The following is a 72,089-nucleotide window of genomic DNA, read 5'->3' on the forward strand; positions in this document are numbered from 1 at the left end:
CCCTGGGGCGGGGCCAATTTTGACCCCAGGGCTTTTATTTGAACAAACTTGGTAGACACCTATTAGAACATGTTTGATGCTCAATATCTTAGCCATAGCTCTTTGAGATCTTTAAAAGAAGATTTTTTAAGTTTTTACTATATGCATATAGGGAAAATCAAAGACCCCTCGGGGCGGGGCCAATTTTGACCCCAGGGCTTTTATTTGAACAAACTTTGTAGACACCCATTAGAACATGTTTGATGCTAAATATCTTAGCTCTAGCTCTTTGGGTTCTTTAAAAGAAGATTTTTTAAGTTTTTACTATATGCATATAGGGAAAATCAATGACACCCCGGGGCGGGGCCAATTTTGACCCCAGGGCTTTTATTTGAACAAACTTGGTAGACACTTATTAGAACATGTTTCATGCTAAATATCTTAGCTCTAGCTCTTTGGGTTCTTTAAAAGAAGATTTTTTAAGTTTTTACTATATGCATATAGGGAAAATCAATGATCCCCCCGGGGCGGGGCCAATTTTGACCCCAGGGCTTTTATTTGAACAAACTTGGTAGACACCCATTAGAACATGTTTCATGCTAAATATCTTAGTTCTAGCTCTTTGGGTTCTTTAAAAGAAGATTTTTTAAGTTTTTACTATATGCATATAGGGAAAATCAATGACCCCCTGGGGCGGGGCCAATTTTGACCCCAGGGCTTTTATTTGAACAAACTTGGTAGACACTCACTAGAAGATGTTTCATGCCAAATATCTAAGCTCTAGCTCTTATGGTTTTTTATAAGAAGATATTTAAAGTTTTTTCTTTCGGTTGCCATGGCAACCAGAGTTCTGCATGGAATTAAATTCTTTGAACAATTTTTAAAGGTGACCATTAAAGGAACATTCCTGTGAAGTTTGGATGAAATTGGCTTAGTGGTTTATGAGGAGATGTCATTTAAAGTAAAAGTTTACGGACGGACGGACGGAAAGCGATCACAAAAGCTCACCGTGTCACTTTGTGACAGGTGAGCTAAAAAATTGGTACAGAAATAAAATATTTACGGCTATTTTCTTTTCCGAATCGAGCAACATTTGTCTTGGAAATGATGCCGAATATGACGTCAATGTCACGTGGTATTGCCACACTGATACTGCGGTGCAGGGTCTAAAGAAATATATGACTAAGTACCGGATCCAGTGTCTTACAAGAAAAGCACAAAACATCTTTAAGAAACTAAACTACTTGTAGTATGAACGGGAATAAAAAATCACCTATAATCCTCCATCTTGAAAATTCTATACTGTAACCCGAAAAAGCGATACTGTAACACGTTCCCTACGGTGCTCGAAGGTCCAATGTAAACACATGATGAAAATTCCCCAGGATTTTTTTTAAGCGCTACATTTTTTTAATTAGACGGGGGTGGGTGCGGGAGGGGGTCTTGACCCCATACCGCGTGTCGAAATTTTTTGCCATTTTAGGTGTCAAGATACTGCTGTGGGCTGTTTTAAAACAAATAATGAAAGCTTTTCACTTGGTAAACATTTTCTTAATTTTTATTATTTATTTTTCCATATCCAACAATTCAAATAAATAAACAATTATATATAAACACAAGTTCACAACATGTGATCAACATTTATGTATGTGTGTGTCCCATTTAAATGAGTATATTTCAGTTGTTTTTTCTTCATTAACATCATTAAAAGTGGACCTGTCTTCTAGGTTTGTTGTCCTTTCATGCCTTGACTGCCTTCTCAAAGTTGAAAGATTCTAATGGGGGTCCTTGAAGGGAGACGGCAAGAAGATAGTTTAGAACTTTAACAGAGAGACAATTCCTGTTTTCAGTCTTAACTCTCTTCAAGCAGCTGAATCCTCGCTCACAATCTGAAATTAATAATCATTTATGTTAACCTCATGTCTTTTATTTATTTTGTTTGTTTGCTATGAATTTTTGAAATTTAAAACTTCTAGCCTATTTAAACTTAACGAAGTCAAAAAATTTATATTTGAAATGTTGAAAAACTTCTAGCAAAGTGTTACACATCTGCAACTGTCATTGGAATTTCATTAATGGTCAAGAATGAATCAATTTAATAATAATTACCTGCAGTAGAGGTTGGGAGGAGGAGACCTACAGCAGCAATTCTTTAAATAGCTGGATGACTGGTAGAAAGGTTGCCAGTAATCCAGATCATGGTCTGGTCGGCTGACTGATCAATCCCCTCTAGACTGGCATGTACCTGGTGCCAGTGGCTGCGGCACTGCTCCATATCTAAACCAAAGTGCCTGGCCAGCTCCTGTATGTCCTGACAAACCAATGCTAAGGGGCATGGACAGTAGATTGCACTTCACAAAGCTGTCCATGAATAGGTTCGCTTAAAGAGGGCCTGCAAAATTAATTTTATTTTTTATTTCATTTTGGGGATTCAGTTAACAGAAACAGTTTACAAGATATTTTTACTCTTTTTTTCAATTAAAAAAGAAAATGACCAATGGGCTGTCACTAAGTGGGATTGTTGATGTAAAGTTTTTGTTGTTGTTTTCACTCAGTTGCAAGTTGATAATGAACAGTCGTAAATGTTTTCAATGTTAAAGTAGCCATCAACCAAATTTATTCTGAATATCTATGCAGTTTAATCCAAATGAAATACGACAATCATGTATATATTAAAAAGCAAAATGATCCTGAGACAGTTTCAACGACATTGCTCACAAAAAAAAACACTCTTAATTGATAGTGAACTAGGCGCTGGCCTCTTTCTTCCCTTATTAATGTTAGACATATTATTTTTGGAAATCTTAATACTACAGTACTGCTTAGACGTTACGATTGTAAGAAAGTGAAAGATGACATTGAACATTACACTTATATCAAGACAATTAACCCATTCATCCCTAAATATCAAACTGTTATATCGCATGTCAATTAATGCCAATTATACTATCAAAACAATAAAATGTATTTAACCTACTTGAAACATGTAAATATCACACATGCCGCGGTTAAAATGCACCCATCTCAATACACGATAATTGACCTGAAAGTGCACCAACAGTCGTCTGCAGACATCGATGACAGGTGTCTGTGACGTCACACAGTCTCAATGCAATCAGTGTATCGGGTTGTGTATACGCCTCGGGTAATTATCTACACAGGACATGTATATTGACTTGTTTATTTGGCTAATTGGGGTTAACTTATAGACACAATAGAAAGGAATATCGGTCATTTTTTAATGCGCTATGATAATTTTAAGCGCATCGGGATTTCTTGTTCTGAAATTTTAGCGCATCGGTGCCGATGCGCTAAAAGCGTCTGGGGAAGTCATCTATTTTTTATGTACGCTTTATAACTTATTGAAAATTCAAAAGTTTTAACATTACTTAATTGGCACAAATGATCCCCACCATGAGACAATCTGCAGGGCACAACATCCAGATTGCAAGGTCAAGGTTATATGTTCTCCATAACTTTGACTTTATTGAAGATTTTAAATAACTTGGTACAAATTCACTGCGAAGGGGGATTTATCAGTCCTTCAGTTTGCCTTGTTACACTTTGAAATTTGTTCGAGACATAACTCTGAATATTAACATAACTTTGTAGATCTTAATAAAAAGAAGTGCTGTGCAAAGAACAGTAACTCTGCCTTGCCTAATTTTGGAATTACGTATGTATAGCACTTTGAACTTTGTCCGTGACATAACTCAGAAACTACAAGAGGTGTACTTTTCTTTGTCCAAGACCTATTCGGGAAGCATCACACGGTTCAAACTGGCTCTTATTTTGAGAATGTACGCAGTATCATGTCTTTTTTTCCGGAAATTTTTCGTACAAATGAAAAAAGAACAAAGGTTAAAATATAGTTTTGAAACAGATTCTACAAAGAATTAACTTCCAGTCGTCTGAAACTTTCAGTTTAATCGACAATTTTTCAATTTCTGTAAAATTAATGCCGGGTGTACACACTACTAGTATCCAGATTCCAAATGGCGTTCAACCCGGAACACTGTCAAGAAAGGGAAAAGTTGTGTCAAGTCATTTGGAATATTAAAACAAGGACATCTTCTTTGCAAAAGAAATTAAATTCAAAACTTCTGAATTTTTACATGGCTCGTTTTTCTTTAAAATACCGGTTGATAAAATTTTGAGGATGCGTAGTTGCGTACCAAGGGGGTCATTCCATGCGCGCGCATCCTCAAAATTCTGATACTGCACAAAAACGAGTCATGTAAAGCAATCAGAATAGATTTGAATTTAATTTCTTTTGCAAAGAAGATGTCCTTACTTCTAGTTTTGATATTCCAAATATATTTACCTAAGTCTTCCCTTTCTCGTCAGTATTTCGCGTTGAATGCGATTTTGATTCTGGATACTGCGTACACCCGGGGATGAAATGTTATAGAAATTGAGAATTTTTCGATTAAACTGTAAGTTTCACACAGCTGGAAGTTATTTTATTGTAGAACATGTTTCATTAATATATTTTCAATCTTTGTTAATATTCCTTTATACGAAAAATGTCTTAAAACGAAGTTTTTACAGAAAATAGGCATTATGATACTGCGTACGCTCTCAGAAATAAGGCAGCATACTTTATCACAGGATTTGAATCTTATTTTTATTTTAATCATCTTTTTATTATCTCTCCAGTGTTATCCATTTGATTCCATTATGAACTTAGACTGCTTCGAAGAAAGTGTAGGCAGAATCAATAGCACATAATGTGTACGCAGTATCTTAATATTTTTTTATAGATTATACGTAGTATCACAATGTCTATTTCCTGTAAATAGTTAATTTTAAGACATTTTTCGTGCAAAAGAAAAAAAACAAAGACTGAAAATGTATTTGTGAAAGAGATTCTAAAATAAAATAACTTCCAGCTGTGTGAAACGTTCAGTTTAATCGAAAATTTCTCAATTTCTGTAACATACCAACGCCGGGTGTACGCAGTACTCAGAATCAAAGTCGCATTCAACGCGAAATACTGACGAGAAAGGGAAGACTTGTCTCAAGGCATTTGGAATATTAAAACTAGAAGTAAGGAAAGAAATTAAATTCAAATCTATTCTGATTGCTTTATATGACTCGTTTTTGTTCAAAACACCGGTTGAAAAAGTGTTCGCGGTATCAGAATTTAAAGAATGCGCGCATGGTATGGCCCCCTTGATAGTTATGCTTATTTATAACTGTGCGAAAGAAAACATTCTGTAACAATGTGAATACGATAAACATTTAACGCCAAAATTTTGTTTAAAATCGCGAAATTGAAATTGCTTGACAGTATTGTCATCTGCATAATCGATTTGTTGCTGGTCAGTTAGTTATATTTGCCTACTAACATATTTTCCCCTTAACAAGGGACAGGACTTAAAGTGGTTGCACCCTTGGTTCAAGCGAGGAAATTGGTTGCAAACTTGACAAAATGGCTTTCCGAATCATGATTATTTACAACACTCGCACGTATATATATTTTCTTCTTGTAAGTGGGTTTGTATGTTATTTTGAAAAAAAAAAATAGGCATATTCCTTAAGGCAATATAATTATATGACACACTCGGTATTAGGTTTCAGCAAACCAGCTTCTGGTTAGACGAGTTGTTGAAGATGTGACCTGGACATTTATACATATTTTACGAGTTGACAGGTGACAATTCTGGTCGGATTTTCTACTCATTTATTCGTTTCGTGAAGTTTTGAAGTTCACCAAACAAGACAAAATATAATTCTGCCAATCTTGTGACAATGTTTTAATTTGTATATGTTCCAAATAAAGTTTTAATAGACAAACATATGAGCCGCGTCACGACAAAACCAACATAGTGCGTTTGCGACCAACATGGACCAATCTGGAGAAACTGACAGCGAACAGCATGGATCCTGATCAGACTGCGTATTGAAAGCTATGTTTGACAAGGTTTAAGAAAAGTAGTTTTGAAAAAGAAAAGGTACTTCTTGGAAAATATAGGTAGAAAAAGCTATCATGATTAGTGCATTTGAATTCAACAATATTAACAATATCCGTCAAAAATAATTACTCAATACAATTGATAAAAATAAAACAAAAAAAAACCCGGCAAAATTCGTCCGTTTTTAATTTGTATTTTCAGTCTTCCCAAAGACCCAAACAAGAAATATGTAAGGCTTTTTTGTATTATATCAGCGTGAGACCATGCAAGAGTTGGTAAATTTGAGTGAGTATCAAATGCACTATTTTCAAGTGTGGCATAGCCCAGAATTAAATTAAATACGGAACTGATGACAAGACAAAGAAACAAATTTACATTAATTTGTGGTCCAGATTATTAACATGATTTTAATACTTCATAACAGCAGGTGTGACAGCTGTAAAAAGTTGCCCGGTACTTCACTTCAGTTTTGTTATATTTAACTGATCCTTCGGATCATTGATTCTTGGAGTATCGCTCGGACAGCCGGTGTTAGGAGGCATGAGAGATGATGCACTTTGTCATTTATCCCTCATGTACAGACACCATCAAAACTACTCTGCAATTTTCATGTAATTTTGTTCATGTTATTTCTCAGTCAAATCTTATAATCTATTACAATTTCTAAAGTCAAATTTTAGGGGAAACGTTGATCTATAAAATATAAAACAATTGCAGTTTGTTTTTCAAAGATGCTTCATTCAAAACTTAACATTGAATAGAATGAAAAGAAGCGCATAATAAGTATATGTAAACTGAAATATTTTTATTAGGTATTACTTATACAGACAAAGTTTTACTTACTTAGATCAGAACATTATGTAAAAAATTAAAACCACGCCTGGTTATCTAAATTTATACAATTTTAAACATGAAAATATATGAATGTTTCAATAATTGGCAATAACACTAGAACTTCTAGTTTAATAACAGAGCATTTGAATTCACAAGTTTAAGACAAAATGATCAATTGGTAATTAAATTATACAAGCTAGATATTAAAACGATTTGGTGAAAGAAATTGTGCTATGCGTTTGAGTTATCAATTTGTATAATAATAATTTCTTGTTGCTACTATTGGGTAACGTGATGCAAAATGGTACAAAGAAACGTTTGGCAATGAGGTACAAAGACAGGTTTAGCCATATTAATAACCCTTACCAGGCTAAATATCCTCAGTGAACTTGACCATTGCTCAATCTGGACAAAGGCTTTTTCGTTTTAAGGGAAATTTTCAATATACAACGTGTGTAAACATGTATGGTCTGACTGAATAGCAAACAGTGTGGACCATGGTCTTGATCGGCACTGGACACATAAGCAGAAGCAGGCAAATTGTTAAATTACATATTTTCGAGACAGCTTTATACACAGTTTTTGTTTTTTGCACATTCTAGATTTAACAACACTGCAGTTTCGATCATGAACAGCCTTACCAAATGATACATAAATAAAAAAATTACACAAACAATGTCAAACAATCTTGAACTCCATGGAAATGATAGTGTAACGGTGTCATGAAATGGCAAGAAAAGCTTCAAAATTTCTTAAATGTATATCATTTGTAAAACAAACTAACATATTTTTTGTGGCAAGGTTTTAATACATCAGTTGTGCCATAAAAATCGTACCATTTGTAAAACGAAAATGTATTAATTTTTATCATGAAAAAAGAAATTCTCTCATTTTATGCAACATTTGCGCTAGAAATACACATGTACATACTTTTTCGCCGAAAAAAATGTATGCGTCATGAACAATATATGAGCCGCGTCATGACAAAACCAACATAATGGGTTTGCAACCAGCATGGATCCAGACCAGCCTGCGCATCCGCGCAGTCTGATCAGGATCCATGCTGTTCGCAAGTAGAGAAACTGATAGCGAACAGCATGGATCCTGATCAGACTGCGCGGATGCGCAGCCTGGTTTGGATCAATGCTGGTCGCAAATCCATTATGTTGGTTTTGTCGTGACGCGGCTCATATCATTTGTATCGCGCAAAAAATATTATGCATATATCTGACTGTTGCATAACGAGATAAAGCATTTGCGTTCACGAAATAAACCTGTTAACAATAATAAACACCTTTTTTATTTTGCTCAAAGAGAAAACTGTTTTTGCTCCACAAAAAAAGTATACACTTGCGCCACAAAAAAGTATATCGCTTGTACAAATTAAACAAATGCATAAGGATTACATTAATGACACTAAAAAGTATCACTTGCGCCACGCCACGTTTCTCTGAACAAGTAGAACAGGTTTTTTTTTTGTGTTTGTGTTTGTGAAAAAATGTATTGTCCAACAATATTGGCCTGGTAATTCATTCATTTCCGTAAAGGTCAGGCGATAAACAGTGGTATCTAGAAGTTCCCTGGTTTGATACCTTATCAACACCACGTTATGAGGACATGCATTTTTTAAATTTCATTTTGAAATTTACTTGCAAGAATTAATTTGAAATCGTTTTACTACATCTTGTTTTTAGGATACCTTTTCAGTAGTGGTTTTTATTTTTTTTTTTTATTCATTACATTATCTTCAATAAGACAATTAATAAAAAGGACGGCACGTTCATAATACAAATTAAAATACTACACAGATAGAATACACAACCAAAAATCAAAACGTTTTGCACGAGTTAAGAGAGAAATGGCAATTTTAAAATAAGAAAAGACAAAATATAAAAGTGGCTGAACCAGGATTCGAACCTACGAATGTACGTCTATATTCTTAAAGTGAAAGCCCTTAACGACTGCGCTAAGAGGGTTTTGTAATTTAGAACATTTAACAACTGGCTATATACATTCATATCGATTTACAAATAGATAGTAACGTTTACGGAATTTACCGAATATGGGGTCAAATTCAAGAGTGCCCGGTCAATGTTGTTGGACAATAAGATAAGATAAAATGGAACATGTAACATAACTTTTCGGTTCATGAAATACAATGGCAATGTAACAACACTTTTAACTTCATTACGTAAGTTAAAATGGTAGATGCACACCTTGTCGGTTCAAGATATACAGTGGAAACTGTAACAGCTCTGGTAGCTTCACGCGATAAGATAAAATGGAAAATCTAATGATCGCTAGCCGCATGGGTTCAAATCCCGTGAGGGGCCAGCCGTTTGTTTCCTTGAGCAATAAACTTTACACTCATTGCTCAGTACTGGTAGGTTCCAGGAACAGATTCGAAAGTTTGTCTATAAGCTTATAGCTTCCTACACAGTCGAGCTGAAATAAATTCTGTATAAACCAAAATGGAGAACTTTTCGGTCATTAAAATAAAATGAAAAATGTAACATCTCTTGTCGGTCATTGAGATAAAATGGAAATTCAACATCTCTTTTAACTGTATTAGATAATATAAAAAAGGAAAATGTAAAAAACAACACCACTTTTCGGTTCATGAGATACAATGGAAAATGTAACATCTGATATAGATTCATTATGTAAGATGGAATTGAAAATCTAGCATAACTATTCTGTTTATGATATACATTGTAAAAATGTAACATAACTTGTAGCTTATGAGATAAAATGTACTATCCCTTGCCGGTTTAAGATATATAATTAAAATATTACATCTCTTGTAGCTTCATAAAAGAAGATAAAATGAAAAATGTAACATCACTCATCGGTTCATGAAATAAAATGGAGAAAGTGTCATTCCTTGTCGACTCATGAGATAAAATGGAAAATATAACATTTCTTGTTGTTCGTGAGATAAAATGGAAAATGTTACATCCCTTGTCGATCTGTGAGATAAAATGGAATATGTGACATGTGAGATAAAATAAAATACATTAATTTTTTTCGGTTCGTGAGATAAATGTAAAAATGTACGCTCTCTTTCAGTATTAGATCAATGGCACTAAAGTGGCACCGTACATTCGTTAAATAAAGCCTGTCAGAATAACACCACCTGAATTGCTGAACACAGAAAGCAAAAAATCTGACTTTGACCACAAAATAATCCGAGAACTTTTCTCGTGTAGTGGATATATTTATTTTGGAATATTGAATATAAGTGTCCGCTATTTATTCAAGGAAACTGGGACATTGTTTGAAAACAACCTTTTAGTTTTAGAAAAAATTTAAACCAAAATCATATTTGCTAAACGTTTGACCTTTAATTGTTTGAAATGTTTACTACATATAAGTGTTATTTGTATTAAATAATTTAGCCTATATTTTACACTATGTCTAGAGAGGAAAGAGTACTCACACTGTCAATACACACTGTCAATACACCATCGAAGACTTCCGTTGTACACCGGATGTCGGTTGAAGACCACAACTATGCATATCTGAAAATGCAACCGTTTCCTTTCATTGCACATGTTCTCTGTAATCAAATGGGGATTTATTGATGTCCCCAAGGCTCATGGCGGGCAGACGAACAATATTTATAGAGCTGTGTACATCTGACAGATTTTGACTTCCGCCGGAAATGCATGTAACAACAACACATTAACCCGTAGCTCAGTTAGTTAAAGCCGCATGCCTCCAGACTAATGCTAATTTTAATGAAAATTTCGAAAATGTACATAAAAGTAAAATTTTGTGAAAGGAAGTAATTCACACATTACAAACGGCACTTATACTCCGTGTAAATTACCAAAAAAGGCGTCAAAATAGAAAAAAAGCCTTTACTGGGTTTGTCAAGCAGTAAAAATATGGTGATAGATACTACAGAATCAGTTGTTAATCGCATACAACATGTAAACTTTTATGATTACTTGAATTTTTATTTTTGTTTACTTTTCTTAAAGTGTTAGTACAATTTTCCCAAGTTTGATTTTCATGAAATATTTTGTCTTCTGGAGACATGCAGCTTTACGGGTTATTTTCAGTTAAAACATAAATTATGATTATTGTAGCTTGAGTGTTAGAAACAGAGGTTTATTTGAATTACTTCAAAGTGCGTTTACACGAACTTACCAGTGCTTGTTTCAGGAGACTTGGTATTAACCACAGTAAGGCTAAACAACAAAACAACAACAACAAAATAAAACGTTTTATTAGATCAGGTATAAGTAAATAAGTTTTTAAAGCGGTCGCACGTGTCCAATGAAATGAGGTTAATTAGATAAATGTCTGTTACTGAATGTTGCGTGTCCACGCTTGAAACATCAGATATTTTCTATTGGGGAGCATAAAAATCGTATATGGTAGATCGAATTTGTCCTATTTCCGAAGCAATTGTATTCAACGCATGTTTATGCGTTATACGATACTTCATACGTTTCAGCATTGTCATTATTTGGCCGTTAGTCCATCTAACTTTACGTTTGGTGACAGGAACAAAGCCGGGGACCTGAGGTTAAATATGGATATTTGCATATTTAAATCGTTTCATCACCTCAATGAAATCGTATACGTTGGCACCTAGTATCAAGTTAAAGACATAATTGTTTTTATATCCCTAAAAGATGCCAACCTTAAAGTACAATTAGTTCGATACGATATAAATTATGAACGTGCTCTTTGTGTCCTTAATTTTAATTAATGGAATGGGTCATGTCCTTGCGGGAACCTTTTGAGTGGATTTTGATCGGCGGTTGTATTATTTATATACCGTTTATCATTTTAAGTATTAAAGTACACTTTATTTAATATACACTGTAACACCTTTTAAGTTCGTTTGAAACAGGCGGAGAAGCGAAAATGTACTTATAATTATCATTTTGAATGAACCCAGATAAGACCTAGTTTTTACTATTATCATAATTGTTGTTGTTGTTGTTGTTGTTGTTGTTGTTGTTGTTGTTGTTATTATTATTATTATTATTATTATTATTATTATTATTATTATTATTATTATTATTATTATTATTATTATTATTATTATTATTATTATTATTATTATTATCATTACTATCATCATCATTATTATCATTATTTTTATTATTATTATTCTTATTATTATTTTTATTATTATTATTATTATTATTGATGCGCATTTTTAATCCGTTGACGTACATGTATATATTTGAACGGCTAGATTTAAGAACGCGTTTGCTTACTTGTTATTCAAATAAATACGTATATGAATGAACATCATTATTTTGAGAAAATTCATTTAGTTTCATTCATTGTATTATCTAATTAATAAAGCATGACTAACGCTTTATTCTGGTCTATATATAACACGCAATATATGCGTGTTTCTTCCTACTATAAATTCCTTATATATACAAATACAAAAGTCTCGTCGTATTTGTTCTACATTTTCAAACATTTTGACATTAAGAAAAGCAATAGGATAAGTCACGCATATTTTAAAAGTGAAAAATAATTATATATGAATATATCTTTTGTTTGCGTTTAAATATCTTATTCATATAAGATATTCCTATTTAAACTCAGTTATTTCAGACATTTGAAATCTATTACAAGGCACCAGAAAAAACAACAACAGAAATATACTTAACGGAGAAACTATACTTGATTAGAAATGTTTAATTTCTGAGTCGGACGGTTATTTTGAAAACAGGAACTATGATCGCTTTATCATAAACACTGTTATTGTCGTAAAAATTTGGCCTTTTTCGTTTTTGTGGCTTATAAATTGCGGTAAGAGCATCACTACTATTAGGTACACCCGCAATAGAGAAAACAACAATATCTCCTTGCCGGAGTTTAGGTATATATTAACTAAAGATCAGCTTATTTTGATAATTATGTAATGCTTTGCAATTTATTTTCGTAAATATATCTATTTTTAAGAAGAAAAAAATATCTACGTTCGTCAATAAACTTCACCTTTTTTTAGATTATGTTGTTCTATTATTCAATCAGTCCAATGGCTTTTAAATAACATCTACCCACGTCACCGTTTCATAATCCAGTCACAAACTGTGACGTACCCAAACTTTTAAATTGTTTTGATCAATGGCCACCAATCGAGCGATTTAATTGGTTCATTGTTAAAATAAGTAAAATGTTTTTATTTTTGGTAACATGTTTAAACCCATCTGTTTCAACTGGCTGGCGCGTGGAATAAAAACATCTATATTTACCGATGAACGCTCAATCAACAGGACACCTTTAAAGAAGATGGGTGCAAGGAAAAGAGGAAAAAATTTAACTTGTGCGTGGATATTTGCCGTTATCATTTCAACATGTGAAAGTAAGAAAATTGTTCTTGCGGTTATAATCTTTTATATTAAATTGCTATTATAATTTATATTGCTATTATTGCTTTATATTATTTTATTCTTAATCAAATAATCGGTGTAAAGATTTTGCGTACTTATTGAAGAGAAAATATATATCAATTGCATATAATGAAGTAAGACAATACGTTCTTTATAAGTGATATTAAAGTAACATTATGCCCATCTAAAGGTATATAGTGAGTGAATAGGGGAGAGTCAAAATAAATTTTCATTTAGCTATACTTCTTTTTTATTAAATGATTTACTTAGCATAAAAAATAAATAACCCCCGAATCTAAACGAAATTTCTGTAAATATCATCTAGAATTTACCTGTAACGTTCAATTTATAAAAAAGTTGGCTCAGTCCTTTAATATTTTAGCCAGATTTTGAATTTATCATAAACATTTTCCAATATATACTGTTGACCAAACGCCATTTATACAGTCAATCTTTTGAAATATAAAGTCAATTCAGCTCAACTTGTAATTACATATAGCAAAAACATATTTTTTCCTATATTTATTTATTGTTTTTATGTTTCTTTCTCTCTTTTTTGTTGTTGTTTAAAAACCTTAGTATTATAGAAAATGTGTATTTTTATATATATTTCATTTCATCTAAACTTAAGGTAAACACAAACTGTATACAATAAGGATATTTAATTACATTGCGTTCTTTAGTATGAAGATTATTACTCCTTATTTAATAGCCCCTTTGTTATATACGCAAAATGTATATTTAAAACCCGTATTAAATTTTTTAAATAAAAAAAATACAATAGTTAAAAGATTATGCGAAAGAATCCTGTTAAACTGCAGACAATCCGATGATGCTCTAATATGTGCCGCGTCACGACAAAACCAAAATAATGGGTTTGCGACCAGCATGGATCTGGACCAGCCTGCGCATCCGCGCAGTCTGATCAAGATCCATGCTGTTCGCTTACAAACCCTATAGCAATTAGAGAAACTGTTAACGAACAGCATGGGTCCTGATCAGACTGCGTGGATGCGCAGGCTGGTCTGGAGCCATGCTGGTCGCAAACCCATTATGTTGGTTTTGTCGTGACGCGGCTCAATTATATTTAAGATGAATATAATTATCTTATAAATTTACTTGATAACTTTCTCGATGTTGACCAAACGCCATTTATACAGTCAATCTTTTGAAATATAAAGTCAATTCAGCTCAACTTGACTATGGAAATATGAGCATAATGTCACTGAAATAATTACATATAGCAAAACATATTTTTTCTTATATTTATTGATTGTTTTTATGTTTCTTTCTCTCTTTTTTGTTGTTGTTTAAAAACCTTAATATTATAGAAAATGTGTATTTTTTATATATATTTCATTTCATCTAAACTTAAGGTAACACAAACTGTATACAATAAGGATATTTAATTACATTGCGTTCTTTAGTATGAAGATTATTACTCCTTATTTAATAGCCCCTTTGTTATATACGCAAAATGTATATTTAAAACCCGTATTAAATTTTTTAAATAAAAAAAATACAATAGTTAAAAGATTATGCGAAAGAATCCTGTTAAACTGCAGACAATCCGATGATGCTCTAATATGTGCCGCGTCACGACAAAACCAAAATAATGGGTTTGCGATCAGCATGGATCTGGACCAGCCTGCGCATCCGCGCAGTCTGATCAGGATCCATGCTGTTCGCTTACAAACCCTATAGCAATTAGAGAAACTGTTAACGAACAGTCGCAAACCCATTATGTTGGTTTTGTCGTGACGCGGCTCAGTTATATTTAAGATGAATATAATTATCTTATAAATTTACTTGATAACTTTCTCGATTAGAAAATGGACGCAACAACTTTCTTTCTTTCTTTCTTTCTTTCTTTCTTTCTTTCTTTCTTTCTTTCTTTCTCTTTTTTTCCTTCTTTCTTTCTATTTCTTTCTTTCTTTCTTTTTTTCTTTCTTTTTTTCTTTCTTTCTTTCTTTCTTTCTTTCTTTCTTTCTTTCTTTCTTTCTTTCTTTCTTTCTTTCTTTCTTTCTTTCTTTTTTAGTTAATGACGTTATCCGATATTTGCGGAAAGTCTGTACTCTTGCATAAAGCCTCTACCATATGGTCTTGAAATATTTATTGTAAAGTCATGGCTAAAAATGGTTGAAAATCATTTTTTGTAATTTTCTTTAGCGTATAATTTATACATACAAAAGATGTAGATAAATATGCAAGTACCATGTTTTAGAACACCAAGACTTAAATTTTTTAAAACACATTTATAGAAATGAATAATTCATGATCCGTAATTGCCCGAAAAACATCTCACTGAACAAAGACCGTAACTTGCATCTATAATTTGTATTCTGAATATATTTTAGAACAATATGTGGAAATAATTTAGTATGATGAAATAGACGTTTGTTTTGCGCAAAAAAAAAATCCACGTTGAGTATTATATTGACTGCATATATAAAGCGCGACTTATTGGTATTTTTATTCTAACCTATAAATTAAGACGGTATAAACATAATTGTATAAGAAATTATGCCAAAGCAATGTAAGGTAAAGAAAAACATACGCAGCTAAAATGCAGCTTAACTGGCCTTTTTCACACGATTTGTATTGTTGGGGCAATCAACCACCGTATTTTGATAACATATGAAACGTTTTTTGTTTCTTAAATTTATAATACAATAAGAAATGCAATACCACAGGGAGTAAACAATCGTTTTGTTATTTTGTTTGTTTATCAGCTTAAATATTTACCAAAATCCGTTCCTAATTTTTAAATGATATGTTTTGACAAGTTTATTGAGTTCACGCGCAGGCATTATTCGGAATTCCTCGTCGATAACCGAAAATTAGTGAAAATAGTCGAAATGTTGCAACTGAAAAGCGATTTTGATTAAACAAAGTTGTATTTTTGAATACTACATATACATCATATAAAGTTAACGTTTTAACTTTTAATGATCCGTCGTTTCAGGATGAAATTGTGAATTTATGCAATTGGAAACCCTTTTTATGTTTGCACACTAGATCAAGTCCATTACTCTTGAAATGGCCCCTTAATGTTTAGATGGAAACTGTTTTTATTTTCATCACGTTTCATCACTTATTATGATATTAAAATATTATAAAATATGTTAAGTCAGAAAGTTAATTATGTATATATCAAATACATAATACATTGTAAAAATACATAACAAAAACACCCAGCCCATTGGCCCTATATAGATATATGTAAGTCACCTTATCATAGATATCACATACACACATAGAAACTGTGAACAAAATATACTAGTAGCAGTGCAAACGAAACATACATGTTTATAATACTGAACGTTTGTAATGTCGTTTTTCATTGGGTAATCGTGACGTTTATATAGTTTTATATACACGTCTGCTGTCGATTTATAAAGAAATATCGCTTTATTCATGATGCTAATTGCTGTATTATAAATTAGTTATAAATATTTCTGACATGTTATATGACCGTATTTAAACGGTTGTTTGCAAAATAATCTTAATGGCTCGGTTTATATTACAAACATCCGTTTATATAGTGCCATATAACCTGTCGAAAAAAATCTTTATAACTAATGATATACAATGTACGTAAAACTGTGAGTTTGCCGTTTTCCTTCGCTTTGCGTATGAATAATATTACAGACAGACAGACAGACAGACAGACAGACAGACAGACAGACAGACAGACAGACAGACAGACAGACAGACAGACAGACAGACAGACAACCAAACCTGTTACACCTTTTAACGTTTATATTCATAAGTTACTATCCTAAAGCTTTTTATAAACATTTTATCTAATTTTTGTATTTTGTTGCGTTAAACTCCGAGCCAGTAAACTTATTACTGTAGTTAACGGTAGAAATAATGTAAATTGATGTATCCAGATGTAAGACGGGCGCCAAAATGTACTTGTATGGGCACAGAAGCAAGTGAATAATTCGTAACACCTTTCCGATTTCCTCTGCAACAGTATACGGGAAGGGCCGATATTTTACGACTGCTCGCGACTACCACCGAAGTTTGACGGAGAGGGACGAACGTTTTTGAAACATTTTTTTTTACTATCGTTAAAAGTACACCTGTTCACCGACTACACCCGTGTCCAATTTTAATGCCAAGCTTTCTGTTTACGTCAAAAGTAATTACCAATGAAAATTGAAATCTATAAAATCAGCCGCCTATTGACTGTAACGCTTTTACTTATAAAAGAAAATAATCAAAATACAATAAAATCAAAATGCCTGTTGAATAAATAAAACAGGTTAACAAAAAATCCAATTTTATCCGCGTCGCGTCAATAAAATGTTGTTTTTTCGGATGATTAGAAATAAAGATATAAACTAACAAATGTCCAGGATCTTATCTTACGTCCTGTTTTCAACATTACATAAATTTAGAAAATTTAAACCTTTTATGATTTGATACCCGATTATATAAAGAGATATCGAGTTCGCTCGCTTTTGAAAATAATTTACCTTTCCGATTCAATATTGAAAACAAATATTGTCATATTGTCATTCTATTCCTCTATTTATATAAATTCATTGTATAATGATTTACGTAAACTTTTTTCTCGAATGTATGTATCTAATTCAAAAATTGATAATAAGTTGATAAGATCATATTTATCTTTCAATTACAGTTTATCCGGCCAAGTGATTTGCGAGAAAAGTTTATAAGGTCAAAACCAAATTTCAAATTGCTGAGAAAACAAAACTTTTGTTCGAGGCTTTCGTAGAAAAGCGTTGACTAATCGATGACGCGATTTGAAAATAGGAGTACATGTACTTTTAACCGTAAACCGGCTAAAGACTTATAGGTCTTCTCAATCAGGGCAACACCATTAATCAATTTTAGGTCATATTACTGTATTGATTTTCGCATAGGCTACATTATAAGAAATGGCCCATAAAGATATCTTAAAATTGAATATTCATATACTCATAGAAAAGTTATATGCATGACACATAAAAATGTTATATGGGGTTAACTAACCATATTTTTCGCATATCGTCATCATAGAGAATTACCTCCCTTTTCATAGAATTTTTTTGCTGATCACAGGACTGACACATACTTTTTTAAAATGCAAATATCCAAGTAAAAAGTTATCATAGAGACTTACGAACTAGTTTGTTTTCTTAAGATACCAATGTCGTGTTAGTTTCTTAAATAATTTTCATATTTGAAAACATCACATTTTCATCCAATCACTTGATGTCCCATTGAATCTTATGGTTTTCCTTGCACTTTTTTCAGCAAGTGCTGGCCGTGTTACAATGCGGTAATCTGACCTTTAGGGAAGTTTTAAACAAATGAATAATCTACTTACTAAATAGGAAACATTGCAGACCATGAGCAGACGCTCATCCCGGTCTGCACTGGTCGCATGGGTATATTATGCCATTACCAGATGTTAAAAATAAACTTAAATATGTGGTGAAAAAATATCATTATCGCTCAGAGGTGTATTATTTGATAAAAGTTCATTATTTTGGTTCCTTTGAACTTAAGCCACAATAACGTTCAAATGGAGGAAGCAAATAATGAAAATGTGTTATTTCATAAAAGTACGTACATAATTTCTTTGAACTTCAACTTGCAAATAAAGAGAGCAAATGGTTCGTGTGGTAGACAAGATTATGATAAGTTTATAAATAAACACATTTTTGTTCAATTTTCTCCTTAAATTTGCCTCTGTGCTGGCAATTTAGGACAATAAAGACGTTATCGTGTACTTTAATAGTACATGGTACATTGTTAAGTTTCGAACATAGCGCACTAATGACCTTACCTTGCTAGTACATCAAGAATCGATTGGTGCTCTGGACAGTTGCATGGTGAAAAACTTACATAAAGTATTGTTCTATTACAGTGTTCAATTAAAGTGCATTGGCCTACAATGGGCATAATTTCAAAAGTATTTCAAATACAATAAATTTAAAGAAATAGAAATATATCATTTGGTTATTCTTATAAAAAATGAACATAGAATGGGCGCCAAATGTTAAAGGTTGAGAAAAATGTGCGGCCTGACCGGGACTTTAAACCAGGACCTTTGGAATATCGTTTTATGCCTTTACCGATTGAACTGTTAGGCCGCTTTCACATTTTCCCTCCTAAATAGAGAATACTTTTGAACCGGGACAATATATAGAGTGTTAAGTGATTTAGTTTGAACATTTGTGTGCTGAATAATATTTATTTTTTCTTCTAGAGTATTTTAGTACCTGCTATTTTAAGAATATGTCGTATATAGAATCATATATTTAACACCTACCAACAACCAGTTATGATTCTTACGTGATCTGTAGTCTTGTATGATACTTTTAGAATTACAGAACTCACATAGTGGGCCAATAAACTTTAGCTTTTTATGGTGGGAATAATATCATGTCAGTTTGCTTGCTCACCCTCTTATATGTTAAGTATATATAACTAACGCGCGTTTAAAGTTAGGTGGTACTTGAACTTTTTAAGAAAAATGTAACATGCATGTATTGTGCAAGATAATTTAACGTAATTAAAACAGCCAATCAATGTTACGAAGTGATCGAATGAATGCTATTTGCAACTATATGGATATTACGTTTTGGGGTTACTTCGTGTTAATATTTTTTTGTTTTCCATATTTTTGTTTTGACATATTTATTTTCATATTTTTAGGTGCAAGCGTTTCTGAGGTACAGCCTCGTTATGGAAGTATGGGCGGAGAAACGAGACTAACTATATCGGGATCGGGTAGGTTGTGATTCGATTCATTAAGGCTGAGAAAACAAAAACATTCTTTAATCGAATACTTAGTAACTGTTAGCGCAAAATAAAGTGACAACACCATTCATGTGCGTGTAACAATCATATGGAATTTCGTCTGCTAAGAATAACGTTGTAATGTAATAATAAGTAATGTAATAAGTGCTTAAACACGCAAGGGAATACAATTGCCCCTGCTCGTGCCCTTGACCAGTACTTTAGTACTTTGATTATATATACATCTATTATATATTCCTATTTATATCAATACATATTTTAATATTGAGCTTTGTTCATGCACATCTTATGTAGCTAAAAACTAATTAAAGACTTCTTTATTTTTTTCTTTCATTTGTCCTCTACGTGCTTGTCAAGACTACTCCTTCGGGGCTAGAACGTATGTAAACTATGATGTTTATATTAATTAATGTTGGATCTTTAACATTTACACAAATCTAATGAAACCATTGATTTTTTCTTCCGGCAGGATTTTCGGCAGACCAGTTCAGTCAAAATGAGGATCCGGACACTGGGAACATGGTTTACCTCATTAGTGAGTCGGGCAGTGAATACAGTTGCCCGGTACATAATGATGGGACAACGGAAACACAAATCATGTGTTATACTCCAAAGTAAGTAAAATTGTTTTTCTCAAAATCAGAACTGTACGAGCACGTTTTCCAATGTTCTAGTATTTTCATATCATTTTTCCGCAAAATTGGATGAGCAAATAATTGTAGGCGCATACAGTGAAACTCTGTTAAAGTGAACCCGTCAGGACATATATATTGTTTACGCTTTATCCGAGGTCTGTCATAACCAATAAAAGAAATTTAATATTCAATATATAGCGATCATAACTATATAACAAACAGCTAATTGCATGCACTATGATTTGAATGCTATTTTTTTTTCTTTAAATAGCATCATAGTAAATTTATCGTCAATAGGACATTAGAACAAAAACTGATACAGATTTACAGTTGTATAAAACCTACATTTAATGTTTCAGTGGCATGCAGGAGGAGAATCATTATGTCAAAGTTGTTGTTGACGGGGCTCGAGTCCAAGACAGTAATCTGTGTAACGGAAACCCGACAGGGTCAAGCTGCACTTATAAGGTATATATTGTACTGTGATATTTTGTAAAACTATAAACATGTATTCAATTCATCACACACGTTGACAGTTCCTGTTTGTGGTAAATACTTTTACGATCTTTAAAAAACACTGATAAACCATTGAGTAAACTCACGACAATTGGGTAGCTCTACCCATTTATTTGATATTCACGGTAAAGATAGCATATATTCTGCACTGTTCAGTTCCGACTTGAAAGAACATTAAAAGGATCAAATTAACAAATCGATTCTTGTCGAAATATATAGTATCACTCTTGACTTTTCAATGTCAATAGACACGACTTTTCTGATTCGTCTCATCTATTAATATGTGACTACTTTGTAGAAGTATCGATTTTGGAAAAACATAACAATTTCAACATAAATTCTATATTTAATTCCAGCCTAGTCAACGATATACTCCAACTGTTACCTCACTTTCTGCCCAATCTGGAAGACCAGGTACGTTTAAATGTTACTATTTTTAGGTGTATTATGTTACTATTTTTAAGTATAATATGTTGAAATGTTACTATTTTAGGTGTACTATGATACTATTTTTAGGTGTAATATCTTGAAATGTTACTATTTTAGGTGTAACATATTGAAATGAAACTATATTTAGGTGTAATATGTTGAAATGTTACTATTTTTAGGATGTATGATTGAATTGATATACGTTGATATGGTACATTATTAAGGTTGGATGTGTTGAAATGTTACTATTTTTAGTTCTGACTGAAATGATATGTGTATTTAAATGTTACTATTTCTAGGTGGGATGATTGAAATGAGAGGAAAATTATTCACTGACCGCTACGGCAGCAACCTTGCTTCTGCTACTAATGGGCGGACAGAAAAGCTACTTAGGTAAATACTTCTTTAATAGAACGCAGAGTTTTGATAAAATTATGTGGCATTGTTGATCTATTGTTTATACATGATATTAATTGATTCTTTAAAATTTGAATGTTATTATGTTTATGTCACGCATATCTTAAAGGGACGTCACTGGGTTTTTCTAACATGACGGGGCTAGAGATATATTTCTGGTATTTGTGTACCATTTGTTGTAGGTTTGGACAAATAACTTGTATGAAAATTGCCAGATCATTCCTTCTACTCGTTTTTCCACGAAATCATTTTGTATTGTGCAGAATGACCTAAAATGTAAAGAGTTACAACTCTTCACTGAAAGCGTGATTTGTGCGATTCTTACCACGATTTCAGTAAAGAGTGCTAAGAATCGCACAAATCACGATTTTCTATTTAATTCTTATTGCATTATTTTGTATTTTGAATTTTACTTTTTACAGGGTATATGTTGGACCACAAGACTGTGACCTAAAGGACAATGATGACTTGTAAGTGAATAAAGTGAAAACAATATAAAAAGTGATTATCAAATGTGAATAGAATTATAAAAATAAATAAAATGATGATTAGAAATAAAATAGCAATAATGATTATAATGAAATAAAGTGTGTTCTTTAAAAAAACCAATTTATCATTTTAAGGCATGTTAAATTGAAAAGTAACAAAAGTTAAAATGTATTTTAATGCATTGAATTCACTTACAACATTTTTTTAGCTTAACATTGACTTTTATATTTCTCTTTTAATTTTATTTTATCTCACTTTTTTATCTTATGGCACACGAACTTTTCAGCTATGGTTTGCAAGTAGAAGAGGATAATGACAATGGAAATCTGAACTGTAAAGCTAAAGGTTCATCCGTTGGTAAGTTTGATTAATTTGCATTAAATGTCGTCAGAAAAAAAATAATTGCGTTTTATATAAAACTGATAGGGCAGATATCTGTATATCTGTTTTAAGTTAATTATATAGAGGATATTTGTTTGTTTTGCTTGTAAGATTGAAATATAATTTCACTGAGTGAACACCAGATGCAATATTTTCACGAGTGGCGTAGCCACGAGTGAAAATATAATAGCTGATGTTCACGAATGAAATATATTTCAATCTTATATGTAAAACAAATAAATTTTCTTTTTATTTTATGCTTTTTTAGTGATTTTAAGAATTTTTTTTACTGATTTTGCCGCGTAACGTCGCGCATTCTCCTGTTTGACGTCATCACATCATGACGTCACATCATCAATTTTGAAATATAGTTCTGTTAAATTTCTCTAACTTTGTTACATTTTTAACATGATGTATGGTGACATCGACTTTCTTTTCCTAAAGAAGCAAAATTTACGCATGACGGCATTTATTTCTGCCTGTTAATTCATTTAGTGATTTTTTTTCATCCGCATTCAGATATAGTTCGGCTACAGTGAAAATTATTTTTTATAAATTTCCCTAGTGGTTTATCAGAATATAATCATCTGATATATTACAATAAAACACTGGAAAGCATGAAATAAGAATAAGTAATATATTTCTTGAATATAATTTCATATTTTTCAGTTTTTGAAAATTTACAAGACCTTATTTTTACCAGGGTCTTTCACATAGATTCTATTTGAAAGACCGTGTTTTTACAGATATCATTTTTTATCTGTGAATAGTTCATTGTCATCAGTTCTGTTAAGAATGATTAATTGAGAAATCTTAATACGAGGAATAGATTTGAAATGCTGATATACAGATATGTATATGAAGAAATTATTTATAATCTTCATATAATTTCTCTTCAGGATTTTACAACGCAACTTATATTGTTGAGTCACCTTTCGGAAGGTATGTTCGCTTGCTTTCATTAATATTTGCAATAAAAAATAAATGAATTAATTAAATAAAACTTAATAAAAAATAAATTCCGATTTCACGAAGTTTTATCCTTTTTACAACACCTGATTTTTTTCAAATTTTCAAATTCATTGTCTTTTTATTAGAGAAAGGTATTTTCATTAAACAGGAGATTGTAAGCATTGTTAACTTGTCAATTAACTTAGATATTGTATAGATATTTTGAATACAAAATGTATGTCCAATGTAGAACATGACTATGCAATTGGCGTTTAAACAACAGTCAGTGGCCTCTTTCAACATGTTTTACTGTATTTCTAAATTAATCTATTACTTTTGACGATTTCAGGTCAGTTGCCGACGGTGAATTGTATCGTGTATCTTACAATGATGAGATTTATTTGTATCAAACATATACAGGTATTATTATATGATATAATAAGTATGGTGGCTAATTTGTTCCATCTTGCACATTCGCACCGTTACATGAAAAACTTTATACTATACGAGTAGAGAAATGTTCGTTGGCTTCAAATTCATGTCACTTTCATGAAACAAACCGAAACACATCGTATATTAAAACTAGTATAATAATAACAACAACATATAACTATATAAGAGTTTAAAATTAAAAAAATATATGTATAAAATGTATAAAATTAAGGCTTAAAGTAAAAAATGACCCGTTATTGTAGTTTCCATTTCGCAATTCAGTGGACTTCTAAAATAAAGGATATAGCTCTGCATTTAATATTTTTTGTTCATTTTTCATGTCGTTTTGTCCTTCAGACATTACCAATATCAGCCATTCAGTTGGAAGCGAGGCTGGAGGTCTGAGGCTAACTATTTATGGAAGTTATTTTGACGAGAAAGCGCCATATTCTAAAGCCAGAGCTTATGTAGGAGGTAAAATCCCATCTTTTTATACTACTTATGAACTAAAACCAAAGTTTAAAGAAATTTTCCTTCGGCTGACTAATACCTGATGTCATATTTTAAATTTGTTTCAATTGTTTGCTTCCGAGAGTTCAGAGAAAGGTTTTTCAGTTTCACTTTTTTGTACATAAAGTTTTTACGTGTAGAAAATTTGATTGAGGCATTATGGGCAAGCCATTAAGGTTAATCATGACAATCAACTGTTACATTATTACGATACTGATGTATAGTTACAGAGAGATCGTGGAACATAGATATTAATACAGAGTTTAATTAGATCTGCCAGGTCTAATGACATCGTCCACCCCGAGAAAAATATTCTTTCAGAAAACAATTATAGATCTATTTAGAACTATATTTATTAAGAAAACAGTTATATTTAGAAATATCAGATCTTACTGTCTGCAAGTTGAATTTAATAATGTTTTGTTGATAAGTGTTGTTTTTTTGCGATTTTAGATTTTAAACATGTAGGCAACGTATTGTTTCAGACACTGTTTGTGACGTCAAAAACGTCGTCACTGACGAATATGTAGAATGTATCGTGGCTGCAGACCCACAGTATACAGCCTCTAAATTTGAAGGCAACAGGGGTGTCAATTTCGAGTACTGGACATCAACATCGAAAGGAAAAAATGATCTGGACAGTATTTTGTCACTCAGTAGCTCCGATCCCGGCTACAATTCAACAACGCTCGATGACACGTATTTCTATGACAACAATGAAATGGACACGTACGCAAGCAGAATGACGTCATACTTTCGACCACCTCACAGTGGAGAATACGAATTCCAACTTCTTGCAGACGATGGAGCTAGGCTATATGTTGATGGGGTATAAAAAGCTATGATTTCATTATGACCGACTTAATTATTTGCCAGATGGGCTATCATATATGATCACGATACAATTTGATTGGTTAATTCACGTCTCGTCTTTTGTATGTCTAATACGTTGTTAAGGTCACTGTCTCGCTGACATTGAATCCTTGGCGCCTTATCGCGGTGAGTTCGAATCTTCCAAGTGGCTATGAATTATAATTATTGCCTGTGCGGAAGCTCTCAAACACCATGTGGCTGACAAAAAGTTTGGGGTCCTGCTCAGTGGCACTTAAGGGTTTCCTCTACCAGTAAAGAGGTAAATTTGTCAAATGGCGGTTTGACTAAAAACCCAAATGAAAAAGTAATAAGACATGTTAGAAATTCAAATCTCTTGTTTTATTACATTCAGAGCGTCTTTACTCAGTTGTTTGTTAATATTTTGAAAGAATAATTCTTACATTGCACAACTTTTATGCCTGTAGAACGAAGCTGTTACATCTACACGTTCCTGGAAGTCGTCTGCTCGAATGACGCTTAATGAAAACAGAAGGTATTTGACTTAATTCTTTAAACATGACATCTTCAATGGTACAGTAAACTGATTTTGGGAAACATTCTGGCAATTATTTCTAAGGAACATAAAAAATAGGGAAGCTCTATGATTAAAAAAAAGCAAAAGAAATACATGACCACATGGCATAATGTCAGATACAAAACGTACAATTTATAAAATATATGTTTATAATAAGTTTAGAAAAAGGTATTGCATTAGTAAAAGCAATGCTACTAGTGGAAAATGTTCTATTTAGACTAATAATTTTTTTCTCCTTTAAGGTGACAAATGAATAACATAAGAATTAAATGAATCGTGAGACAAACTTTTTTTTCATGTAAGACCGTGCACCATTGCCATTACATGATAGATGATGAAGATTTTTCTTATAAGAAATAATAAATAGTGTAACAAACTTTTGTTAGGAGATAACGCACCACAAAACATGACCCCTGTGCCCTTAGAGTTGGTTTAGTATGTTGAACTTTCTCTCAACCGGTTTCGAAAATCTTTTTTAAAGAAATGTATTTCACTTTTATTTTATTGTCAATAGATATTTACTGGAGGTTACTCACTATGAAAACAGCGGTAATTCATTTATACACTTGAGGGCCAAGTTCTTCGACACTGAATTCACAAGTTCCTGGACGGCAAAGGCCAAGCAAGAAACTCAAACTATCAAGATAACTTCAACTGTTAAATTTGATGAACAGGTAATCAATTTCAAAAGACCGACTTAAATAATTTTGTGTAATAATTTTGTTTTGTGTGGTTTTGAATATAAATAATTGCCACGTGTGTGTAGATATCATGTATAGCTAATTAAATATGTACTTTTTAGTGACAACGCTCAAAGTATTTGGAGATTTTATAACCCCTTATAAAAGTTATTCTGATCTACAGACTTTTTACCTTTAAAAGCAGATTGAAGAATAGACAACATTTAACCTTTTTTACATTATACATGTATAAGCACGGATTTATGTTATGTAATATAAATCCGTGGAGTAAAGAAATAGCCAAAGACCCTTGACAGACAAGATATAAAATATTACTTATTTATGAAAATAATACTGTTTTTTCCTGTTTAATCTATTGTAGTCTTTATTCAAAAATATTTAAAGACGCTCGACCTAGCCTTGTTCGCAAAAAAAATAATTGAAGGCTTAATGAGAAATAAACATACTAATAAACTATTCCTTTCCTTCGTTCAGAACACGTAAATAACGTGTAGATCATTTCTTACCGAAGGCTCCTTTAACAACAAAGAAGTTATCGAAAGTTAATTTTCTAATGTTTTTTTTTTACTTTCAGCAACTGGCATTTTCACGGTTCACTGGTCAAACCCACACCCAAGAAGTTCAGAAAGTTGAAATAACACAAGGAGATACTTTCAGACTAGGATTATTTGGAGTATTCACTGGTAATAAGAGATTTTCAGGAATTATCGGATTGGTCAGGTGTTTTCATTTGGTCTAGAATGATATGAAACAAATATTAAGCGAGCCCCTGGTCTCTCTCTATCCAATAACTTAATTTAACCAATCAATCCGTTTACTGTTCTGTTTTCATTTATAAATATTACCCATGTGTAATATTTGTATAAATAAAAACGTAATGGTTTTATAACATAGGAAAAAAGAACCGAATCTACTGTTGTTTTAGTTAAAACAGAAATATTTTCTATGATAACTGCCAATATAGTCCATTGTTTCGAAAATCTTTTTTGAATTAATCAATTAATCCTTGTGTCAACAAACCCATTTTGACTTTAAAATATTTTGACGAATTGTTAATATTCTATTTATAGAACCATTGATGACAACAATGGAAGACTCCATGATACAAACAGCTCTTGGATCTTTACCAATATGGGGAGCGGACGAGTCCATTCTTGTAGCAAGGAATCCATCAGACCCACCCTCGTATCAACTAACAATTCAGTCAAAGAGAGGTATACCCATTTCATAACACAATGAATTATGTTTAGTAATTGATACAGTAGCATGGATTTTTTCTCTTATAAAGATATTTTTTCTCTTACATACATACACGTTTCATTCGTCTATATCATAAAAGTATATGTGGAGAAATGTTTTATTACTAGCATTAAGACCGTGTAAAAGTATATTTAATATATTTGCATAGATTAGATCAATCCAAATATAATAATTGTATGTATTGAATTATTACTACAATATAGATATGAGTTATAGCCTATGATTAATTTCAAAATAATTTGGTAAAAATAACATAAAATTATCTTTGATTTATCTTTTAACAATCATCTTTAGTTGAAGTTTATCCAGTTTTAGTTTGCTTTACCTGATGTCTAACAGTACACAAATATGATGGTGATATTTATTCTCCTTTTTTTAATTTAAATTTAGAACATCTATTTTAGCCTCACTAACTTCCTACTTGAACCATACTCATAAACTTGATGCTATGTTGAGGATAAAATCATTAGCATCACATTATTCGTTTTTGACGCCAAAATCAAACAAGCGTACATTAATACTTATATCCTTATGTTTTATGCGTCATTCCATTATTTAAAGGAGCTGAGCTGAGCTTTAATCAGATTGGACGTCATAAATATCTTGATATATTAACAAATTGTTATTTTATTCTATAGGTGACTTTCCAAAGGTTGACGTGAGGCGAGTAGCCAACAGCTCTGGGGTAGTATCTTCTGTGACAGAGCAGACCAAAGGAAAACCAGATTTAGACATGGTCGCCCTATCATTTGACGACATTGTTTCGGAACCGTTCTCTGTAGATTCACTAGATGCTGGAACGGTAAGAAAACAACAATGCTTTAAATTCTATCATAATCATTTTACAAATGATAATTTTCTGTGTCATTATCATCGTCATCGTCATCGTCATCATCGTCATCATCATCATCAGCACCACCACTACCACCATAATCATCATCATCATCGCCTTCATCATAACTATCATTTTCATTATTATGTGCGCCTTAGTCATCATAATCATTGTCGACGTCATAACTATCAACATAACCATAATTATAAAACATAACTTTTATCACCAATAATTCAATAATAACTCACCCTTAATTCAATTACTGACATCATTGTCTTAATCTTTGCAGCTTAAAAGCGCAGTCGAGGGAATGTTTTCAGCCAAATGTCCAACCGTGTTCAGCAGTCCAAGTAAGGCGGCATATTATCAAAATTTTGAAAGTGGGAGTGCAGAATTCTGGGGTACAAGAGTTATGGACACTGAGCCATTCTGTGGGCGATATGTTCTCAAAAACCCGTTTCGTATTTACAGGCAGCCATCCGATGAAGATGTTGGAATAATGCTGTCAATGTTTGGAACGGTAAAAATATCTTCTTTTTTTCTTTCTTTATTTATTTATATGAAAAAGATTTATTTTAGCTAGATTGTTAAGAAAACCTGTAGTTAGTTTGAACCATTCCCATCATCTTTTTCTGGATATATCCAGTACCGGTGACATATATTGTGTAGAAGCAATGTATAAACAGGATTATATTGAATCTTGAATTTTAATTCAATGTGCTTCTATCTTAGATAAGATCGCAAATTAACATGCATATCCATGCTGTCAAAAAACACACACACACACAAAAAACAACAACAAAAAAAAAAACAACATGGCATTCATAAGTAAGCATTAGTTTACAACTAACATTTTTGTTTTCTTCTTTACCTTAACCTCCAAAAGAAATGTTATTTGAAGTAAGGCACATATACAAATAATAAAAGCAGGTCAGCAGCGAATAAAACAATGATCAAACCTTGTTTTCAGGTCTGCTTTGCGTACAAAGGGTTTTTGGCGAACATCATCGGTGTTAAATATTCCTACAGAGATAGTTCTGACCAAGAAGTCAAAGATAAAAGGTTGCAGTTCGCGTACGAATTCCAGACAGATTCAGCAACAGTGTATGTCATTTTTTTAAACATGCATATAATCTTGTGAAGTATAAGCTGGAAACAATGGCTAATTTTGAAGGTGACAATAACATCAAAAACACATCATTTGCAGTTTGATATGCAACATTACTTTTTATATATTTTGTTATTTTTCTTTCTTCTTCAAAAGACGCAGTTATCTCTACATGTATGTTTTGTTATTTTTTTCAAGAAACATGTAAGGTTCTTCAGATAAAATATACAGTACACTGTAAATTAAAATTTAATTGAATAAAGATAATATTGAATAAGACATAGAGGATATTTGTTTGTTTTGCATGTAAGATTGAAATATAATTTCACTGAGTGAACACCAGATGCAATATTTTCACGAGTGGCGTAGCCACGAGTGAAAATATAATAGCTGGTGTTCACGAATGAAATATATTTCAATCTTATATGTAAAACAAATAAATTTTCTTTTTATTTCATGCTTTTTAAGTGATTTTAAGTATTTTTTTACTGATTTTGCCGCGTAACGTCGCGCATTCTCCTTTGTGACGTCATCACATCATGACGTCACATCATTAATTTTGAAATATAGTTCTGATAAATTTTGTCTAATTGTGTAACATTTTAACATGATGTATGGTGACATCGACTTTCTTTTCCTAAAGAAGCAAAATTTACGCATGGCAGCATTTATTTCTGCCTGTTATTCCATTTCGTTATGATTTTCTTTTCATCCGCATCCAGATATAGTCCGGCTACAGTGAAAATTATATTTTATAAATTTCACTAGTGGTTTATCAGAATATAATCATCTGATATATTACAATAAAACACTGGAAAGCATGAAATAAAAGAATATAATTATAACATTAACCGAAAGCAGTTTGAATTTTTTAGGAACAAATATCACCTTTCTGCATTAACAAAGGAAGATTTTTTTCTTTTCTATACTATAGATCAAATAGGTGGTACTATACTTGCGTTGACGTTTATGACAAAGTTTATGACGAAAGGCCAAGTGACACTGAACATCGTCTTTTGGAGGCATGGGTGTACCGAGCTAATAGCGGTGTGGATGCTTATGTTGACTCTCTTTTCATTGGACGTGACACAACAACTGATGATCCAGGTAAACTAGACCAAATTATTTTACTTATACTGGATATGATGTTGTATGTTTTGGGATTTATCATGAAAAAGCCCGCAAAAAGTTTGACATTGTCAGAGAAATTCAGTCTTTTTGGCTCCCAAAATGGATCAAAATGATTCAATAGAAAATGATTTTATGTTGTCGTACACGTATCAGCAGCGATTACATGTCTTTTAAAGATTTAACCAATGAATAGCATATGTTTAAAAGTTATATTTTGAAAAATGCTTATATGTGTTTTACAGACATTTGTAAACACTTTTCTATAAATAACAACATGTACATGTATGTAAAGTTTTTAGTTATCTCTTGCAAATGTTAATACATATATCTATACAAAACACTTATAAATGTCACAATATCATTATTAAATGTTTTGATTTGCTTTATATTTTAGAGGTTCATTTACGAAGATTGAAACCAGCGTTGCCAAGGAACAAAGTGGTAGACAGGAACAATTTTGTTGACAGAGTATCAGTTGACACAGTGTCTGCTGACACATATAAAGTAACGATTGTACCAATTGATTGTGCCTTCAACTTCCCGCTCTTTGAACTTGCAAATGGAGGAGTAAGTGTGAAACATTATTATTGTCAATAAAACAACATAAGAACAATGCTTTAAAAAATAAAACCTAACTGACTTGCCAAGTTGGTTTATATTTAGTTATAAAGTTATATAATTGTTTGGTTAAATTATTTTTTGTCATTCCATTGTTGCGGCTGCTGTGTATAAACATATTTGCATACGCAACAATTTGTTATTTTTGTAATTGAAAATTCAATGATATATATGATATAGTTTTAATCGTTAAAGACAGTTGTCATCCTGTACTTAATGTAAAATCAAACAACATCTGCTATTTAAGTTAATTGAGAAAGATATATTTGAAGAGGGTCTTCTATATCTTCATTATTAACACTGCATTAAAAACAATTGTCATTTATACACAGACTGTAAAAAGGTTTTAAACCATGTTCTTGAATTTATAACATCCCGGTACATTTTGTCTTGATTTTCTTATTAATTTCATAATTTAGATTTTATTTCTTAGTCATGCATTTTGCTTTATTATCTAATAACTTAAAAGTACAATTTGTCTAAATAAGTAATATGTAAAATACTCGTATATATTTTCTTTATAAGTACATCAAGTAAGTACATCATATTGCTTTGTTTACATGTATTTATTGTTTCAATTACTAACTTTTAACTATTATAAACCTTACATATACAGTCATACCATACTTTGAATTAAAGGAGCTACACTGACGTTTAAAAAAGTTTGAAATTCTTGCATTATAATATTAAGTTATGCACTTGACTGCGAAAGATAATGAAGAAATATACTCAAGAGCTAATTGAAAATGATATTGCACGATTTTTCGCCCGTTTTGAGTGAAAAGCGCGGCAACTCTTCTCTTTTTTTTGGTCAATCGGCACAATGAAATTAAATTATTGTTGGATAACGGAGTCAGGGAATGATCCAACAATTTGCACACACGTTATTAGTCTAGACCTACTTCATATGATACATAATTCTCGAAAAATAAGTAGTCCCTTCATCATGTTCATGTCACAAAGTCCTTTTACATTAGCATAAGAACGGCATTACTAATATTACATATTGCATTTTATTATTTTTTTATCATTCCTGAACCGTTTATTATTTTATACACTGGTATTTTCATCTCATTATGTCATTTAGTAATCGTAATCGCATGTTTTTCATATCAGCCATTAAACTTCATTGGATCATCCACTTCATCACCATCAAATATCACTGAATCATCTACCCCATCAACTGTCAATTCTACTGACACATCAACAAGTAGTCCTAAAAGTAGTACTAATATTACTGCACAGGTTACTTCTGGTGTGACAAGTAGTTCTGGTACAACTGCGACCTTGGCATTAGATAATGGTAGAGGATCAGGGGTTGTCACGGTGACCCGGACTTCACAGGCATCACCACCGGTGACTGGATTTGTTGACGTATCTTTTGATGGACATGGGCGGAATGGTATGTCTTTTTTTCCATCTTTTTATTGAAACAATTCTGTTAAGATGTATGGAATTTATTATAGAGAATATGTGCAGAGTTCATATTTTGATGTTGTATTAATGCCGTCTTAGTGAAAAACAGTAAAAATATTAATATATTTCATAAAATATAGAATGAAATATGTAACTATACTGTGTAACCATTTTGCACCAAGCTCAGCATAAATACAATAATCAGTACGATATATATAATTATTATAATTATTTTGATTGATTAAATACTTGTAACATATGTACACGAAAAAAAAATTAGTTCTGTAGATGTAAAATTCTTCAACAATTTGAGTCAATAGTTAACTGGAATATCATCTAAATCGGAAGCACAGAAAACTTTTTTGAACTTTAAAACACTTTTTAAACAAATCAAATCATCTGAGGATTATAAAAAATTGTCAATTGGAACTTGTTCAATTTCAGATATAAATGTATCACTTGAAGCGGCTGAATTTGAAAGGGAACTGGAGTCAATTCAAGACATAGGGTCTCTTAATGTGATAAAGGATGGCGATTGTGCAAACTTCGATATGATTACAACATTCATTTCACTACCGGGAGATCTTCCACAGATGACGGTAATGATTGAGAGTTAACCTGATCATTATTTTATCATTATAAACTGTTGACACATTCTTTTTCATTGCAACACCGATTTGTCAGAGTGGATAGTCTGTATGATATGCTTTAACTTGTCTTCATTTTGTATAACAAACTCGACAATCAGTTCATTTTTATCACATGGCTTTATTAATTTTAGTGTACAAATATCATTATGCATAATATTGTTTTACACTTACTTTAGGGCACGTTTGCTTAGCGTAAATGGTCTGTCAAACAGAAATGTTCCATTTTTCTGTCGTTTTCTGACTTTATTACATCATGTAATATAAAGAACCTAACCAAATGCGAACTTTTATAACTTTGTCTTAAACTCAGTCTATTTAGTCTATATACAATGATAACACATTTAAGATCCTTTTTTATTTTTTAGAACATGTAATGATATTGCTGGTTATATGTTTTTTATACTGAAATTAAAACTCAACTACGTGTGATGTTATAAAATATATAGACATTTATGATGAGCACTAGAATGGATTGTCTTAATTTTATTGTAGGTTTCGTACGACCGTCTTCAAGGAATAGAGGCCCAAGGAAGTATTGAAACAAATGTAGACGGAGGCTTGTTTTATGATCCACTTACAGGCGATATGGTATCGACGGTGCACAGCTCGCCTCAGGTTAGACTTTACATCAACGATATACCCACGGCTTGTACTGATGACTGCTCATTCAACTGGGATTCATCCTCCACGCCAACTATTTCCGGTATCAACCCACAAACAGGTGCAGTTTCTTTTTTAAACTTTATCTTTAACAATCATTATAAACATTTGTTTGCAAAGGGCTGATTGGACAACAACCAGACAAAATTGGTTAATGCATTCAATTCTTTTGCTAAATAGGCTATAGGAATCATTTTGTAATTAAAGTACAGAAATATTTTCAGAACATGGTGAGATATCAAGAAGTAGAAATATTAGGTATCTAGGAGTTAATACAATATACATACATGGTATAATATCCATAAGATGTTCTTCATTGAAAATTCACGTTTCAGGAACATCATCACTATCTACGTCTGCTGTTATTACTGGGACAGGATTCAGTACTGTCCGGACCAATAACAAGGTGATAATAGGAGGAGTTGAATGTTCAGTAACTGGTTCAACTGCGACTAGTATTACGTGCGATGTTGGTAACGGGCCAGTGGGACCACATTCTGTAGTCGTGACAGTTGATGGTAAAGGTAACGCTGAAGGTAGCGTTCAGTTTACTTACACAGCAGGTATATCATCATTGGCCCCTACGTCAGGAAGTCTTGGAGGTAAGAAAACAGCGTTGTTAGGGCACGTTTTTTACATATATTCAAACATGCGTAATTTATATGAATATTTGTCGCTCATCTGAAAAAAGTACTGAGCGCATATATAAGACATTATTTGATATAGATGCATCTAATCCATCACAGAATCCTTGTTAATATGTAATCGTCTGATTTATTTGACAGAAAAAAAAATATAATTTCAATTTTAGTTCATCAAGAAAGAAATTAATTATGCATTCTTCGGGCAGAGATTAGTTTTTCAAGGCTTTAATTTTTAGGACTTTATTTATTAAAATATTTCAGTGAACATTTTAAACGTATACATGTTGCTATTACTAGTATTTTTCGTGGATTTTTAGGTGGTGGCAATCTAACAATCAGTGGTTTTGGTTTCAAAAACGGTGCAAATGTAACAATCAACTCCAAGAATTGTCCTGTTGTCTCAATACAAGCAGATACAATTGTGTGTTTGGTCCCACAATCGGTAAGAAATTCACGTGAAAACATAATAACCTCCCTTCATGTCATACTTGTCAGATTATATTTGAAATCAAGCTTTGCCTTAATCTATGATAATGAAAAATGAAATATCAACACGGAATTTTAAGATATTTTAAATATGCTTATATACAATGAAATTTAATTGTTAAGTTTGTAAATTACAAGGATCACAGCTAATGGAAAGTAAGTGATTCAACCAAGGTGTCTAAAATGCCAAAATTGACAACTAAAATCTCCTCAATTTGCCATGCCTTACTGCCAATCATAACATCGACATCTGTGTGAGAAATATTTTACCATGTTCTGTATCATATCTATGCAATTGCATTATGTACTGCCTTGCAAATGAAAATTATTATATTTTAAATTCTTACCATGTTTTTCAAACTTTAGACATCTGCCGGTACTTACGATGTGGTCGTTGATCAGGAATCTTCTTCGTTAAGTTATTCTGGATATACATACGATTCTGGACTGACCGCCTTAGTAAGCAATGTAGTTCCAGCGACAATAGACGTGTCAGGTAATGCATTTATTTTCTTATATTTATGGTAAATTAAATTATGCTTTATTCACATCCGAACATATTTTGCTCTGCTTTTGAAAGTTGAAATCATACGTTATTTAAAGGCTGAACACAGAATAAAATGCAACACGACTGTAAAAAGATAAAGCAGCGTGTTTTTATTAGCATTCAGGCAATTGTAAATACTAAATTCAAATCCTTGATACACGACTATAATGACATTTATGTCTGCTACATCTAAAAGTTCAAACAAAATGTCCGATTAAAGTTACATTTAATAAATTTCATAAAAAACTAAATAGCGACATTTCATTAATAAATTGGGTTTTATATCGACTCCAGGTCTTATTTTGGTGTCCAAACAACCAAAATGAGTTTTATTAGCATGAAAATAGGTAACCTCATTGTGGCGAAATGGGAAGTACAATTTCTGTTTGCATGAGAAACTCCGCCTTCGGATCATCCGTACATCAATATTAAATCAACAAACATGACTATAAGTGGCAGTCCTAATTTAACGGTATATTTCCGCATTGTAACGGATGTTTTCATACAAATTTAATCTTTTTACGAGATGATTACTTTTACTGAACCCCAGGTTTAGTGCACCGTGAAGCTAAAACGGTAAAACTGTGTTTGCACAAGAAAATATCACATTTGCTGTGTTCCGGATAGCAACTATAACACCGTGACGTAGCGCATACACGAGCTCATTATAGTCTTCATTTGCATGTTAAAATTCGTATACGTACTTTAGTGTTACCGTGAGGTTTCCCGTTTAAAATCCTAATTTATGAACAATATTTGATGAGATTTACAACAATACTATTAAACAGGTTAATGAAACTGTAGAATGTTTGATTTTTAGGCCGACGGCAAAATATTTTTACATATTTATTTAATGTAACTTTAAGTGAATATATGAATGTGTTTAAATAAACGGCATTTTTTAATAAAGCACCTTTGTTCAGAAAACATTTATTTTACTTTTCTTATTGTTGTTTCAGGTGATAATATAACTATATCTGGGTCGTCATTTTCTTCAAACAATGGCTCTGTATTTGTTGGTTCGGTTGAAGCAGACATTACATCTTGGTCGGATAGTCAAATCGTGATATCTGTTAGTGATGTTTTCTCCGGCAGCCAAGAGCTCAGGATAGAAGCCGCAAATGGATATGCCGTAAAAACGTACGGATCGTATATTACTAATTTTAAATTTTAATTTTCATTCTAATGATTGTGTTAATTTGTCATTATCATTGTTTGTATGTTGTTTGATTTTTTTGTGTTATTTATTACCTTAAGTATTTAACTAACTGTATTTATTGTATTTTTTTACAGGAACACTTTCGAGTTACCAACAGTTAATGTTGATTTGAAAATAACAAATGTTTACCCTCTACAAGGTTCATTGTTAGGTGGAACGAAATTGACAATAACAGGATCAGGATTCGGAACTGACGATAACGTTGTGGTTGTGAAGATTGGGGCTGTCAATTGTGAAATCTCGTCTTTAACCAACACTCAGATACTCTGTCAAATTGAAGATGCAGGAACAATTCACCAAGTAACAAATAGGGGCATTGATCCAGGTGAGGAAAATATGTCAATACACTCAATCTTTAGCTATTTCATATTTTGTATATTTTTGTTGTTAATAAAATAGCAGCGTTTGTATACAAATAACTATATTCCCTTAGCGTTTATATACCAGATGATGTACAAAAATATAAGTAAAAAGTAATTTTATTATAATTCTGGAAAATGCATGTTTTATATTAAAATGAAATCATTTTGTATCTATACAAGGTTTTTCGCCTGAATAGCAACATATTGGGATGTACGGAGATTTTTCTGGTATAAACTTTTCAAAAATACATTAGCAAAGTTTAAACAGATCTTTATTAGCAGTCAATAATTATATTTTAGATATGTATCATGTCAGTTTTACATGTAAATATTGTGCTTTGGATATTGTGTTTTAGCTTTTGGTGTTTACTACGCCTATGACAAACCGTTTATAACCATTAACGAAGGAGATTTTGTTAACTGGTCATGGGAAACGCCAGCATTTGTTAACGATATCGCACATTCTATAACGGAAGTAGAAAGCCCGAGTGCTACTGTTGCTAAGGAAGGCGGATTTAGTAGTGGCAGTGCAAGCAGAGATGGTATAAACTTATGTTCATCAGCTTTTATAAATCTAAAAATTACAGAATCTTTCTAATCCAAATGTAAAATAGAAAAATAGAAAATATGTGATTTTATTTCAAAATTGTTTCATAATTAAAACGTTTAATAAGTCGGCTAAGAGCTAGATTATTAGATGCAAATTCATTAAATTGCAATGCCTCTGTAGAAACTTGTGATAGTTGACTGCTATAATGCTTTGTAAAGATACACGTGATATCTTTATAATACAGGTAACCTTTACTTTATATCTTAATTTTACATCCTGATAAAATACGTAACCCTTCTTTTATATCCTGGTGAATTTTAGGCAGCTTTAGACATCAGTTTGTGAAGGCTGGTCGTTACTACGTATGGAGCGGATTTGTCGACATCTATGGTATCAAATATTATCACGGTACAATCGAAGTTGTGCCTGCACAATCAACTTTCGGAGAAGTTAGTGTTAAAGTAGGGAGAGCAGAAGCCTTGCATAACGTCGGAGGTGAGCAGAATAATTGTTCATATTTTATGTTAATACTTCCTTTGTTAATAGCATTCCCTTTAAATAATTTGAATATTTGCCGTTGACAATAAAACTGAACTATTCTTAGTTTGAATATACAGTGATATGACATCTTATTTAATTCAAAAAGAAAATGTATATAAAATTTTTTTTCCAGGTGCTTCAAATCCATCAGATGGGTCTAACTGTCAGTCTGTTACATCAGGCAAACAGTCCTGTTCTGACAGTAAGGCAGCTGTAAGTGACGCTAACAAGTTCAACTTTGCCTTCTGGACCTGTAGCTCACCTGTTGTTAACTCGGTCAGTGTTAATAATGGAACAACGAAGACAGATATAGTTATAAATGGGGAAGGTTTTTCTAACACAGAATGCCAGAATGAGGTCAGTTTTGGTGGCATCCCCTGCATAGTGAAATCATCTTTTGAAGACACTCTTACATGTAATTTGGAAAATTCAGGAGAACCTGAATTAGGAATACTACATCAGATAGATATGAGGGTACACAATCGAGGTAACGCACGTATTAATATCGTAAATCCCAAGGATAAAGGTTTTGCCGTTATACCAAATATTGAACGCATTACACCAACATCTGGTTCATTGGCTGGTGGCGCCCTTTTAACAGTCTCTGGTTATGGATTTGGTGATTCGCCAATGGTTAAAGTAGATGGATACCAGTGCAATATCATCACCAAAACTTATAAGGAAATCGTGTGTGAAACTCCAAGACATACAATTGAAGGTCAGAAAGATGTTACAGTGGAAGCTTTTGTAAATGGTGCATCTCTTCCAGCAGAATGTGAAACATTTTTGAAAAAGTGCCTTTACTCTTACGCTACCTTATATACTCCGACTGTTTCAGGGGTTTCACCATCATCCATGTCTGGATCAACTTCATTCACAATCTTTGGAACAGCTCTTGGTACTACTACTGGGGAAGTTAGTGTCTCATTTGGTAATGTTATGGGAACTGTTACTTCAGTCAACGGAACAGTACTTGTCGTAGACGTTGATAATATCCCTGCAGGGAACAATGATGTATTTGTACGAGTTAAAGATTATGGTAAAGCGTCAGGAAGTTTAACGGTATCTGGAATACTGACGATTAGTCGAATTTCTCCCTCTTCTGGAAGTATTCATGGTAACACTAAAATAACAATTGAAGGAAATGGCTTTGTTAATCAAACAACTGTTACTATTGACGGAACTACATGTGAGACAGAGTCTACATCTCTTTCTGAAGTGATATGTGTAACAAAAGCCCATGCTGCTGGGTCTACCACTGTTGCTGTGACATCAAACAGCATATCTGAGTCTTCGACATACAACTACGCAACCAGCTCAACACCAACTATCACATCTTTAAACCCTACCTTCGGAGTCGCCGGACAGACATTGACAATTACTGGATCAAACTTAAGCGGAGGCAATGTTGCTGTCACAATTGGACAGTCTAGTTGTGACTACATTTCTGGAAATGCGGGTGAAATCAAGTGCACTATAGGGGATCATCCAACTGGAATGGCTAATGTTCTTGCACACGTTGCAGATCTTGGATATTCAAACTCAAACATTCAATTTGAATACCAGCTTAGTATTGATAGTATTCTCCCAATTCGAGGTAAATTGACAAAAATTATTTCGTTGTGTACAAATCTATTCTTTATAACATAATATTAGTGAGTGACATTTGTTAAAATTTGACACGCATGTAGATATAAAGTTCATAAGTGTTGGAAAACGAAAACAGTAAATATCATGCAAAAATTTCATTTTCAGGTTTAAGAAATATTTAATTAAGTAGTTTAAGCTATTCCAATTAGATTTAGATAAGATTTATTTCGGAAGAGATTATATATATGCATGGATATGTACATACCATGCATGAGAATAAATAAACCACGACATACAACACCAAAATAGCACAAAAAGAGAGACTCTAATTTCCATTGTTGTTCTTATATTAAACAAGAGAGACCAATCTTCCCATTACAGCTTTGAAAGATGTTAATAAGAGTCTTATGGAGTGATAAATGTAAGATTATCCAAAAATAAGTAAACTTTTATCTGGAAATTATATTTTTTATGTTTTTTTTTATTTATCTTTGTTAGGTGGTACAGCAGGTGGTCAAATTGTGGTCATAGACGGAACAGGGTTTGACGATTCAGCCGTTGTTACAATCTGCGGACAGACTTGCCAACAAACCCTTGTTACATCATCATCGTACACGTGTAAAACACCGTCAGGCACAGGTAAAACTGTTCAAATCATATTTCTGTATCACTGTTCATTAAAGTACAAAGTTTGGTTTTTAATTTTATGCTATTGTTTTCACTGATTTTGGGTGAGTTCCAGAAAATTATGAAATAAAAAAGAAAGGGGAATGAATGATATCTTTGTCTGACAACCTATACAACCTTGGCGTTCAGTGAACAAAATTTAGAAAATAAATTTTATTACTTGTCTTCATTGTTTTTTCGTTTTTTTTTCTCATAGGGAATGGTAAAGTTCGCTGTTTCTAATAGCTAGGGGGCATGCAACCATTGTGTTTTATTAATGCACCTTGTTTTTAATATAAATTTTGTCAGGCATAAGTAAGTACATAAATGTATGTGGTATTTACTAAATATAACACAGAATGTGTAAATAATTCCATAATATTAATATTTCATTTGTAGATGGGTCTTGCAGTGTTTCAATAACTTTAAATGGCTTGACAAAAACTCTTCCAAATGCTTATACGTACGATTCAACTCTCACACCCTCTATTTATGCCGTGATTCCAAGAAGAGGTGGAACTGGAGGCGGCACAACCTTGACCATCACTGGGTCAGGTTTTGGGTAAGTTATTCATAAATATCAGCCTGAGAATTAATAACCGTTATCTAAATTGTACGCTTAAGACAGAAAGAATCATTCAGTTTAAACAAATGCATTCTAATGTTCCTTAACTTAGTGAATGCACATGATTAAGATATACATATCCCTCAGAATTCATACATTTTGATATTTGATTTCACTTCAAATTTTAAAATAAAAATAATTCTATTAAGTTAAGAATATCACTCACTCAAGATAATATTTCAATGACATGAATGTTTCAGGATTGTTCAAGGAAACGTTAATGTTGAGATTGATGGTACTGTTTGTGTTGTGTCTGGTGTTGTTGATACTGAAATAGAATGTGTGACAGGACCGCACATGGGTTCTATTAACACTAAAGTGGAAGTTCAAGTGTCTGGAAACGGAATTGCTCAAGAGGTTTGTTGAAATAGTCTTTTAGTGAAAATCTGTTAATCTTTTTCATTCTGCTAGGTGCTACGAGGCATTGATGGTAACTTGCACTTTCCAGTACGGTTCATGTACAGGCTCAGTCAAACCGAGTCTGCAACATTTTCGATTTTGTCGTTCTTTGGGGATTCTTTTTCCCTTTTGGATATGCTGAAAACGCCCTGAGGGGTTACATTTTACAAAAGGGTGAAGAAGTGGGTCCTGGTTTTGGTTTGATATCGGCGCTTTCTGGATGCTGTATTGTGGTAGCTTGAGTATGTTTGGGCTGCGTCCTATGAATGTTGCCTTTGCCTTGTTGATCTTTATTCTCGTTTATTTTTAATAAATTACTAAAAAATAGATAAAATATCGTCAAAATAAAAAAAATGTTTACCATTTGATTTTCATTTGTGTATTTTAATATTTTTGTTGTTTAAGTTTTTTTTTGCATGATTTATATACTGGAAGCACCACCAGTGTTAACATTTTTGTTTATTTTCCTTGTTTATATGGAACTGTTTTATCTTGATAGCTCGATTTTCTTAGTCAAAAAGGGGTATATTTTATTTATGGAATGAGGTTTATTTGAGAATATGCGTAATTCTAAATACACTTTAAATTACTTGATTTTTCGTGATAACTTGCAACAAAATGATGGAAATAATGAGCATATGATTCTAAATTTTTTAATGAGAAGATGATATGTATTCATTAAACGATAAAAATAACTATTTTCAGAGCTCGTCGGGAGATGCTGACTTTGAATACATTGATGTATGGTCTTCATTATTTACATGGGGCGGCGGCCCTCTGCCACAAGCCGGCGAGTTTGTTATTATACCTGCTGGTATGACATTACTGCTGGACATGGATACACCTATACTTTCGTTCCTGTTAATTCAAGGTCAATATTTTCTTTATTTTTTTCTGAAATAATTGACATTTAAAACAGAAACAAGTTTACTTACAATAATACAATTGCTTTAAATGTGATAAATCATTTATCGGTTAAATGTTTCTTTTTTGTTACTCTTTTGGTGGCTAAAGTGTTGCCTTTAAGAGAAGAGGCATCAGTATTGCAACCAACGTTTATCCCTGCGTGATCGTAAGACTATATGGATTCGAATTTATAACTAGAGTCTATTCATCTCTTAGATCCAGCAGGTGAGGTGGTTTTGACCCCTAGTGTTACTCCCAAGGTTAGCCAGAATCATATGCCCTGTTGCCATATAACCTATATCGTGTTGTGATGCCGTGAAACTAAACAAGCAAACGTTTATTTATGCCTTATTAGGTGGTCGACTTATTTTTGATGAGAAGAATATAGAACTGCAGTCAAACATTATTATGATAACAGACGGAGGACTATTGCAAGTAGGTACTGAAGTCAAACCATTCGAGCACAAGGCTATCATAACATTACATGGCCACCACAGAAGTAAAGAGCTCCCTATATACGGTACCAAAGTTCTTGCCGTAAGGAACGGCACTTTAGACCTGCATGGTATGTACATTTCATGATATTAAATATTTCTTTATGTCAACATACAATGCAGTTTTTGTATGCTTGTATTTTGCTAGTACTTATTCAATAAAGTTTTTTTTACCTGATTAATTTCCCGAAACAAGATGAAAGCAAGTGTCTGTGAAAATATTTTATGTCTTTTAGAAAAATATATTATCCAAATTTGAAATGATTATAATTTTTTTTTCATTTTTACATTCTTTACAAACTTTAATAAACATAAAAATAGCCTAAATTATTACAAATGTATTGAGTTTTTGCTTGTTTTAGGTAAAGAGGTTCCGCTAACCTGGACACGCCTTGCATCTACATCTGCAAGTGGCTCCAACACTCTTGAGCTGGTTGACCCCGTTGAGTGGAATGTAGGTGACGAAATAGTCATTGCTTCTACAGGTCATCGGCAAAGCCAGAGAGACAATGAAAAGAAGAGAATTGCTGCTATATCCCAAGACAATCGAACATTGACTCTTGATTCGGCACTTGAGGCAGAGCATGTAGGTGTTGAGGAAACATTTGATGGTACTCTTGTAGAAATGAGAGGGGAAGTAGGACTTCTAACACATAATGTAGTTGTCCGCGGTAACCAAGATCCTCAATGGCAAGACGAAATTAAAGCTTGTGCAGCTGGATTTAACGTTGGTGGGTAACGCTTGTAACTTTAGTACTTGCCCAAATTGATTAGATCTTGAAAGTTCAGTCATTATTATTGTACTTCTTCTAATAAACAAAACTAAAGTTTTTGATATGAAAAATGAGATTAAAACGGTGTAACTAAATAATTGTTTAATATTACAGGCGAGTTCGCAACACAGACTTGCTTCCAAGGAAGGTTTGGTGACGAGATAGGTAGTAGTCAGTTTGGAGCTATGATCCTTGTACACGCACCAGTATATGATACACATGAAGCACAGGCTCGCATTTCATACGTAGAGGTCACATTTGCTGGACAAGCTTTTAGACTAGGACGATATCCAATACATTTCCATTTGAATGGTGATATGTCGACAAGCTATGTTAGAGGATGTGGTATTCATAAAACCTTCAACAGGGCTGTTAATATTCATGGCACGCACAATACATTGGTAGAAAAAACTGTTATTTACGACATCATGGGAGGCGCATTCTTTTTAGAAGATGGTATTGAGACAGGAAACACCTTGCAATATAACTTAGCCGTTTTTGTGATTGGAAGTTCAAGCTTATTGAATGATGATGTTACTCCTGCCTCTTACTGGATAACAAATCCAAACAATACAATCCAACATAATGCTGCAGCTGGTGGAACCCATTTTGGCTACTGGTACAGAATGCACGAACATCCGGACGGTCCATCGTTTACAAAAAGTGTGTGCCCAAGAGCCCAGCCATTGGGTATCTTCAGAAATAACTCGGCACATTCATTTGGCTGGTTTGGATTATGGATTTTTGAAAGTTACTTTCCGTTAAAGGGTGGATGTGGTGGCACTGAGGTAGAACCAGCTGTGTTTGAAAGTCTCTTTGCTTGGAATAATGATAAAGGTGCAGAATCAGTTAACACCGGTGCTTTGCAGTTTGTTGACTTTGTCCTTGTTCAAAACAGACTTGCTGGATATGAATGTAAAAGTATTGCTGCTGTTCCTAAATACACTGATGATTCTCCCATGGTAAAGGATAGTTTAATCGTTGGTAAAACCACTGTTCATCCAATTAATCACCAAGGATGTACAACTGCTGCCATTGTCCTTCCGATGGGTCCAGGATTTAGAGTAGTTAATACAAGATTCGTTAATTTTGCTGAATCTTGCTATGTGTTTGGCTTTGCAAAAATAGCCGGCACTTGTAGTTTTGGTTGTGGTGGATTTAGTTATCACGTTGAGGCACTAAAATATGTAAATGCTCCAAACAAAGCTTCTTATGGTTGGGAATGGGAAGGTATCATTCTCGATAAAGATGGAACAACAACCGGGAAGTCTGGAAACTGGACGATATTGCCTACATCTGGATCTATTCCATCTGACTGTGAGGCAGCTTCAGAATTCAGTTTTGGATTACCTGGAAGTATGTGCCCACCACAACATAAGTGGCATAGATTTGCCTTCAACAACCCTTCTCCAAAATCCCTTGAGGGGAAGAACTTTATTTTTACAAATCAGTATGGCAACAGCTCTGTGCCTTTCCTAAAGAAGAGAATAACCCACAAACCAGGTTGGATGTGTGCTTTCCTCAGTGGCGCTACCTACAAGTACCATTTTGAAAATGCAGCTCAAATCCGCAATATCAGCTTTACTGGTCGATTTGATGATTTTGGGGTATGAGTTAGAAATTGTCTTCAAGTCATTTTTTGAAATTTAAAGAGTCAATAAAATACACTGGTATTATGTATGCTTTCATCATACATGTGAATTTCTTAATGCACTTACCCATCTACTTTCTCACTCTTTTTGCACAATATTTTAGAAATAATATTTATTTAAATGGTTTATACTATATTCAGTGTATTATTTGAATGATTCATTTTCTTTCCAGTCTGAGGACTATATATTTGTGGAACTGAATGTGTTTGAAGCTCCAGATAGATTCACAATTGATGGTGGAAACTCATTTATTAATGCCACAGTTGGTGGCATTGATCCATCAACAGCGAAGAATGGTGACTGGGAATGGGACAATGCAAATAACAAAATAAAGTTCATTGGTACGAAATTTCAGTATATTAATATTGTTTAATATGTTATTTATAAAACCAGTGCCTACTGCATTGTATATAGTATTTCTCAAAACTGATTAAGTCTTTATCTTAGATTTTCAATTGCAAAGTGTATATTTTATTAATATGCATTTGACATCTAAAACCCTTTGTCATTCACTGTTTTTAACCATGTTAATCAGCATAAGATAGTATAAGGCGTTTGTATATAAGCTGGGTGTTCTATACATCCATTTACATTTGGGGTTTTTTTGCGTAATTTACTCCTTTAGAAATGAACTCGTTTGGAAAAATGCAATAAATGAACAGAAATGCTCAAACTTTTCATGTCATGTCAAACAATCAATCCTTATTTTTAGTTCATGGTAGACAGCGTTCTCGGCGTTCTGTCGGAGCATTGTCTGTAGACAATGTGTTTACGTTTTCCTCATTCAAATGTTACTATGACAACTGTATCCCACCACCGGACCCGAGGACGATACCTCCAGCAATAAACAGACCACTGAGTTACGATTATTGGGATGATGAGTCAGTATGGAATCAAACAGATGACGGTTATGTAACAAATGTTGGTTTTAATGGTACACAAATACCGCAGGATTATGAAAATGTCCGGATTCTTCTAAGTAAGTGTTTAAAGATATATTTTTAGCAAAACCTTGAACAATGTTAAATTGAAAAGAAAACCTGTTTTATTAGTCCCCTACCGGTTTACCGGAGGGGACTTTAGGTTTACCCTCCGTCCGTCCGTCCGTCCGTCTGTTCGTCTGTCCGTCCGTCTGTCTGTCAGTCCGTCAGTCCGTCCGTCCACAAAACTGGATCCCGCGATAACTTGAAAAGTACTGAAAATATTTTTATGAAACTTGGTATATGGATAGATGGCAGTATGGAGATTATGCACGTCTTTTTCTTTTCTTCCTATGTTGAGAATTCTGGTTGCTATGGCAACACATAGACTGAAAATATGGCAAATTTTACACATAAACTGAATCCAGTGATAACTCAAAAAGTACTGGAAATATTTTTATGAAACTTGACATATGGGTAGATAGCAGTCTTGAGATTATGCATGTCTTATCTGTTCTTCCTATTTTGAAAAAATATCAGTTGCCTTGGCAACAAATAGGCTTAAAACATGGCAAAAATAACAATATTTGTGATTAGTTAAAAAGAGCTGAAATTTTTTATGAAATTGCATCTTTAATTCAAGAGTTATCTCCTCTTTAAGAATTTTGCTTTTAAAATGTTATATTTTGGTAACAGGGATGTTTCAAATATTAACTTTAGAGTGTCCTTCAGTCCGTCTGTCTGTCTGTTCATAAAAACTGTTTCCTGTGATCACTTTTAAAGAACTTTTCCAACAAGTTTACTTAAAATAGAGAAAAATTGAAACATTAGTGAATGGCCAATGGCCCTTCAGAATGTTGATGGGGTTCTAACCGGTAGGGGACTTATGGATTGCTTGCAATACTATTATAATTGCAAGTAACATAAGTTTTTTTCACCAACAAACCCATTGATTTTTAGCATGTATTTCATGTAAATACCAGTAACTCTTGAACAGAATTTGAATAAATACTTCAATTAAAATGGATTTTATAATGTAAAATACACATTGTTAAAGGACAAAGCGGTTACTGCATTTTTTAAATATAATGAAGAAAGTTTTTATATCATAGTTTTATTAAAAATATTTATCTTATTTTCTACTTTCCCTTGCACGTCAATTCTTGATGTTTTGTATTTGAATTCATTCCATTAATTTTAACAATTACGTAATGATTACATTAATTCTGTAAAATATTAATTGATTTGTATTATATTTAACAGATACTTGGGTTATGGTGAACATGACGTCAATTAATAAGATTGGGATACTGTTGATAGAGGGCGTTCTAGAATTTGCCGATCATCCGTCAGCTCAGTATGTTATAGAAGCTGATTTCATTGTTATAAAAGGTGGGCGTTTAATTGTCGGATGGCCGGATGATCCGTTTGATGGAATGGCATCTATCATTCTTCGTGGGAATCATTCTTCACCATTTTATAATGCTGGCGTCGGACCAACGCTAGGTTCAAAGGCTATTGGTAAGAAAAGCTTTATCTCCTTTAATTTACTCTTTAAGTTCACTATTTATTTACTTCATTTGTCAGAACATTCTTATATTTCCTATCAATTGCAGGTTTCAAAATCGTTTTCATTTTTCTCTTATTGTATCATTAAAGATTATTGGAAGTGGTTATTTATGTTTAAATATCTGTAAAGTTATCTTAAGTTTTTTCAATACAATATGTTTTATTACGAGTACATGTACTAAATTATTCACTCACCTTAAGCAAGAGAATATATATTCCCATATACCTTTCAACAAAAGTTAAGATAATGAAGGATAGCATAGTAAACGTGTCTGTGTGACAAACAACATCCATCCAGGAAAATATTATAATTTTATCAAATGTGGTTTATTTCTGTTTGTTAATTTTCAAAGATCTAAAATATTAAGTAGCTGTTTGCTAATACCAATGTGTCTAGAACAATACTATGTACTTCTAGGAGTGTTTGGAGGACTGGATCTGTTCGGGAAAGATGAAGGAACAACTTGGACTGAGCTAGCAGCTACTGTTAATGCTGGCTCTAATACGATAACATTAAAAGAACAAGTACAGTGGTCGGTTGATGATGAAATCGTTGTCGGTTCCACCAGCTTTAATGTCTGGCAGACTGAATCCTTTAAAATCACCGCCATTGCCTCAGACAATATTACTTTGACTTTAAACGAGACTTTGAAATACAAACATATAGGTAAATATTCTATTTAATTATTTCTTCCTCTTAAAGAATTATGGAGCAATGGAAGTATCGGTTTGTCACTGTGTTTTAATCTTACGCATGCGTTTGTGATTTTAAAATCCAAATATCTTGATTACAAGTATTCAGTTTTGTTTCTGCATTTAAATTGTGTATTATATATAAAGATATTATAATGTTATTCACAGTTAAGTTAAAGAGATACTCATAAAATACTCATACTCACATAGAAACTTTATATTTCATTCAGTACTTGCTGTTTTATTAACTGCATGTTTTTGTCACCTTTACAGCTCATAATGAAACCCTTGCAAATGGTGTGGCTATATCAATGGGAGCCGCTGTTGGCCTTTTATCGCGTAATATTAAGATCATTGGTGAAGATTATGACAAACTGTATAAAGAATCTTATGGGGCTCGAGTCTTAGTTGGTCTTGTTGTAGATAAAGGGGAAACATACGCAGGTATTTCAATTAATTTTAAATTAATTTGTTTCTTTGAAATCTGCTTTAACTAATAAACTTGGCAAAGAAGCTTTGAAAGGAAAGAATAACTCTTTTTTGATTTTTTTTTCATTCCTAAACCTCTTAAAGTAAGTGTTCACTAAATTCGCGATTCAGGTGGCATATTTTATATTGTATGAGATTTGAAATTATATGTCTATATGAATTAATACTTTTGTTTAAGGATATGCTCGATTGTCAAACGTGGAGTTTTATCATACTGGACAAGAAGGTTATACCGAGGAGTATGACCCTAGGTTCTCAGTTGCGTTTGTGGCAGTGGGGACAGTTAGTGACATCAGACCGTCTATTGTTACAAAATGCTCTTTCCACAATGGGTTCAACACCGCCATAGGAGCGTTCGGGATCGGTAGTCTAAACATTATGGACAACGTTGTGTTCGGATCAATCGGAAATGGTATTACTTATTTAAGTTGTTGATATAATTTATTTTAAAATTTGTTAATTTCGTTTTGTTGTAATATTAAGGCTAGCAAACAGATATTATTTGCCAAAAGTAATGGAACATAACTTGTCGTGCATTTGTAAGAAATAATATTTCCATGTTGATTTACTTGTTAATAAAAATAATAACATTTATCATGGGATAAGTAGTGTAAATTCTTAATGCGTGACTCTTTTTACAAAACGTGGATACGTTAATTTTTCACATACAGGGAAAAATATTTATACGAAATAAACAAATAAATTTGTATATTACAGGTATTGCCACAAGCTCTGATGACACAGTCCTTAAACATAATCTGGTAGCTTTGGTGGTAGCCACAAATAGTTACCAGGACCGTTTTGAGGAATTTAATCCAAGATGGGAGGCTGGAATTGAGGCAATGTCAGCAAAGAGGCTTGTTCTTCAAGACAATCTTGTTACGGCATCAGAAAGAATAGCTTTCCATGTGCCTCTTCTAGAATGTGATGACAATACAGGAAACTACAGTAATAATAGAATGTATGCAAACATACTCGGAGCTGTTGTCCTTCCAGCTGATCCAGCCCCTACAGATTGTGCCAAATTGAGCGGTTTTCTTGCATGGAAAAATCATGACTTTGGTATCTATTATCAATCTAAAGTTAATTTTGTCAGCGAAAATAATTTATTGATTGAAAATTCCAATGGTTTGGTAGCGATTGTCAACGGACCAGGTATATTAAGTCATGTTTATGCTGATAAACGTGTGGAAATAAAAAATACAACATTTGTTGGACAGACATCATCATTTGATTGTGCAAATGATAGGTTGCCATCACCGGACGACAATACAGTGCTTTCTGCAAACTCTCGTCCAAGTTCTCCTCCCAATGGCGGCATGGTTGGGCTTGTATTTCCAAATTATAATTCAGGGTCAAATAAAGCTCCAATCAAACCATTCAAAGGCCTCATGAGTTACAATGCCATCGGTGGTTTGACTACTATTTCTGATGTCACGTTTGCAAAGTATGGACAGTCTGCTTGCAAGAATAACTATGCTGTGACAACGAATACAGCTAACGATGATTTACAACACCCAATGACATCAGAAAGGACAACTTTGATTGACGTGGACAGTAGCCACAAAATCATTTATCACAGACCGAATGTTGGGTAAGTAGAAACATACATATGCTGCAACATTTATTAATACTCAAACAATGAACGATTCATATTTTTATGTTGCACAGTAATAAACACTCTAGATTTTCACTATTACATACCTCTTAAAGTTAATGATTCAAAACAATTTTAGCAAATAGAACTTCAAAAACAACCAAATTTGCACAATTTCGAATCATTAACATTTCAGAAAAATCAATTCTGCCGATTGTGTTGACATGGACTGTGATGCGTTAAAGAAGGCTATGTTTAAGGATTTGGATGGAACATTCTTAGGTCATGTTGGGACAGTAATCCCTCAGTCAGAATATGAATGGGGCGGTGATCCGAGACGAGGTCTTGGCGACTATAGGATACCAAAAGAAATGGTGACTACTGTTGATGGTGTGAGAATTCCATATAATACTATTGCTCCAAACAAAGGTAATTATACGTTTTTTTTAAATCAAGTTTTCAAGTTTCAAGTTTTAAGAGTATTTGAAGTATATTAAATAAATAAAACCCCAAAATAACAACAACAAGCATATTATGTAATTCAATGTGTGCTAGGGTAAATACCTTAAAATATTGTTTTATATTTCCATATTGATCTGCTTTGTTATCTTTTCAAATACATTGTATATGTAACTTTAATTGGCCGAGTGCAAGGTTAAAGACAATTGAGTTCATTTAAAAAATATCATACTATGATAAATTTAATGTTTTTGCATTTATTTCTGTTCTTTCATATGATGTTATATCACTTCTTCAGAGTATTTCCTAAGTTGGAAAGTACATTGTAGTACATATCCAAGATAAAAGTCTTATATTTATTCTTAATTTTGCTTTTTTACAGGTATTATCCGTAGTGAAAATTGCACATATGTATCTAACTGGCAAGCATACGAATGTTTCGACGATATGAATTACGAGATGCTTGTGATAGAAAGCATGGACTCAGATACAGAAACTCGACGACTCTCACCAGTTGCCATTTTAGGAGATGGATACATTGATCTAATTAACGGTCCTCAGGACCACGGGTGGTGCAGCGGATACACGTGTAGGAAGAGGGTTTCAACTTTCCACGCACTTGTTGCTACAGGTGTGATTTTTTTATTTTTTTAATGGTATCTTGGTATTATGAACCTGTAATTCAAAGCAGATGATTAGGATTACAATAGTTATCGTAAATTCCGAATGAATCTGAAGACAGAATTTGTACTCCAAATTGTTATTTCAACTTAACAATTGTCATAAAATGTAGAATTAAGCAGTCATTACTATATATTTTTGTTACATATACGCGCCATTATGGCCACTTATTCTTACATACATGTAGCTTAATCTTAACTGGACATGTTCATCTTCAGGTGATTTGTTAACAGTCTTCGATAAATGTCTGGGAACCACTTAATTCTGTATAATTTGTTTACATTAACTTGAAGATTTTCTCGTATTAAAAGATTTAATGACTAGTTCTAAACATATCTTGAAACGAATGTGTTAGGAATTATTTGTGAATAGAGAGCTTTTAAAATGTAATTGATAACGAAATATTCTTTTATGCAAAAAGGGACGTTTGATAATTTTAAGTTTGTCATTTTACAAGAAATAATATTAACCCATTGTTCACATTTCTTTACGATAAAGCTGATATGAGTGAATCTATAAATATGGTTATTGATCTCATACAAATATACTTTTACATTTTAGACCACGAATATCTGATGCATTTTACAAGCACAACGCCTAAACACATGCGATACAGACTTTTGAACGTAAATGCGAATGAGGGAATTAAACTTACTGTGTGGTATTCAAGACCAAACAGATTGGATGTGTTTGTGAATGAACAGTTCAAGATTGCAACTAATGCAAGGATTGATAGCAACAATAGATACATCATCACTATGCCACAAGGTAAATATCAATGCTCACTGTGCCACTGCACTTTAAATATCAATTTTCGCTATGACAAAACACAGTAAAATTCAATATTCACTATGTTTAAACACTATAAACTTCAATGATCACTATGACACAGCACGGTACATTTTAAAGATCACTATGACATAAAATAAATACAAATGATTACATTGCTTCATGGGAAATATAAATGATCTCTATGTTACAACATAAAGCTAGTAGTAATAAAAATGATCACGCTGAAAAAATGCTAGTTTAGTTTAAACAGTAAAGCACAAATTGCCAGTATATTATACATACAACTCAATGAAAACAAAAAAGTAGGATGAATTTCGTAAGAATTTTATCCTGGTAAAATTTGAATGTTTTAAACACTAAAACACTGAATGTAGTTATGTGGACATAACTTACTCTAGAACAACATGGAAGTAATACATCACATTTTGGGACACAATTCAAACCTTTTAAAAGCACTGTTTAATCTTTAAACACCAACGTTGAATGATATTATTCTTTCAGGCAATGAATATGAACCCCAGCTTGCCAACGGAACAGGAACAAACTACTATGATAAGGACCGCGGGGAGATCACATTTATAATAATGGGCCAAGAACAGATTGACATCAAATCTGCTGACACTATAATCGTCTCATTTGGTCTACCTGCATTAACAGTCGCTGATTTCTATGGAGATAATTTGGTTGAAAACTTGGCGGCTTTCTTGAATATACCGCTGACCAAGGTACGAATTATGAACGTAGTCAGTGCCGCTGGAAGTGGAAGACGTAAACGACGTTCAAGTAATGGAATAACTGTCGAGGTGGAAATAGGAGACGAGCCTGCTTCAGGTATTAGTGATACAAAATCTTCGGAATTTTAAGTGTTTTCAACAAAAGTTTACCTTTCTTTGTAATCGTTATCACACATGACTCTTGTTTTTCTTTGTACATGTGTAATACATGCATATCAATTGCATATTGCTTTAAATATGATCTTGTAAGTGTAATTATAACAGAACTTTTGTTTTGAGCGTCTGTTTGAATAAATGAGAATAATTAAAGTTGAAAAGGTATTGGTTTGGTTAAATTTAGTTGTGCACTCGTTTCATTGAAGTTTTTTACGAATGTCAGATGCCATATCTTTCTTAACATCATTGTTTGCTATATGGGCATTTTTTCTTCATTAAACAGTAAGCAATATTCTATGTCATTGCAGATGTTAATTCAACCGTGTCGGACAGCATTGATTACACGTCATTGCTTAACCTAGCTTCTGATATTGTCAATGAGTGTCAAGTTGGAAATGTATCGCAGACATTAAACATCACTGGAGGTTGCCAGACGGTCGAATTGCCATCAACTGATCCAAGTGTTGCTTCAATAAAATACAACACACCTTCACCCGACCATCTTTTCTTCTACACGAAACCTGTGGCCGACTATGAAGGAATACTCCTTACTACGCAACCGAAAATACGTGCAGCTGATATTTCCGTGAGTATTAATGTCATTTAAATTTCATAATGTTATCAGTGTTTGTGTTCATATTAAGCAATTTCGAACCAGCGATTAAGTAGAATTCATATTCGCACATTGTTACGCATCTACCATACAAATGATTCTATACATGTAAAATTAAAAGTTCTAAACGTTTATTTTTGTTTTTGTTTTCGGAAGTTAATTCTGCAAATAATTCATTTGATAGATAATTTTGAAAAACTATTATCAATGCCAAACAATGCTTAGCTTTAGTATTAATGATTCATATATTCTTTGCAGAACAATGTAGTGACCGAACTTGGAACAGCTGAATATCCATGGCAAATGACGGTTAGTGTTCGTCAGGGTACTGGACATCCGTCGAACAATCTGTCTGGAATCCTAATGGTTAACTGCTCCGATGGTTGGTTCAACTTCTCTGACCTTGCCATGTCACACATGGGCACAGGTTATATACTCGACTTCAACGTCACATACCCACCTGAGGCTGAGAACTTTACCCTTGCCACGGATCCATTTGACGTTGCTGGGCGACCTTTGAAGGTTAACCTCTATGAAGCAACGAGTGGAGATATTACTACAAATAGCCAGTTTTCAATGATCCTTGATCTCCGTGACACTAATACTGACGAGGCTATCACTGATATCAGCTGGAGGGTAAGTTATTTTGTTTATTTGATACGTCTGATTGAAGCTTAAACGCATTCTATTCAATAAATAACAAACTTTCTGTGGATATTTGTAAAATTGTAGCAAATGTAATAAATATATGCATATAAACACTATACAAGAACACAAAATCTATTTCAATTCAATCAGCAAGATTGTGTTAAGTTATTTTCCTTGAATACTTGTTTTCATTCGATGCTGTTTCTTATACAATGACAATCAATATTTACTTTATTACAGGATCATACCTGGACGGCCGATGTGTCAATGATTTCAGCCTCCGATTATGCTTCTTTAGCTGGCACGACCACCATTTCATTTGACACAGTTACCGGACGTGTGATGTTTCCGGACCTTTCTTTTACCGGCTTTGGGACATTTTATTTGCAGTTCAGGGTTGTGTCTGACCCCCCTGACTTTAACCTGACCATGAATCACAAAATACCAATAAAAAATCCAACGCATGTCGGCATGATTGTTGAAGAAACATATGAAGTGAAGGTAATTAACATTTACTTAAAAAATGAAATCATTAATTTACATGCTAAACACCTCATGTTATTACCTTTCACAACATGACACTAGTCACACGGAAGTTGGTTAACATTTGTTTCTAAACTATTATATGAATCTCTGAAAGCATCTAATTTTACTTATCATTTATTAAGCTTTTACGATTTTAAACTATTTTCAATTATATAAAAAGTTCTTTTACTGTTGTATAATTTAGGTGAAGTTCAATGTAGATTTTGATAAAGTGCTACCAGATGTTGACAAACAGAATGGGTTTGAGCAGATGATTCTTACAGAATATGCAAATATGTGGCCAGATGTACACCTGTCAATCGGATCTATATATGAAGGTATGCAATATTTCATTACACAAATAGTGGGTGCCTCTACAAAAATGTTTACATTCTGGTATATTAACTAGAAACTTAAATATAAAATGCAACACATGTATGTATGCTATAAAAGTAACCTATAATACTAAGGACTGTTTTGCTATTATTTAGAATTGAAGTTCTAATAGAAAATCTAAAAAATTTAGTTTTGTTGTCATGTAAATGTTGAGTTTTTGTTAAAAGTTATCAAGTCTTAAATATTATTATAAGAGTGGAAATAGTGTTCATCTTATTGGTATCTCGCTATATATATGATTCAATGGTCAGAAATGAATATATCTTACGTATGCTTTGTTTTGTTTTCAGGCAGTATTGTGGTGACATTTGTGGTGTCCGGATCATTGGCCAATGTAAATACTACGGCCTACAGTCTTTGTGATAGTATTTACAATGGAACGTCATATGCCTACAACGGTTACTCTCTTAAACTGTCTCCCTACATGACCATCAACAGTCAGACATATTATGGAGTTCTCTGTGGTGAAATTGTAAGTGTTCATTCTAATTTGTCATTTTAGATTTTACTTATCATATTTTGCAACCTGGGTCTCTTCCTTCAATTTCCCAGCATTATCGTTGGAATGTCGTCTTGCTCCGATAAATTGTTCTACATACGTCTCAGGGAACTATATAATTATTAAGCGTATATGTGAGCAGACAAAAGTAGCCAATAGTAGAAAAATTACAAGACTCAATTGGTGTGTGTTAGTTTTGGAATTTGTCTAAGCTCACCCTTCTGTATTCTATGAGCATCGGAGAAACAGTTTTGTGCCAGCATTCATAGAGATAATCCTGATAATTTATAATTATTTTATTTAACAATTTCAGCCTGATGACAAGGATGACGATGGACTAGAATTATACCTGATAATAATCATAGTTATCTTATCGCTCCTGGTTGTGGGTGTGGTCGCAGCACTTGTCATCTGGAGATGTAATGTCAAACCTAAGACCCAAACTCACGGTAAGTATCAGCGTGTTAAATGTTTGTTTAAAGCAGCAAGCATACAGACTTTGCTTTAATTTTCTTTTTTATAAAGGGTTAATTTATAAATATTGTACAGCGAACAAATAAAGTAACTCATTGTAGCCCAAAGTACAAGCTTACGGAACAGATTATCCAAAGTGTATTAAAATATTGCTTGTTAGTAATCGGGTAGAAGATCATGAAAGAGCTAATTCTTTCATCATTTGCATCAAATGGTCTCTTGTGTTGAAACTTATTTTGCATTTCTTTAAATACTGACATAATTTCCTCCAGTTCATTTTTTTAAAGTCTAGAAGCGACGCACAACTTACATTTATGATACACGTATTTCATCTGAATAGTGGTTGGTCTTTACATTTTTTTTTTTTATTTGGCTTGCAACATATGACGGCTCTTTAGTTTCATGACGAAGAATTACAACATGAATGAACTATTTGAATAAAGCATATTGAAAGCAAAGCATATCATTAAATATATATATGATTTTTATATTTCCCCCTTTTTAGACTGGCGGTCAGGTACCCTGTATAATGCTGAACAGAAGCCTGAAAATTACCTGTTCCGTGAAGATACTTTTGCAAGTATGGGTTTCAATAGTGCTCGACCTCCTGTTGCAACTGGTATGCATCACTTGAATGAGAAAAGACCCCTGTCATCATTCTCGGTGAGGGTCAGCACACCGGAACCAGTGAAAAGGGTGGAGGTCAATGATGGTTTTAAGCAGGATGACTATAGCCTTTCGCCACCACCTCCATTTTATGAAACCCCTGCGACATATGTAGAACCATGCGATAACAAGCCGAAGAAAAGCCAAATGGATCATCTAAGAAGCCCGAGTCCAAATTCGTCATCAGGAAGTCAGTCACCAAAACTGTCACGCAGCCACTCTCCTTTTGAAGGAAGAGAAAGCCCACTTCCGCCTGTTGGGGAGTCCCTGTATCACAGCGATTACATTGTTACACAACAATTAAGGTCGCCTACGCCCCATTTGCCTGCACCAAGCCCTAAAATAAATCGGAAAAAAAGATCGAGTGATGACATGGGAAGGTTTCATATGTATAAGTAATGGCATGTGCAACTTGAATATAACATGACATGAAAGAGATTCCATGCTTAAAGGCAAGTGGTGACACTACCTTAAATATGGACACATTTCGACTGGACTGGAATACAATATTTAGAATTTCCATTTTATTTTGGCTTTTACTTTATTTAGATGTCTACGTAGAATACACATGACTGAAAACTCTGAGAAAAAAATGTTAATAAATATCTGTTTAATGTTTCAGGAATAGAACTTGAAAATGTTATAAGTTCATGATTTTTATGTGTATCGTGTGGTTATAAAAAGTAAAATATTTCCACAACTTAACACCTACATTTCATGAATTGGTAATAGTTTGAACAAGTATTGGGATTTATTTCAATTTGGGAAGATATAGTAAATATAGATGTAGATCTTCAAATTCTCTTACCTTAGTGTCATGTTGTTTTTCTATTGTTGTCTGTGATATACATGTATATATATCAAGAATCTGTGATATCATGTATCTGTGATACATTTCTATCATTAAATATTTATGGTTTCCAAATTTTTTAGCCATATCTTATGTAATTTGAGTCCATGTTGTAAAAATAGGGTTTTGTTTTGTTCAGTCCATTTAGGAAGCAATCTGATCTTAATTAAGGATCCATACTGAAATACCTGTTTGATAATGAAATGTTGAAAAAATAATTATATTCATTAACAGAAACAATCATAATGATGATTTAATCGCTACCAATTTGCACAATTTCCATATACAATATCCATTAAGGATCCATACTGAAATATTTGTTTGATAATGAAATGTTGAATCGTTTCTTGACGTTTCATATCACCTTTACACTATCATCTCAATGGGCTTCAAACTTGTTTGCACATAATTTTGTGTATTTTTTTATCTATGATATGGTAAGGCTGTGCTTTTTTGCATAGTTCTTCATGGTATTGTTAAAAAATAAACTAGAACGTGCCAAAATTACAAAAACTGTATGCATAACTCTGATACAAATAGTCTCCTCGTAAAACCTTATACTCGACATTTAACCTGCTCCAACCCATGCATTTAGTGCAGAAATATTAACAAGTTTAGTATGGTTATGGTAAAAAAGGCTCACACTTTCTTTGTACCACTTTTTATATGACTTTGCATCCTGAATAGGTCAACAAATCTTTATTATATGATTGATAACTCAAATGCGCAGAAAAGTTTTCATAAAATCGATTTTATATCCAGCATGTCTAATTTGATAATCAATTGATCATTTTTTCTTAAATGTATGTTTTCAAATGTTATTTTTGTAAATTTATATTGTTATTGCCAATATGAAAAGCATTCATATACTTTATGTTTAAAATTGTATAAATTTAGATACCTAGGCATGGTAAGATATTTTTATATAATGTTGTTTTGCTGGTTGAAACATCCAAAATGATTTACATAGGTAACACTATGTCTGTGTAATTAATACCTCTTATACGTACATATTTCTTAATAAGTTTTCATATAGCTTATATAGTGTTTCTCTTCTTTCTATACTATGTTGAGTTTTGAATAAAGCATCTTTGAAAAAAAAATGTATTTGATTATATTTTATACATCAATTTTTCCTTAACTTTTGACAAGGAAAATTGTGTTAGTCTTATAAGATTTGACTAAGAAATAAGACAAAGGAACGTGTAAAAGTTAATAGGATGTAATTTAATCTTAGATTACTTGTCTCTGTCTCCTTGCACTAATCACATGTTTATTGTTTACATGTCAAATGCCAGACACGAAACTTTTCGTTTGCTCGCCTTATATGTATCAATATTAAACAATCGTTTACCGGTATATATGGCTATAAAACCTGTCAAATATCTGCTTAATAACTAAAATTGTACCTACCCTATTCTTCTTACACACTTGTATGTGCGTCTTATAGAGGGTATGTCTCATGCATGAGATAATATGGGTGTCAAGTAGCACTAAGTACAAGTATTTGAGTGAATTTAATATTGATGGACATGATTTTATTTTATTTTTTTATGTTTAACAGACCAAAGGTCATGAAGGGTTATGACCTCCAGAACAAACATAGTTTGTTTGAAATTTATATCTATATAAGTTTATATTAAGCTATAGCTCGGTTGATTCACGTGAATTATACAGACCAAGTTATTGTGATACTATATTCAATGGTTAATGTTAAAGGTCGTTTCAATTTTTTAAAACTAAACTCTACAAGGCACCAACTTAAGTAATTTGCATGAATTGGAAAGATGCTAGGTCAATGACAGGTTCCTACAGAACAGGTTTGGGAAAGATTCAAACAGTGGTTCACGGAATGTTTGCGATCCCATTAATTCTATAAAGTTTAATAAACTCGATGGTAGAACATCTATGGGTACTACAAACGCTTTCATTGGTTGTTAGGACAGAATGAAAAAGCTGGCTTTTGAGTAAGTTACTGTTTCTGGCATTGCCGAGTTTCTTGCTAAGCAGCAATTAGAGAGCTGTGAATAACAATACATATGTACTTCCAGGTCGGTGTAATGTGGTGATATTTTTAACGTTGGTGTAAAACACTAGAAAATCAAGTGTGATATTATAATCATTACTGATGACAAATAAAATGGTTAATTGTAAGACATTTTATTTGCAGCCCTTAATTTTCCATTTTTGGAATCTTGACAACTTGCAACAGACCAAGTTTAGTGACGATACCTTGATTCATTCAAGAGATATTTAATAGCTGTGATTACATTTAAATATCTGGAAATGGGGTGATCGTTTCGGACGCAAGCAAGCTACAATATTAAATGAAAATTGCAGGAACACTTACTGGCACCGGCTAAAGCGGTATTTGATCTTCAGCACTTACATGCTTGAATCAGTAATCAGAAGAACCAGAAAAATAAAACAACACTGAAGCCATTATGAAAGTATGGACATAATGGAGTTAAAAAATTGCAAATTTTGTAATAAATTTGACGAGAATTCAATTGCTGATGCTTTACACTGGATCTCCACACTTAAAATACTTAAAGCTCAATTATGGCAGACTCGAATGTGGTTTTGCATTTTCTTTGTTAAATAGAAGGTAATCAAGAACAAGACACATTTATTAGATTTCAAGTTTTTTTTTATTTCACCATCATTTAACAGATTTGGACTAGCTATTAAACTAAACTGTATCTGAATGAATGAAACAAAATAAAGACTAACAATCATGAAATGTGATAAATGAGCAAAAACAAAATTATAATTATATTAATATCGCAACAATCGTTTTTTTCACTCCATAAAATAAGTAGCATATTGCCAGTGACTGTTTAAGCCCTCGTGTTTTATTTAATTATAATGCTATTAATGACAGACGATTAATGATTCTATATGGAATGATACACTATATACATAGTCACATCGATTCTCATAATTGTTCAAAACCTATGAAAAAAATCTAGTGTTACTTTTTTTACACATTAAAATGTAATAATCATTATCATGATCGATATAAGTTCCATATGGCAATAAAAACAAATTCTTAATTCAATGCTGATTTTTATTATCTTTGGAAGCTTTAGAAGTCATTGTCAACTTCTACATGAGTTGCTTAAAAATAAGAATTGGAGGACTAATTCATTAGTACATGTATCGCAGAAACCACGTGTCCGGCAAAAATATTAGGCTAACAAACCGAGATATGTAAACCTTAATACTTGTCTTTGTAGAACAAAAATGGCAAGCACAATACATAAGGACAATCAATATACCTATGTAAAACAATCATACAAGTAAAAGTGAAAATTTCCAGTACATTTTAACAAAGGTGCAACACCTATTTCTACACCCCTCAATGTAAATATACATATGCAAACAAATCTATTTCACAGCCTTACACTCAAGAGCTAATTTTTTGCACAAATTACATTCTCCACATCTGACATGGTATGCATAACTATTTATATGTTAGAAATAAGAAACAGTTTAAAGTAAACGCAATAACAATATTAAAATGAGCAACCATAAAAAACAAAGAAAACATATGAAATTGGAACCATTTCCGAGGTTTGAACGCATCGTTAATAAAGTTCAAATAACCAAAGAAAAATACTATAACTGTTTTGCATTCAATCCTAGACTTATGATGGTTATGAATGACTATATTTTTATACAATTATATTTTCAGTTTTTTTATACAATCAATAAACATAATACATAATATGCATTAAAACAATGTTTTAAACACATATGAACTCTTAATTCATCATTACATGTACATACATAAGTAAATAAGTAACATCAATACTAACAAAAGTACACATATATATATCTAAGTGTGACTAAATCTATAAGAAAGTATAAAAACAATCAACACAAAAAAACCCAGGTGATTTAAAAAGTAATTTGCGCATAGAATGAGTACAGTATTTCTAACAATAAAGTTTTAACATTTCAATTCAAATTATCATGCTAAATTACTTAAATCTCATGTGTTAGATTTTTGGATCTTAGTTTATACAGAATTCATCTAAGTTTGATTGTGCAGGAAGATACAAATGTATAAGCTTATAGACACACTTTCGAATTTGTTCCTGGAACCAACCAGTACAGAGCAATGAGTGTAAAGTTTCTTGCTCAAGAAAACAACTGCTTGCCCATTATGGGGTTTGAACCCACATGACTAGCGCTCCTTAGATTACATGTTCTAGTTTGATGCTTTAACCACTCAGCCATTAGGATCCTATGTATTTTATGAGATCAACTTAGTTTAGCTTAAGAGGACGGTTAAAAGGTTTTCATGCATACATTTGTTGCTCTTACAATCATTTTACCAGAAATCATCAACTGACAGATTTTTTGGACAAGGGGCATTTGTCCTAAACTACTTGTTGTTAAATACAAATTTCATATTATGAACAATAATTACCGTGCTTTCACTACCATAATTATCAATCATAATATTCAGTAATTGCACACGCATTTCACTATTACTTCATAAACATCCATAATATTAACTATTACTGCACAATTAAAGGTTTCACCATTTATCTCAATATCATCAACACTATTACGCAGTTATTCAACACTTCCAAACAAATGTAACACAACCACTACAATAAAGGTAATTGTAATGCTGGGGGAAAATTTGAATTACTACATTTTACTATAAACAATATAATACTTATTTAAGTAAAAGTATTCTCTATATATATCACAGACTATGTGTTCCTAGTATATTTTCCTAGTTAAATCTTTAAAAAATATCAACAAGAGCTATCGGCAGGACAGCATGCTTGACTATTCTCCATGCTTGACAGTGAAACAAGACCCTGGATAATGTTTAATTTTCTATCTTTGAAAAGGGCCATTATTCTGTCAAAATCTATCTTAGATTTATGGGCCTTGAACAGCAATCTCTTATTATGCTCTCAAGTAAGTGTGTGAAGTTTCAACCATTCCTTTCAGTAGTTTTGGAGAAACCAACTTGCTCACAAAACCTTAACCAAAATGGAACCAGTACAATAGCTCTCTCTATTCTTTGAATAGTCGAGCTAAAAATGGCACATCACATTTTCCTGCTAAATTTGATTCAGGAATTTTAACTACATATATTAAGACAATCATTCTAGTCAACATATCTATAACACTGACCCGGTCTGGCTTACCCTTTCTGTCTTATGGCAAATATGTTTTTATTGTGACAGCCTGTGCAAAACACAAAAACTGTGAAAGTTTTTATGGAAAAAAAAAAGGAGTCAAAAAAATCCCATGTTACATCATACATTAACAAAAAACACACCCGATTACTTTCATTTACATGAGACAGGTTAACTAAACTAACATGTTCAAAATTGAAAAAAAAAAGAAAAGCATAACAAAAAACACAAGAATTTGATTTTGGAACTTAATCAATGGAAGATAGCAATTGGACAATGTAAAATTCATAAAACAAGATATGTTTGTAAAACATGTATGCCCCCTATCAGCAGCCAATTAGTCATGTGATAAAGTTATTATGCATGACTTCTGACCCTGAGTGATCAAACAATTAATAAGGGTTTATCAAGTATCTACTGGTCATGACCTTAACCTTTGACCCCTTGACCCAAAACTCAATAGGGGTCATCTGCTGGTCACGAACAATCATCATACAAAGTTTGAAGTTCCTAGGCCAAAGTGTTTTTAGTTAATTGATCAGAAACCGTTTTTACCTACAAGGTCAATGTGACCTTGACCTTTGACCCCTTGACCCCAAAATCAATAGGTCATCTGCTGGTCATGACCAATCACCATACCAAGTTTGAAGTTCCTAGGCCTAAGGGTTCTTTAGTTATTGATCGGAAACCGTTTTAACATACAAGGTCAATGTGACCTTGACCTTTGACTTCAAAATCAATAGGGGTCATCTGCTGCTCATGACCAATCACCATGCCAAGTTTGAAGTTCCTAGGCCGAAGCGTTCTATAGTTATTGATCAGAAACCGTTTTTACTTACAATGTCAATGTGACCTTGACCTTTGACCCCTTGATCCCAAAATCAATAGGGGTAATCTGCTGGTCATGACAAATCACCATACCAAGTTTAAAGTTCCTAGGCCTAAGGGTTCTTAAGTTATTGTTTTTTTCTTACAAAGTCAATGTGACCTTGACCTTTGACCCCTTGACCCAAAACTTATTAGGGGTCATCTGCTGGTCACGACCAATCATCATACAAAGTTTGAAGTTCCTAGGAATAAGCGTTTTTAGTTAATTGATCGGAAACCGTTTTTACCTACAAGGTCAATGTGACCTTGACCTTTGACCCCAAAATCAATAGGGGTCATCTACTGATCATGACCAATCACCATACCAAGTTTGAAGTTCCTAGGCCTAAGGGTTCTTTCGTTATTGATCGGAAACCGTTTAACCTACAAGGTCAATGTGACATTGACCTTTGACCCCTTAACCCCAAAATCAATAGGGGTCATCTACTGATCATGACCAATCACCATACCAAGTTTGAAGTTCCTAGGCCTAAGGGTTCTTTAGTTATTGATCGGAAACCGTTTTTGCTTACAAGGTCAATGTGACCTTGACCTTTGACCCCTTGACCCCAAAATCAATAGGGGTCATCTACTGATCATGACCATTCACCATACCAAGTTTGAAGTTCCTAGGCCTAAGGATTCTTTAGTTATTGATCGGAAACCGTTTTTGCTTACAAGGTCAATGTGACCTTGACCTTTGACCCCAAAATCAATAGGGGTCATCTACTGATCATGACCAATCACCATACCAAGTTTGAAGTTCCTAGGCCTAAGGGTTCTTTAGTTATTGATCGGAAACCGTTTTTGCTTACAAGGTCAATGTGACCTTGACCTTTGACCCCTTGACCCAAAATCAATAGGGGTCATCTACTGATCATGACCAATCACCATACCAAGTTTTGAAGTTCCTAGGCCTAAGGGTTCTTTAGTTATTGATCGGAAACCATTTTTGCTTACAAGGTCAATGTGACCTTGACCTTTGACCCCTTGACCCCAAAATCAATAGGGGTCATCTACTGATCATGACCAATCACCATACCAAGTTTGAAGTTGCTAGGCCTAAGGGTTCTTTAGTTATTGATCGGAAACTGTTTTTGCTTACAAGGTCAATGTGACCTTGACCTTTGACCCCTTGACCCCAAAATCAATAGGGTCATCTACTGATCATGACCAATCACCATACCAAGTTTGAAGTTCCTAGGCCTAAGGGTTCTTTAGTTATTGATCGGAAACCGTTTTTGCTTACAAGGTCAATGTGACCTTGACCTTTGACCCTTGACCCCAAAATCAATAGGGGTCATCTACTGATCATGACCAATCACCATACCAAGTTTGAAGTTCCTAGGCCTAAGGTTCTTTAGTTATTGATCGGAAACCGTTTTTGCTTACAAGGTCAATGTGACCTTGACCTTTGACCCCTTGACCCCAAAATCAATAGGGGTCATCTACTGGTCATGACCAATCACCATACCAAGTTTGAAGTTCCTAGGCCTAAGGGTTCTTTAGTTATCACTCGGAAACCATTTGGTCTACGGACCGACGGACCGACGGACCAACGGACCGACAAGTGCAAAGCAATATACCCCCTTTTCTTCGAAATGGGGGCATAATTATAAAATAAGAGCAAAATATGGCTTTGGTTTCAATATTGATACTGAACAATTATATCTATTTCTATTTTATCATTTTACTATTACGGGAATTAAAAAAAAAAAAATAAAAATAAAAAATAAAAATAATGACTAGTCTGTATAGAAAAATTGTCTAAATAATAAACATGTATAAAGGTCAATGAAAATATTGTTTCTAAATTATCAATGTCTACCTTCTTCATTTCAAATATGCACTTACATTCACTTTACACTTGTGAATTTTGACCATTTTTAAGAATAACTTTTATATCAATTTCAGTTTTTTCACTTATATTTTACTACTGGACTTATCCTACTCTGAATTTCCACATGTCAATAATTCAACATTTACAGATTACATTATTTCATATCATATTAATAAGTCAAAAAAAGGATTGAACCTGGGGCAGCCTGCGCAGCTGAACAAGCTGGTCAGACTCTACTGGTGGCCCAATCATGTCATGTGCAGTTAAATGGTTAGTGTGCTGTATACAGTAACCCATTCAGAAAATATAAAAATAATATTAAACAAATGCATGAAATAATTACCCAAAATATGATATAATCAAATATTTTACAACTTCAAATTTAAGATCAAATCTTTTTTACTCAAAGCCAATATGGACCTTCAAAGATTAGGGGGATAAGCAGGTCCTAAATTATTGCTTTATTATTTAGCACCACATTTCTTCAATAAATCCACGAAAATTTTCACTCGGTGACAGAATGTGGAGTTTATCAACTCTACTACATTTATGCACAAAAAAATTACTGTGACTGGAAATTACTTTACAGACATGTACATATTACAGACTTGAACTCAATATATAAACATCATATATATTCTTTAAAGAAAATAAATAACCCATATAACTATATATACAGCTTGCCATTATAGGTAAATCAGTTGGTTATGCTTTGTTTTTTCTAGTGAACAGATTCTTGTCAGAGCTCCTTCACTGCGCCTATTGGTAGATCAGATACAAATATATATTTTTCTTTTCAACATAACATTTTATTTAGGTTCTTAGCTAGTACCAAAGTTTGAGTTACATAAAAAGCGTTTACAATATTAAAATGCAGAAAATTTGTTTTTTTTTTCAATAAAAAATTTAAAAATTAACTCATAGATTCATAGCAACTTTATATACAAATAATGTAAATGGTAGAATCGTCCAATGAAAATTCAGGTTACAAATGCGCTGTGTTATCATATAAAACACGAAATGCATGTCCATCTTTGATAAACTCAAATATCTAAAAATTATAAACGCATTACAGTACTTTTTTTATCTAGAAAATGAACATTTCTTCAAATAACAAATTTGGTTAACAGGAATTTTTTTTTCTTTCTTTTTCTAAATATATATCTCTCGTGTTTTTTATTTCTTGTAGATTTTTCTTCTCATTATTTGATCAGGTGCGACTGACATACAGCTGTTCTCCTAGAACGTTTGTACAGTCAAATAATTTCTAACATGATTTAATTAACATTTAAACTACATTACAATTCCCACAATCAGGTGAACCATCACAAAACTTCGTCTCAATGACTCGAAAAAAGCATGTGAATGTCACATTTATTCTTGTTGCTATTCAAACACAGACTTATATACGTGAACAAACGGACTCCTTTCCAAGAAAACGAGTGTTATGGTTGACACACATGGTTAACATATTTCTATAAATTCTAACCACATGTTCATGAGTTCACTGTTGGATTCATTGTCCGTTTTAAAACATACGTTGAATAACTACGTGATGGATTTTGTGTCCAAGGTGTGGGTGTGCTCCAATCCGAAACTGGCGTGTCTGACTCGTATACACGTGAAGCTGTCTTATTATAAACTGGTAGACATTCATTCGCTTCGTCAGATAGCACCTGTGAAACAGAGTTTGAGAATTTTAATATAGTTCAAACATATTTATGCTTGATTGCGAAATAAGTTTTTGCAACTAACATTAATCTCTTTTTGAGTCCACTTCCTGGAACCAAGCAGTACTGGTGTCATATGAAGGAACATGATAGTGACCCAAGTAGGGCTTGAATCCATGGGTTGAGAGGCAGACAACTTAACCAATAGGCCACCACTCCCCTTTAATATATTATTTTAAAGTATAAATCTTATGTCTTCAAGTGTCTGAGGACATGTCCTCCACAAAAAAACATGTATTATTAGCAAAATATACTATTCATGAATTTTCGTATGTCTTAAGTCATAGTCTATGGCTAGTCATATTAACTACTTGTATAATACTTTTAAATGTATAATATTGCTTTTATCTAAAATTCAAACAATATATGAATTAGATAATTAACTTTAAGCACACGCTGCAAGGATACCTCAATTAAACATTACCATTACAGCAATACACTAAAGTAATAGTGAAACTGCCATAGAAAATCATGAAATATGTAACATAAACATATGTAACTTCAAGACACATACCTTCAAATAAATCATAGCATCTGTACCATGGCCTTCCATAGAATTTAAGACAAGGTCACCTTGGAAATACCTAGCATACAGTCTTGATAACGGTAAACCATAACCGTATCCTGCTAGCGGGGCCGAACCCTCCCGACAATGTGACGGCTGAGGTTGAGGTGCTGTTGTATACATATACTGAAATAACAGATCCACTTTTCCAAACGCTATTCCACCGCCCTGATCAGACACCTGCAAAGCATGAAAAATTATCATTTATTGAACCATAAAATACAACAAGCATGATAATTAAGCACGATAATTAAATCTTAACATCTCAATATGCAGAGTCGGCACTTTTCAAACTGGAAAAAAAAATTCTAATAAATATTCCCATACAATAAGTACTCTATGCTTAAACAAGAACAAAAATATGGTGTTGACAAATACTCAAAGGGGCATAACTCCAAAAATATTACTTTCAGAATTAAGCCCCTTTGTATAACAACTGCACCTTGTTATGATAAGTAAGTATTCCAAATTTTATGTTGGTAACTTTTTATATTTTTAAATAATGGACTACATTAAAGTTTTTGCACCATCACAACAACAATGCTACAGTGATCACTATAGCTTGACTTTTTCTTTGAAAATTAGTCCATAAATTTAGCATTTTGATTAATGTACCACACATTATGTAAAAGAACTTGTTTTGATCTTTCGCCATTCCCACATATTTTAGAACCTCTGTCCCAGCAATGACTGTAGTAATATAAAATGCCATTACAAAGTTAAATCATATACAAAAAAACTTACATTTTTTTTTTTGTAAATTTGAATATAATTTGTGATATTTAAACAGTCATGAACTAACTTTAATGGTAAGATCTTCCTTCCCTTTACATACAGCTATTTCTACAGGAGGTATTTCTGCTTTGTCCCCATGCACTTCTACCACAGCTCTCATTGCATTCTGAAAGAAGAATAAAGATAGACAACGATGACAAATCCCCTAAAGCTACAAGCCTACAAATCCTACACATTAATGAGTCGCGTCACGACATAACCAACATAATGGGTTTGCGACCAGCATGGATCCAGACCAGCCTGCGCATCCGCGCAGTCTGATCAGGATCAATGCTGTTTGCTATAAGTTTTGCTACTTGTAATAGGATTGGTAAGCGAACAGCATGGATCCTGATCAGACAATGCGGATGCGCAGGCTGGTCTAGATCCATGCTGGTTGCAAACCCATTATGTTGGTTTTGTCATGACGCGGCTCATTTGTCATTGAACATTTGAAAAATCTACTAGGGTTTTCTTTAAAAAAAAACTTGTCAAAAGTATACAAAAAGTGTTTTAAACATGGTCTTTTGCACTTGGTTTAAACATATTTTATTCGATATATTTACATTATGATGAACAATATTTACACAATACATTTGGGATTGGGCAGAAAGCTATGAAAGCTTATGAGTGTCCTGTCCCAGTTTAAACAATTTACATATATACAGTTTATGGCATTATCATGCACAAAATTCATTTAGTTGAAAATATATCAAAGACATTTTCAAAAAAGAGGTATTTTGCAACTAATAAATACTAAACCAAATGGTCATGAGAAAAAAAAATGCAAAAGAAAAATGAAACAAAATGGAGGTAAAAAAAATCAATTATCATATGACAGAGATTTAGTTAAAAGTCGCCGTTTAATTTTCACATAGGAATGTGAAATCGAAAAGACAACTGTGTTTAAAAGGAGAAAGATTGTAATAAAAATCATAATTGATAGTTATAAAAGTACAATTATGCAATTGCGTAAAAAAACTACCAGCTAATATTGACAAAAAAGAGCAAAATGTTGTGTACCTATGTTAAGACTGCAGTTACGACCTTATATGAGCCGTGTCATGCTGGTCGCAAATGCACTATGTTGGTTTTGTTGTGACGTGGCTCATTGATTATGTTTCTGATCCAAAGTGCACATACGACCTTTATTGTTGTTTTCTGGCTTAAATATTATGTCTAGAGAGCTGGGGATCAGACCAAATTATGACAGAACCTTTGTAAATACTGAAACTGAATCAGTCATATAAGGTCGTAAGTACCACTTACGTCTCTATAATACTAGTGCGAAGCAATGGCTTTATAGTTGATGGATGGCATTGGAAGAAAGTTTCAGCAATGCTGCATTCTAAACTAATTTACTACAATCGACGTGATTCAAGCTGAATTTAGGCAGGGCTTATCAGCTAGTGGCTAATACTAGCTCAGTAATAAATAGCGAGTCAATATATTACACCCTACCTTGAACAGCTCAAACAGCATGTGATACAAATGTGATGGCACATATACAAGTCTTACAGAGTCGGTCTTCTCATATGCTGGAATAAAATATATGTGCACACTTTATTATAGATTTTATTTTTAGATCAACTGCACAATAAGAATATTATACAAAATTAAATGCAAAACCTTTATATAATTACTGATTGCATTTATAATTATGCATTTATAATTATGATTTTTTCATTATTATGCTTGTAAAATTACAAAAAGTATCTTTGATTTTTTAATTATTATTTAAATTACTCTGCTTTTATAATCATCAATAATTTTTTAATTATTATTCATTTTGCTCTAACATGTGTATGGAATATTGCATGGGTGGCCATAGGCTACTAGAATTCAGTTTGTTTGTTTCACTTCACGCCTTTTCCCAACAGTATTTCAGTCATATAGGCGGGTAGTTTCCTAACCATCGTTCCTGGAGAGTTACACCAATACTAGACTACCTTCCTCCGCGCTAAACTACCTAAGCATCTCCCGGGGATCGAACCCACGCCAAAGAGGTCCCACGCCAAAGAGTTAACTGGATTAGAAGTCATCGACTCTAACCCCTCGACCACGGAGGCGGTATCAGTTTCAGCAGGGTACGGGTCAATATATGTTATAGTAGTAAGTAAATACTTACGATTATAGCTTTCAATTTTGAGATCAGGAGATATCATATAGTATTGTTCACATAGAAATCTAGCATTGGAATAAGCATCTGAAAAATATATATAAACATGTGCTGGAAAGATTTTCGTCAAGTCAAATTACAAAAAACAAACTATTTCAATTCTATAGCTAAGCAATTACAGAAAACAATGCTACTTGATGTCATTTTGACCACTCTAAAAACATGGTCTTAGTACAATGAAAATTAGTCAAAACTTTTAAAATCTTAGCGACCTTGACCCAATTAACATAAACCCCAAACTTAGGATGAAGTCTATGGCAAGTATAAACACATCTAAGATATCAGTAGAAAATGAAGGTGCTATAAGAAGTGGTTTGTGT

General features: G+C 32.9%; 2 protein-coding genes and 1 long non-coding RNA gene across 4 annotated transcripts in view; 1 reads left to right on the plus strand and 2 right to left on the minus strand.

Moving 5' to 3' along the window:
• Positions 1 to 1,364: 1,364 nt before the first annotated feature.
• On the minus strand, positions 1,365 to 3,276 carry LOC132730313 (uncharacterized). The gene is made up of 3 exons (XR_009625743.1): positions 2,957 to 3,276; positions 2,089 to 2,371; positions 1,365 to 1,868 (listed from the first exon to the last, which is right to left on the minus strand). It is a non-coding gene; the product is annotated as an uncharacterized LOC132730313 (long non-coding RNA).
• Positions 3,277 to 12,933: 9,657 nt separating this feature from the next.
• LOC132730314 (fibrocystin-L-like) lies at positions 12,934 to 58,851 on the plus strand. The gene is made up of 57 exons (XM_060716200.1): positions 12,934 to 13,077; positions 19,784 to 19,858; positions 20,358 to 20,502; positions 20,883 to 20,991; positions 21,396 to 21,453; positions 21,768 to 21,861; positions 22,308 to 22,355; positions 22,661 to 22,731; positions 23,655 to 23,697; positions 24,056 to 24,126; positions 24,496 to 24,612; positions 25,134 to 25,477; positions 25,947 to 26,014; positions 26,571 to 26,730; positions 27,332 to 27,440; positions 27,828 to 27,971; positions 28,656 to 28,819; positions 29,139 to 29,369; positions 29,820 to 29,953; positions 30,892 to 31,064; positions 31,483 to 31,655; positions 32,952 to 33,108; positions 33,567 to 33,721; positions 34,265 to 34,493; positions 34,768 to 35,034; positions 35,394 to 35,518; positions 35,929 to 36,058; positions 37,069 to 37,249; positions 37,403 to 37,653; positions 38,047 to 38,232; positions 38,562 to 38,735; positions 38,914 to 40,377; positions 40,869 to 41,009; positions 41,436 to 41,598; positions 41,862 to 42,018; positions 42,766 to 42,931; positions 43,322 to 43,531; positions 43,823 to 44,191; positions 44,348 to 45,840; positions 46,058 to 46,226; positions 46,598 to 46,864; positions 48,069 to 48,326; positions 48,793 to 49,041; positions 49,341 to 49,511; positions 49,735 to 49,968; positions 50,274 to 51,150; positions 51,350 to 51,582; positions 51,995 to 52,243; positions 52,855 to 53,061; positions 53,587 to 53,916; positions 54,284 to 54,561; positions 54,847 to 55,224; positions 55,477 to 55,737; positions 55,967 to 56,099; positions 56,448 to 56,629; positions 56,970 to 57,105; positions 57,636 to 58,851. The coding sequence occupies exons 1-57, from the start codon at positions 13,005 to 13,007 to the stop codon at positions 58,193 to 58,195; spliced, it is 13,794 nt and encodes a 4,597-aa protein (XP_060572183.1). The 5' UTR covers positions 12,934 to 13,004; the 3' UTR covers positions 58,196 to 58,851.
• Positions 58,852 to 67,402: 8,551 nt separating this feature from the next.
• LOC132730317 (pyruvate dehydrogenase (acetyl-transferring) kinase isozyme 2, mitochondrial-like) overlaps positions 67,403 to 72,089 on the minus strand; it is a 20,272-nt gene continuing 15,585 nt past the window's right edge. The window contains exons 7-11 of one of the 2 annotated variants that reach the window (XM_060716202.1): positions 71,719 to 71,796; positions 71,052 to 71,128; positions 69,619 to 69,717; positions 68,766 to 68,996; positions 67,403 to 68,197 (exon numbers count right to left, since the gene is read on the minus strand). In XM_060716202.1, coding sequence (XP_060572185.1) covers positions 68,018 to 68,197; positions 68,766 to 68,996; positions 69,619 to 69,717; positions 71,052 to 71,128; positions 71,719 to 71,796 — 665 coding nt within the window. In that variant the 3' untranslated portion in view covers positions 67,403 to 68,017. The remainder of the gene's footprint in view (positions 68,198 to 68,765; positions 68,997 to 69,618; positions 69,718 to 71,051; positions 71,129 to 71,718; positions 71,797 to 72,089) is intronic. The other variant, XM_060716203.1, reaches the window with a different exon arrangement.

Source organism: Ruditapes philippinarum, unplaced genomic scaffold (assembly GCF_026571515.1).
Source record: "Ruditapes philippinarum isolate M1 unplaced genomic scaffold, ASM2657151v2 ctg1145_1_1_1_1, whole genome shotgun sequence".
Classification (NCBI taxonomy): Eukaryota; Metazoa; Mollusca; class Bivalvia; order Venerida; family Veneridae; genus Ruditapes; species Ruditapes philippinarum.

What these genes read in the sequence shown, in the direction of transcription:
- LOC132730314 (XM_060716200.1), top strand. Translation starts at nt 13,005, where the DNA reads ATGGGTGCAAGGAAAAGAGGAAAAAATTTAACTTGTGCGTGGATATTT. An exon ending in CGGTATCAACCCACAAACAG is followed by an intron (nt 34,494 to 34,767) that starts GTGCAGTTTCTT and finishes TTCACGTTTCAG; the next exon opens with GAACATCATCACTATCTACG. An exon ending in AAGAAACATATGAAGTGAAG is followed by an intron (nt 55,738 to 55,966) that starts GTAATTAACATT and finishes TGTATAATTTAG; the next exon opens with GTGAAGTTCAATGTAGATTT.